The sequence below is a fragment of the Nicotiana tabacum genome, chromosome 17, assembly GCF_000715075.1.
Source record: "Nicotiana tabacum cultivar K326 chromosome 17, ASM71507v2, whole genome shotgun sequence".
NCBI classification, from domain to species: domain Eukaryota; kingdom Viridiplantae; phylum Streptophyta; class Magnoliopsida; order Solanales; family Solanaceae; genus Nicotiana; species Nicotiana tabacum.
In genome coordinates, this window is record NC_134096.1 from 129442567 (window position 1) to 129514655 (window position 72089).

Consider the following 72089-nt stretch of genomic DNA (forward strand, 5'->3'; position numbering starts at 1 on the left):
AAATCACATCAAACAATGCTAAAAACATGAATTACACTTCGATTCAAGCGTAATGAACTTCAAAGTTTCAAACTTCCACAACTGATGCCGAAACCTACCAAACCACGTCCGATTGACCTCAAATTTTTCACACAAGTCATATTCGACATTACGGACATACTCCAACTTTCGGAATCGTAATCCAACCCCGATATCAAAAAGTCCACTACCGGTCAAACTTCCCAAAAATTCAACTTTCGCCATTTCAAGCCTAATTTAGTTATAGACCTCCAATTCATAATCGAGTCACGCTCTTAAATCCAAAATCACCCAACGGAGCTAACGGAATTGACGAAACTCTATTTCGGAGTCGTCTCCACACATTTCTAACTACGGTCAAAATCCTAAGACTTAAGTTTCCGTTTTAGGGACTAAGTGTCCCAACACACTCCGAAAATACAAACAAAATCTCCTGGCAAGTCACATAAGCAGAAAAAGATACGGGGAAAATAGTAAATATGAAATCGAGGCTATTACTCTCAAAACGACTGGTCGGGTCGTTACATCCTCCCCTCTTAACACAATCGTTCGTCCTAGAACGAGCATAGAGACATTCCTGAAGTGGTGAAAAGATGAGGATAACGGCTGCACGTATCATGCTCATCCTCCCAAGTCAGCTCCTCGATTGGCTGACCCCTCCACTGAACCTTTACTGAAGCAATGAACTTTGACCTCAGCTTTAGAACCTGCTTGTCAAAAATAGCCACTGGCTCCTCAACATAAGATAAATCCTTGTCCAACTGGACTGAGCTGAAATCTAGCACATGGGACGGATCGCCGTGATACTTCCGGAGCATTGAGACATAGAATACTAGATGAACTCCTGCTAGACTGGGAGGCAAGGCAAGCTCATGAGCAACCTCCCCAATACGCCGCAACACCTCGAATAGGCCGATAAACCTTGGGCATAGCTTGCCCTTCTTTCCGAACCTCATAACACCCTTCATGGGCGACACCCAGAGCAGGACCCGCTCTCCCACAATGAATGCAACATCGCGAACCTTTCAATCCGCATAACTCTTCTATCTGGACCGGGCTATACGAAGTCGATCCTGAATCAATTTAACTTACATATAGGCATCTTGAACCAAGCCTGTACCCAATAGTCTAGCCTCACCCGAATCAAACTAACCCACTGGAGACCGGCACCGCCTCCCATATAAGGCCTCATACGGTGCCATCTGAATGCTTGACTGATAACTGTTATTGTAAGCAAATTCCGCAAGTGGTAAGAACTGGTCCCAAGCAACCCCAAAATCTATCACACAAGCACGAAGCATATCCTCTAGTATCTGAATAGTGCGCTCGGACTGTTCGTCCGTCTGAGGGTGAAATGTTGTGCTCAACTCAACCCGAGTACACAACTCCTGTTATAAATTCGAGCCAACTGCTCCGAAGAATAGGTAGTCATCACAGAAATGAAATGAGCTGACTTGGTCAGCCTATCCACAATCACCCAAATGGCATCAAACTTTCACCGAGTCCGTGGAAGCCTAACAACGAAATCCATAGTGATACGCTTCCATTTCCACTCCAGAATCTCTAACTTCTGAAGCAATCCGCATGGCCACTGATGCTCATACTTTACCTGTTGGCAATTCAGACACCGAACTACATATTTCACTATGTCCTTCCTCATTCTTCTCCATCAGTAATGCTGTCTCAAGTCCTGATACATCTTCGCGGCACCCGGATGAATGTAGTACCGCGAACTGTGATCCTCCTGGAGAATCAACTCATGCAACCCATCTACGTTGGGCACACATAGCCTGCCTTGCATCCTGAAATGTACCATCATCTTCAATAGTGACCTCGTTAGCATCACCGTGCTGAACCGTGTCCTTAAGGACAAGCAGATGTGGGTTATCATACTGACGCTCCCTGATACGATCATAAAGAGAAGACCGAGAGACCACACAACATAATACTCGACTCGGCTTAGAAATATCAAATCTAACAAACTGGTTGGCTAAGGCCTGAACATCCAGCGCCAATGGGCTCTCTGCTGCTGGTAGATATACTAAGCTCCCCAAACTCTCCGTCCGACGACTCAATGCATCGGCCACTACATTGGCCTTCCATGATGGTACAAAATGGTGATATCATAATCCTTAAGCAGCTCTAACCACCTCCGCTGATGCAAGTTAAGATCCTTTTGCTTGAACAAATACTGCAAACTCCGATGATCGATGTAAATCTCACAAGGGACACCATACAAAAAGTGCCGCCAAATCGTCAAGGCATGAACACTAGCTGCAAACTCAAGGTCATGGACAAGATAGTTCTTTTCATGCACCTTCAGCTGTCTGGACGTGTAGGCAATGACCCTACTGTCCTGCATCAACACAGCGCCGAGACCAATCCGCGACGCATCACAATATACAATATAAGACCCCGAACCTATAGGCAATACCAATACTGGGGCTGTAGTCAAAGCTTTCTTGAGCTTCTGAAAGCTCTCTTCACACTCCTCTGTCCACCTGAACGGAGCACCATTTTGGGTCAGCCTGGTCATAGATGCTGCAATAGATGAGAAACCCTCTACAAATCGACGGCAATACCCCGCCAAACCAAGAAAATTCCGGATTTCCATAGCTGAGTACGGTCTGGGCTAACTCTGCACTGCTTCAATCTTCTTCGGAACCACTTGGATCCCGTCACTCGATACTACATGACCCAAGAATGCCACTGAGTCTAGCCAAAACTCACACTTTGAGAATTTTGTATATAATCTCTTTTCTCTCGGGGTTTGAAGCACAGTCATCAGGTGCTGCTCATGATCCTCCCGAGTCCGGGAGTACACCAGAATGTCGTCAATAAACACAATGACGAAGGAGTCAAGATAGGTTTGGAACACATTGTGCATCAAGTGCATAAATGTTGTTGGGGCATTGGTCAGCCCAAATGACATCACAGGAAACTCGTAGTGACCATACCGAGTCCTGAAAGCAGTTTTAGGGATATCTGGCTCCCGAATCTTCAATTGATGATAGCCTGAACGTAAGTCAATCTTGGAAAACACTCTGGCACCCTCTAACTGATAAAATAAATCATCAATACGAGGCAATGTATACATGTTCTTCACTGTAACTTTGTTCAGCTGGCAATAATCAATGCACCTACGCATAGAGTCATCCTTCTTCTTCACAAACAAGACAAGATCACCCCAATGTGACACACTGGGCCAAATGAAGCCCTTATCAAGCAACTCCTGTAACTGCTCCTTCAACTCAGGAGGAGCCATACGATACGGAGGAATAGAGATGGGTTGAGTGCCGGGCAACAAATCAATGCCAAAATCAATATCTCTGTCGGGCGGCATGCTCGGAAAATCAACTGGAAACATATCTGGAACTAACTCAACTGTAGGGGTATCAATATTGACATCTTTCACATAAGCTAGATACACATCACACCCCTTCTCATCCATTCGTTATGCTTTAAGAAATGAAATAACTCTGCTGGGAGTATACTCTAAGGTACCTCTCCACTCTAATCGTGATAATCCTGGCATAGCCAGCGTCACGGTCTTAGCGTGACAATCAAGAATAGCATAATGGGGCGACAACCAGTCCATGCCCAAGATAACATCAAAGTCTACCATACTGAGCAATAATAAATCCGCTCCGGTCTCAAAACCACTAAGAGCAATCAAACACGACCGGTACACGCGGTACACAACAAGAGAATCTCCCACAGGAATAGACACATAAATATGGGAACTCAAAAAATCCTGAGATATGCCCAAATACGGGGCAAAATAATAGGACACATAGGAATAAGTAGAGCCTGGATCAAATAAGACCGATGCATCTCTATGACAGATCGGAACAATACCTGTAATGACAGAGTCGGAAGCAACTGCCTCTGTACAAGCAGGAAGAGCATAATATCTGGCCTGGCCTCCCCCTCTAGGGCGACCTCGACCTCCCCGACCTTTACCTCAAGCTGGATGAGCAGGTGGCGCGGTAGCTGGTGTTGCAATCATAACCTGGGGATATGCAGGAGCACGCGGTGGCTGAGAAGTCTGTGGAGGTGCACCCTTCCTAAGTTTGGGGCAATCCCTCACCATATGGCGAGTGTCGCCACACTCAAAACAAGCTATCGGAGAGCGTGGCTGATGTGACTGGCTTGGGCCAGGTCTGTTTGACTGACCGCTAAAAGCACCCCGTGAAGGAGGTGCACTAGACACTGGCGGTGCATAATAAGGCTCCTGGGGCCTAGAAGGGCCCGAAATACCACTAGTGGCTGGAAGAGATGAATGAACGGGGCGACTCCCATAGCCCCTACCATGGCGAACTACAGTTGGGGCACGAGTACCACTATAAGTGCCAGACTCCTGAGACCTCTTGGCCTTCCTCTCCTCTCTCTCCTGAGCAAGCGTACCCTTCAATCTCCTAGCAATACTCATAACCTGCTGGTAAACAATATCCATCTTCAACTCCCGGGCCATGCTAAACCTGATACTAGGGTGGAGTCCCTCAATAAACTGACGAACCCTCTCTCGAACTGTGGCAACCAAGGCCAGTGCATGTCGGGCCAAATCACTAAAGCGAACTGCATACTCTGATATAGTCAAAGCACTATGGTGCAACTGCTCAAACTCCGCGTGCTATGCGTCCTTGAGGCTCTGAGGGACATACTCTCTCAAGAACATGTCCGAGAAGTGAGTCCATGTAAGTGAAGCTGCCTCAGCCGGACTACCCAACTCATAAGCACGCCACCACTGATAGGCTGCTCCTCTAAGTTAGAATGTAGAAAAAGAAACCCTACTCGACTCCGCTACACCCATATTACAAAGAATACAGTGACAATCCTCCAAAAAACCCTGGGCATCCTGTGACGCCAATCTACTGAAGGTTGGAGGGTGGTACTTCTTGTACCTCTCAAGTCTAAGCTGCTCCGCCTAAGAAACTGTTGCGCTAACCTCAAGCTGAGCTAGAGCTACCGGTTGCATCGGTATTATCTCCAGAACCTGGTCGACCTGAACGCGTTGCTCTGGAGTACCGGCAACGGGAGTCTGTGCTCCTCCCCTGGCATGAGATGTGGCAGGAGCAAGTGGAATCAATCCAGCCTGAGCTAAGGTGCTGAACATGCTCAGAAACTGGGCTAGAGTCTCCTGGAGGGCTGGTGTAGCAACAGGTACCTCAGGTGCATGCCCTCCAGCTGGAGCTACTGGGGGCTCCTCTGTAGTAGCTCGTACGGGTGCTCTGACTGCACCGCATGGACATCCTCGGCCTCTACCCCGGCCTTGGCCTCTCGCGGCTCAAGTAGGGGCGCAGGTGCCTGGTTATCAGATCCGCTTGTACGTGTCCTCACCATATGTGAGAGAATAGAATACACAAGTTTATAATTTCGAAGTTAACAATTTCGCACGACAAGGAATCAAAGAAGTGTAGTTTTTCCTAAAAGTTCCATAGCCTCCCGAAGATAAATACACATGTCTCTGTTCCGATCCATGAGACTCTACTAAACATGCTTGTGACTCACGACATCTATGAACCTAGAGCTCTGATACCAACTTGTCACGACCTAAACTCCCTCCGTATAACGTTATGATGGCACCTTGTCTCTACGACTAGGTAAGCCTAACAAATTACGGAGAATACAAAAGGAAAATACAACTTGGCAACTAACAATAGTGGATAACCGAGTAACTAGTAACAATGCCGCTCGGCATGTACAATAACCAATACTCTATAAATACACAGTCTTCCCAAAATCCAGAACATCATAAGTCACAAGCTACAAAAGGAGACTAGTATCTATATACACCAGAGTCTAACAAAAGAACTACGGAAGGTAAATGACATAGGAGAGAATAGAGGTGGACTTCGAGGTCTGACGCGGTAGATGTACCTTAATGTCTCCTTACAACAGCAAGCACTCTCCGCTAATAGCGGGGCTCATAAGAAGTACCTGGATCTGCACACAAAAATATGTACAGAAGAGTAGCATGAGTACACCACAATGGTACCCAGTAAGTGCCAAGCCTAACTTCGGTTGTGTAGTGACAAGGTAAGGTCAGGCCCACTGGTAAATAATAAATAAGGCATGAGAATATATAGTATAATAAGAGACTGAAATTTAACAAAAGAAAACACAACAAGGCAACAGTACAACACACAGGGGTAAACAACACGGGATCTCCTGAGATACCGTCTCGTAGTCCCAAAATTAATATGCAGGGAGAACTCCCGATGTACCGCCTCGTAGTCTCAAAAGTAAATATACATGGAGAACTCTCGAGAAACCACCTCGTAGTCTCAAAAGTAAATGTGCAAGGAGAACTCCCGAGGAATCGCCTCGTAGTCTCAAAAGAAAATATGCAGGGAGAACTCCCGAGGAACCGCCTCGTAGCCTCGAACGTAAATGTGAGGGGAGAACTCCTGAGGAACCGCATCGTAGTTTCAAAAGTAAATACACAGCTCAAACCGATAAATACAATAGTTAGCAACAAGATTTCTACAGTTATACTGATAAAGAACAAGGAAAAGCAGGGAATCAACTAGGCATGCTTCACTGAGTTCAAATAAGCAGTTAAAGTACGTAGACATGCGATATTAGACTAAATAGGATAATTACATATATTGGAATAGCTCAAATAAGAATGAAAACAGACTAATACCCATTTAAACGGTATAACTCAAATTAAAGGAAAAATATGTCGCTACTCAGTAAAATAAATCGGGTTTTACAACAAATAGGCCGTGTACGTACTCGTCACCACACGTACACGACGCTCAAATCCTAAGGGGATTTCCCCCACACAAGGTAATGTAAGCCACCTACCTCGAACCAAGCTCAATCAATTGGTAACAATGCCTTTTCCACGAATATCCGACTCCGAATTCCCCAAATCTAGCCAAAACAATTACATATCATAAATACAACTATAATAGACTAATCTAATTAATGAAATCAATACTTTAACAAAAATTTCAAAATTCGTCCTAAAATATCGACCCGGGCCCACGTCTCGAAATCGGGTAAAAGTCATAAAATATGAACACACATTCACTCACGAGCTCATTCGTACCAAAATAATCAAAATCCGAATCAAAACTCAAAAATTTATTTGAAGAACTTATCCCATTTTTTCTCAAAATTTTCAACCAAATTCCGTAATTAAAGAATGGAATTAATGATAGATTAGTAGAATATAACCATAAATGGGTTAAGAATCGTTACCCAAAAGCTTCCTCTGAAAATCTCCCAAATTATCGCCCAAATTCGAGCTCTCAAAGTCCCAAAAATAAAAATGAGATCAAACTCTCGAAATTTCCTCTTTTCTGCCCAGCGATCTCGCACATGCGGACCACCAGTCGCACCTGCGACGCCGCACTTGCGGCAGGTGAGGAAATGGCTTAAGATGACTGGGACTGCTTCTATGATCAGGTGGTCGCACCTGCGTGTGCGCACCTGCGGACAATGGTCCGCTTCTATGGTCTCCCCTTCCAGCTCACTCTCCGCATCTACGAAACTTCAAGCGCATCTGCGGGCTCGCAGATGCGGAAATTCGCTCGCACGTGCGACCCCTGGCTATCTCCTCAATCTTGCTTATGTGCTTGGCCTCTCGCACGTGCGCGTCCGCACCTGAGACCACCCCACCACAGGTGCGATTACACTAGAAGCTTGAAAACTTCATCAATTACACAAGTCCAAAATTTTGATCCGTTAAGCATACGAAACTCACCCGAGGCCCCGAGGACCTCAACCAAATATACCAACAAGTCCTAAAATATCATACGAACTTAGTCGAGTCTTTAAATCATATCAAACAATGCTAAAACATGAATTACACCTCGATTCAAGCGTAATGAACTTCAAAGTTTTAAACTTCCACAACTGATGCCGAAACCTATCAAACCACGTCCGATTGACCTTAAATTTTGCACACAAGTCATATTCGACATTACGGACCTATTCCAACTTCCGGAATCGGAATCCAACCCCGATATCAAAAAGTCCACTACCGGTCAAACTTCCCAAAAATTCAACTTTCGCCATTTCAAGCCTAATTTAGCTACATACCTCCAATTCACAATCCAGACACGCTCTTAAGTCCAAAATCACCCAACAGAGCTAACGAAACTGACAAAACTCCATTTTGGATTCGTCTCCACACAGTTCCAACTACGGTCAAAATCCTAAGATTTAAGCTTCCGTTTTAGGGACTAAGTATCCCAAAACACCCCGAAACCACAAACAAAACCTCCCGGCACGTCACATAAGCAGAAAAAGATACGGAAAAAATAGTAAATATGAAAATTGGGGCTATTACTCTCAAAACGACCGGTCGGGTCGTTATAATAACGAATGTACATAAATATTTCATTAAACAAAAAGCTTGTTAATATGTCATAAACTTTTTTCATGTAAAATGTACTTTTCTATTGAAATGGTATAATAATAGAGTGCGCACGAGAAGTGAGAATAGTCTCCACTATTGATACTGAGTAATCAAGAGATTATAGTTTTTCAAATTTTATGAGAGATTCGCTATAAGATTTTTCATTAAATAATTTTTGGATCTTAGACACAAAAATAGAAGTGTTGTTAATGAGTAAAATTTTGAATATAAATTTTGATTCACTATAAGTTTGTGATTAATTTGAATAGGTGATTAAGGATTATATTTAGTGAAGGATAACTTGGTTAAATTAGTCACAAACTTTTAACTTCAGTTGGATATATGAGAAATTATTTACTTCTATAAAACTTCAATTAAATATAGGATTTCCTTAAATCAAGATGATAAAAAAATAACATCGATTTTACTGGGAGATCTAAAAAGTTAACAAAGAATATGTGGAGATAACATAAACCTATTTTATTTCAAGAATAGGAGGATCCGTGAAAGTTTATTTGTAAAAAATAAAAAATATTCTTAGCGTAACAAAAGGAAAAATTAATGTAAAAATAATATAAATCCAACAACCTTACATGAACAAAATGCAAAAATCAAATACCGATTTATGTAGAGCAAACTAATATTTTTTTTTGTTTTTATTTACATTAGAGTAAATTTGTCACATTCAACAATTTAAAATTTTCAACCATTAAGATTGGATAAGTTACCGACAACATATAACAAGGTGATTAAAACTTTAAATGATAACTATTAAATTGATAACATAACAATTTACTAATTAATGTTGGTCAAATAACATCCATCTTTTGCGAGGTCTTAACCAAATATTAAGGATAACAATAGTAGACGAAATTTAATATTAACGTATCATCGGTTGGTTAATAAAAAATATCATATGCACTCACGTTAAAAGTCGACAATATGCAACCCAACGCTTGGGCCCAGACGTAGAACGGCCATCTTTTACTAGCAACTATATAATAAGTGAAAGACCTTCTGTACGACGAAGGGTAAAATTGTCATTTTAATACATCAAAGACAACTAGCTTCCACTTTCTCAATTCACTTATTTTCGTTTCTTCTAGAATGTCCCTACGCTACCTCTAACTTCCATCAGAACTTCCCGCAGAAATCTGAGCACTAACTTGTCACGACCCAAAACTTTGTCTGTCGTGATAACGCCTAACGTGTTACTAGTCAAGCTGACACTTAAAAAAATATTTCCAACACTTTAAATTTTAAAAAAATAACAACAAAACAAGTTTAAATCATCAAACTCTAAAACAAAACTAGATAGAAGGTCAAAACCCAATACGAAAATTCTCATCATCGGGGTGTCAGTGAGTACATGAGTGTCTATACAACACAAGTCTGGAAATATTGTCTATGATAGTCTGAAACTAAATACATAAAGCGAAAAGATAGGGAACGATAGACAAGGTCTGCGAATGCCGGGCAGCTACCTTGGAATCCCCAAACGATCAAGCTGCACAGAGAATCAACACATTTCTTCCCGCGTTCGCGAAGCACAAATTAGTATGCCCGTCTAATTTGCCTTACGCGAACGCAGAGACATCCACGCGAACGTGAACCAAATGCTTCCTCAAACCTACGCGATCGCGACCCTCTTCACGCGATCGCGAAGAACAAATGCGTGACCCCAGCTTCTGCCTCCTATACCCTACGCGACCTTAGCCAAGCGTTCGCGAATCAGAGCATCCCACAACTACGCGATCGCAGCCTCCTTCTCGCGAACGCGTAGAACAAAGTCCTCCACTGTCTAGCTAAGCCTACGCGATCGTAGACCTTCCCACGCGATCGCATATAAGGAAACCAGATCAGTGCACCAGAAAATCTGCAGCTATAATACCAAGTCCAAAATTGTCCCGTTAACCATCTGAAACTCACCCGAAACCCCCGGGACCTCAACCAAACGTACCAACAAGTCCTAAAATACGATAGGAACTTAGTCGAGCCTTCAAATTACATCAAACAACATCAAAAACACGAATCGCACCCCAATTCAAGCCTAATGGAACTAAGGAAATCCAAATTCTACAAACGATGCCAAAACTTATCAAATCATGTCCGATTGACCTCAAATTTTACACACAAGTCACAAATGACACTACGAACCTAATACAACTCCCTGGACACCAATTCGAGCCCGGTAACTATAAAGTCCACTCTCGGTCAAACTTCTAATTTTTCAACTTTCGCCATTTCAAACCTAATTCAACTATAGACCTCCAAATCACAATCCGGACACGTTCTTAAGTCCAAAATCACCCAACGGAGCTAACAGAACCATCAAAACTCCATTCAGGAGTCAGTTACACATAAGTCAACATCCGGTCAATCATTTCAACTTAAACTTTCAACCCTGAGACTAAGTGTCTCAATTCATTCCGAAACCTCTCCGGACCCGAACTAACTACCCGACAAGTATTGTAGCAATAGTAAAACATAAAATGAGCAGTAAATAGGGAACGAGGTTACAACTCTCAAAACGACCGGCCGGGTCGATACATAACTCCACCTTCCATTTCTAATGCATTCTAATTTTGTATTCGTTTTCTTTCCTTCTGTCTTTTTCCAAATGGCCCATTATAGACTTTGCTTCCTTTTTTGTTTAATTTTCTTAGAAATCCCAAATTGGTTGCTCCATTTCATCCTTTATCCGGTTTTTGGCCTTAGCTTCTGGGTTAGTATCAAAGTTATCCATTTTGATTCCACTTTGTTAGTGACTTCGGTTTCTGATTTCTGGTGAGTTCTATTCCGTTTTTCCTTTTTGAATTTGATTGAGTATCTGTTAGTTTTCAAATTCTACTGCATAGTTTCTTACAAGAGTTTGTGTATGCAAATCAACGGTTGAGCTGTATGTTTAGAAATAGATACCTAGGTGCATGTTTCGCATAGTCCACAGAATTGTTGTAGTTTTGTTTTAAGTTGTTTCAAAACTTTTCTTATAGCATTATTGCAGAATTTTTACGCGACAAGTTATTGGTGTCAAGGGTTCTAGCAAAAATGCTTCTTGTAAATGAGGTAATTAGTCCATTCTTTACTTTGAAATAGCTTGAGAAGAGGTCTGATGAGTACCATGATTAGGTTATGTAGATCAATGGTAGTAGCTAACACCGTGCCAAAAGAAGATGTCGGTAAATTCTACTGTGGATATTGCTGTATAGTACTCTACAATTTTCATGAAAAGAAAGAAGATTAATATCTATGTTGATAAATTAAATGACGAGTTCCTTCTGAATGTCACATAGTTTTGGCTCTTTGATCAACATTTAATTGAATTTAAAATAAGTTATTATTATAAATACAAGTCAGGACAACTCATTGTATGAAATGGTGTTTTCAAAACCTAAAGCTACAAGTCTTCCGTACAACACAACAACATTACAGCAAAACGTCAAACTGGATTATTCATATAATGGAGAAGTCAGGAACATATCAAGAAGGGAGCTTGATGAAGCTCAATTTCAGGAACTCAGAGATTCAGATTATATACTTTTGTGGAATTTATAACTAGATGCGACACAATACATATATTGGAGTTTGTAGTTTGAAATTTTAATGTTCTCTCATTAGGAAATGGAGCAATATAAAATGCCATATGGATAAATGATAATACCAACATAGATAAAGCATTATAAATATGAAGAACAGAACTGCAGTCATAATTTTGAGTGACACGTTTTGTTTTGAGTTACACATTTTGTTCATTTATTTGGTTGTTCTAATTCTGACAGTGGATGATGCCAACATTCCTGCCGAGGTTGAAGTACATATTTGATGTTTATCATCGGCAAGTTTATGACAGTGAATGTCATTTTTCATGTAAGTATACGGATAGAACTTGTGAGTCTCCCTCAATTCTAATTATTGCTTTGTTGAGATTATAGAATTGCAGCACATCAGTGTATTATATCTACCAGTTAGTTAGCTGAGATTGATTGGATAGTTATAAGGGTAGTTTAGTAATTAGATGTTATTAGTGTTTTGTTTTTTAATATACATGTATATATGTACTGTAGTTAATATTTGGTTGTTCTTATTATGACAGTGGATGATGCCAATATTCCTGCCGAGGTTGAAGTTTATATTTTGATGTTTATCATCGGCAAGTTTATGATAGTGAATGTCATTTTTCATGTAAGTATACGGATAGAACCTGTCAGTCTCCCTCAATTCTCATTATTGCTTTGTTGAGATTATAGAATTGCAGCACATCATTGTATTATATTTATCAGTTAGTTAGCTGAGATTGGTTGGATAGTTACAAGGGTAGTTTAGTAATTAACTGTCATTAGTGTTTTATTTTTTAATATACATGTATTTATGTACTGTAGTTAATAAAGAAAAAGAACACACAGAAAATTCTCCAATTTCCTCTCTCTCGAACCTTCCCTTTCTCTCTCTGTAGAAGCTTGAGGACAACCAACAATGGAGGTTGGTCTGTCATGCTAGCTTTACTTTTGCTATGGTATCAGAGCTTAACTCTAATTTCTCAACATAAATCCTCCTAAATTTCATCAATTTCTCTTCTCGATTCTCAAAATCAGCAAGTACAAGCTCACGCCTTGACGGAAGGTTTTCTGAAAATTGTCATCTAATTTCTTCAAATTGAGCAATCAATTACTCCGATCCACTTTAATCGATGGCTGGAGACAAGGAAACTCAAAGTACAACTGGTAATTTGGATTCGACTAACGCACTGTACATGCACCCGTCGGAAAGTGTCGGAACGATGTTAATTCCTATTGTTTTTGACGGAACCGGATACAGATCCTGGAGAAGAGGAGTCCTTATGGCTTTGTCAGTAAAGAACAAAGTCGGATTCATCACAGGAAAGTGTAAAAAGCCTAACACTGATGAAGCGACCTACGATCAGTGGGCTCGTTGTGATGATATGGTTACATCGTGGATTTTGAATTCACTCTCAAAGGATCTAGCTGATAGTCTACAATATGTCAACGACGCTAAGGAGTTATGGCAAGAGTAAGAAGACAGATATGATCAAACCAATGAAGCGAAACTTTATCAACTGCAAAAGAAAATTAGTGACCTTAGTCAAGGGGCTTTGGACATCACAGGGTATTACACTAAAATGAAACGACTTTGGGAGGAATTGAACACCTTGAATGCACATGCACAGTGCAATTGCCAATGCACTTGTGGTGCAAAGGCAAATATGCATAAAGCTGAGCAGGATCAAAGACTAATTCAGTTCCTAATGGGCCGGAATGAAGTTTATACAGTTGTGAGAGGCAGTATATTGATGATGAATCCATTGCCCAGTATAGCTCAGGCTTTCTCTATCTTTATCCAGGAAGAAAAACAGAGAGAAGTCAGACCAAACAACAAATTAGTCATAGAGTCCACCTCATTGAGTGCAAATGGACCCGGCAATGCCAAGTTTAGGACCAATTACAATCAGAGATGAGGTAGTACTGGGCCAAACCCATACAATTCAAACAAATCAAACTATCCAACTGCTAAGTCTCGGATGTTCTGTGACTATTGTAAAAGGCCAGGACACACCAGGGACAACTGTTACAGAATTCATGGTTTCCCACAGGACTTCAAGTTCAAAAAATGGAGAAATGCAGCATCTGCTGCAAATGTTCGTGTAGATTGTGAGTAGATGGAAGAAGGAAATCAAAGTCAGGGACGTTAGAGCCTAACAAAGGAGCAGCACAACCAATTACTTAGCTTACTGGAGAAATTCCGAGGAAGAAACACAGGAGAAGGTCCTAACAACAACATGACTTGTGGAGCTGCAAACTTCGCAGATATTCTAGCTTGCTCTACCTATAAAGAGATTGCTGAAACAACCGTGTGTAGATGTTCTAAATCAATTGCTGACTTGTGGATATTAGATAGTGGAGCCTCAAATCATATGGCATATAGAAAATCCTTTTTAAAGAATATTAGAACCTTGCCCTATACTTTCCTAGTTACCTTACCTAACAGATATATAGTGAAAGTGACAGAAATTGGAGATGCATCTCTTGGTCCTATGCTAACCTTAGTTAGAGTATTATATGTGCCTACTTCCAAATACAACCTCATCTCTATTCACTCCTTAACTGATTACCTCAATTGCATAGTTAACTTAGTAAATACCTTTGCATGATACAAGCCCCTTCAATGAAGAGGCCTCTGGAGATTGGTAAGGCAAGGAGTGGATTATACTTCCTTTGCCCTGAGTGTCATGGGTATTCAGAATCTAATTCATTTTCTGTTCCTGACAATCTTTACTCTCATTCTTGTTTTCCTGCATTGACTGATGTTGTAAATACAGGGAAGAGTCACAATTCACCCATACAATCCTTGTCAAGTGTAAATAAGTCATCTCAGTCACATAACAATGTCAATGTAAATACTCTTCGCTCAAGCAATAAAACTGACTCTTCCTTTAATGTGGGTTCTCTTTTGTTGTCTTCATCATATCATGAAAATAACAATGAGCATCTATGGCATAACAGGCTGGGCCATGTACCCTTTGTAAAAATAAGAACTATCTCCACTATAGCTGTTGAATTTTTCCACAAACAGCCATTCATTTGCCATGTCTGTCCCATGGCAAGGCAGACAAGGTTACCTTTTGGCCAAAGAACTTCATCCACTTCCAGAATATTTGAACTCTTACACATAGATTTATGGGGCCCCTATCACACAACCACACATGACAATTACAAATACTTCCTTACCATGGTTGATGACTTTAGTAGATCAACCTGGACTCATCTCTTAAGTAGCAAAAGTAACACTCTTCAAGACATCAAAGCTTTTATTTCTATGATTGAAAATCAGTTTAGTACATCAGTCAAGACTGTCATGTCAGATAATGGGCTGGAATTTGTGGACAATGAAGCCATGTTATTTTTTCAAGAGAAAGGCATAATCCACCAGAAACTTGCCCATACACACCACAAATACCTGCTAGAAACAGGTAGAGCTTTACTTTATCAATCCAAATTGCCAATGAGATACTGGGGAGAGTGTATACTAACTGCTACATATTTGATAAATAGACTGCCTTCTTCAATTCTCAACAATAAATGCCCTTTTGAGCTCCTTCACAACAGAAAACCAACATATTCACATCTTAGAAGTTTTGGTTGCTTGTGTTATGCCACCACACTCAAAACTCACAAAGACAAATTTGAACCTAGAACCACTCCTCATGTGTTTGTAGGATATCCCTTTGGGACCAAAGGATATAAACTCCTTGATTTAGCCATAAAGAGGGTACATGTGTCTAGAGATGTTATGTTTCATGAAGATGTTTTCCCTTTTGCCATTTCACTTGAACATTCCTTTTCCCCTTATATGTTGCATATGATAAACCACAATTCTCCATGTCCCAATTCCACAGTAAATACACTTGATGATCATTGTAATCATGATAGAGATGCATCAACTTCTGTCACTGAAAGTCCTATATCTGATACACCTGACATTAACCCTTTTGTCAAACTCTACAAGCACACCAAATCATATTTCACATGTAAGCCTAAATCCAGAATCAAATGCTTCATCTGTAGAACACTCAGAACTCCACACTGCACCTTTCAACCAAGCACCACATAACATAGAGCCTAATATTGATCAACCAACCAATCAACATAGAAGATCAAGCAGGACACTTAGCACACCCTCACACCTCAAAGACTATGTCTATACACTGCCCAATTTACAACCAAACAGTCACTTAAACAACAACACAAACCTTGAACATCAATTAGCTCCTGCTTCACTTACTCCTAATTCACTTACTGCCCTTTTCTCCAACAACCATTCTGTGTCCTTCAACACATTGAGCCATGATAGCCAGCAATTAGTTAAGAACATTTCACATGAGTGTGAACCATACTCTTATGAGGAGGCAGCCTTGAATCCTACCTGGCAAGTAGCAATGACACAAGAATTTGAAGCTTTATATACTAACCATACTTGGGATCTAGTTAAGTTACCTGTAGGAAAGAAGGCCATAGGATGCAAGTGGGTGTACAAGATAAAGCACAAAGCAGATGGAAGTGTGGAAAGATACAAAGCAAGGCTTGTGGTAAAAGGATACACACAAGAAGTTGGGATTGACTATACAGAAACTTTCTCCCCAGTGGTAAAGATGACCATTGTTAGAGCCCTGATTAGCACTGCAGTAAAGAAAGGATGGGACCTTTATCAGCTGGATGTGAATAATGCATTCCTACATGGAGACCTACATGAAGAGGTATACATGGAAATCCCACAGGGTCTGAAGGTAGAAGACACACAACTTGTCTGCAGACTAAGGAAGTCTTTGTATGGCCTCAAACAGGCTAGTAGACAGTGGTATGACAAGCTGACAGAGTCCCTATATTCTAGAGGTTTCAGACATTCAACCAATGATTACTCTTTGTTCTACAAAAAGCAAGGTGAGTCATCAGTTTTTGTAGCTATATATGTTGATGATGTGATCCTTAAGGTACTGCAGACTTACTTACATAATCAATTCAAAATAAAAGACTTGGACAAGTTACACTACTTCTTGGGGCTAGAGATGCTTTACAAGGATGATGGAGTGTTGATCTCCCAAAGGAAATTCACCACTGACATACTGAAAGAGTATGATTGCCTGGGGTATTCTGCTGTTTCATCTCCACTAGAGTCTTCAATCAAATTGAGGGCTGAAGAGGGTACTCTGCTGTCTGATCCATCCTATTATAGAAAACTAGTTGGGAAACTCAACTTTCTCACAAATACAAGGCTGGATATTGCATACAGTGTACAATACCTAAGTCAATTTATGCAGGCACCAAGAGAGCCTCACCTGAAGGCTGCTATACATGTACTTAGGTATCTGAAGAATGATCCTACTTTAGGCATCTTTTTGTCCAATGATCCTTCTTACAAGGTCACAGCCTATTGTGACTCAAATTGGGCAGCATGCCCTGACTCAAGAAGATCAGTAAGTGGGTATCTAGTGCTCTTTGGAGGTAGCCCCATTAGCTGGAAATCAAAGAAGCAGACTACTGTCTCACTATCTTCTGCAGAAGCAGAGTACAGATCACTGAGAAAGGTGGTTGGAGAGCTGGTATGGGTGCAGAGATTGTTGGAGGAACTCACAGTTCCATGTACTAATCACATTCAAGTGTTTTGAAAGTACAAAGCACAGCTGTACACATTGCTAGGAACCCTGTGTTCCATGAAAGTACAAAGCACATAGAAGTCGATTGTCACTTTGTGCGAGACAAGCTACATGATGGTCTAATTACGCTTCATCACATTTCTACTCATGATCAGCTAGCATTTTAACAAAGGCTCTCACAGGAATTAAACATTCAGATCTTCTAGAAACCTCCAACTTGGGGTGGCTGGGGGTGTTGAGATTATAGAATTGCAGCACATTAGTGTATTATATTTATCAGTTAGTAAGCTGAGATTGGTTGGATAGTTACAAGGGTAGTTTAGTAATTAGCTATCATTAGTGTTTTATTTTTCAATATACATGTATATATATACTGTAGTTAATAAAGAAAAAGAACATACAGAAAATTCCCCAATTTCCTCTCTCTCGAACCTTCTCTTTCTCTCTCTGTAGAAGCTTAAGGACAGCCAACAATGTTGGTCCATCATGCTAGCTTCACTTTTGTTATGCTTTGTGATTTTCTCTTTTATAATGATTGCGCTTTTGCGGTTGAAGAATCCCAAACTGGAAAAGCTTCAACGACTTTCGGGGGATTATCTATGAAACTTTTCATATTTATGTTAGACAATCCAATATAACAAAGTTCACTTTTCTACCTACCCAAATATGTCTTCTTGTGGCTCTACAGTCAAATACACAAGGCTACACATATACAGGAAATTTGCCAATAATATGAGATATGGGCTGTCTTTGATCGCTAAAAACACAAAGTGCATCAAGATATTGCCCGACAGAGGCCGTAAAGGAAAAGAGTAAAGAACACAAAGTAATTTTACCATCATTCTTTATTGGTTACTTGCTAAATATGCCATTGGTAGTTGCTGAAAAGAGCGGATTGAAGTATAAATAAAAGAATCTTTTAGTGATAATCCATTAAGGTATAAAAACTGTTTAATTAAAGAATCAAGGATATTAAACATCGAGTTTTTTAAGGCTTGAATAGACGAGTACTTTTTTGGTAAAATTCAGTTCAATTATCTCTCAGGCCCGAGGAACTTTTGGTTCTATCTCACATTGAAAATGCTGTTAGTATATGCCATCCAGGTAATGTAGTAAGTTATTGCACTACTTCTTTATTTACAAAGTGAATAGAGGATTTTCACATAGGTTGCGGTAGGATCTTTTTTGTTTGAGGTAATAGGAATGGCGATCCATGCGAGATAAATTGTTGGTTTTGACTGTTAGAAGCCAATGTGCGACAGGATATGATACAACTGTGATTCTTTCTGAATTACTATGTTGAATGCTGAAATTGATTTTAAGTTTCTGAATTTGTGTTTGATTTCATCAACTGAGGTGAAATTATTTTAAGATTTTTCCCTCCTCTCTATGAACAATAGCTGTAATTTTAATATATTTTTCATAGTAAGGGTAGAGAAGTTATCACTGATTAATTCATTCTCTCTTTAGAATAGAGAAGTCATCACTGAGTAATTCATTCTCTTGGTCAATCTTCTTAGCTGGTATTGGACTCTGAATCCTTCTTGCTTTTCAAGTTAGAATATTTCTTTAGTTGCAATTTTAGTTGATTTCTTGAAGTGAATTTTTTGTTAAATTTAGGTTGTATTTTGTTTTACCATATTGGAAGGACCTAAGTAGAGGGAAAGGAAGAAATAATTATCAGATTGTTGTCTTTTCCTATGTGTTGATTATTATTTTACTTTTCTTAATTAATGCATATGTCGTTCACTTTTTCCTTTTAATTTTTTTTGGTCTTAAAATTTTAACTTAGATTTGTTTTCCTTGTGAGGATTCACTCTACTTATGGTTATGGATGTTTTGAGTACATTTATACCGATGCTAAGAAAGAAAAATATTTTATGGTTAATAAAACTGGAAAAAGTATAGTTGATCTGAATTAGTTTTGAGTTTTGCCCTTATCTAACTCATTGAGATTGTTCTCTGTTATTCCAAAGCATAGTAGATTACTGAAATCTCATCAACTTTGTCAAATGCAATCATCCAGAGTGATTCCCATAAAGGTAAGCAAAAGTAATGCTGCCTTGATTGATTTAACTCTCTACTTATTTGAATTTTAAATTTGGTAAGACTTGTAGATTATAACCTCAATTTCTGTTTCAGGTTCTTTAAGTGGTATCGCAATCTCACGTTTCAAGGAAGAAAGCTAAGAAATAGATAAAGTCATTCTATCTACAAGGTAGTAAATTATTAACTTTTTCTGTGTGATTTGGACGCTTATAATACGATATATACAACAAATTTATTATTAAAATGAAAAAAGAAGAACCGACATAACAAATTGAGTTCAATTCATTTGTTTGGCATGGTTGTCCTTTTGAACTAAATTGCATTATAAAAGTTTGATACATTTGAAGCTTTTGGTCGATGTAGATAGCTCCCACTTTTTATTGAGTATGACATTTTGAATTGTAAATAATTGAACCCATAAGGTTAAAAAGATTTGGATCTCATATGAGATCAGAAGTCTTACTTTATTTATAGTTGTGTCATGCTTTATTTCTTTATTTGCTCGCAAGGTTCAATGTCACAATAATGGTTAAGATAAGGAATGTTGATTTGTAGCAGAAAAATAATTTCATGCTTATTCCAAAGGTTTAAGGTCACTATAATATTAGAGAATGGAGAATGTTTACTTTTTCTTGGTGTTTACTAAATGATTGCAACCTTTAATGAAATGAAACAATTTTCATCTAGCTTTTGAGTGAAGGGAAGAGATGAAATATATGTTTTTATACTCATTCCGAAAAACTTACTAAAAGAATATATTATGATATATGTTTTATTGTTAACATGGTCTTTTGACTTAGAGGCAGCACAATGCAAGTTAAACTTAGAATATTTGTAATACCTTAAACCATAAGGAATGTGTGGGGCAAAAAGTTAACAATTATATAAGGGTTCTAGCTAAAAAAGAGTCTCACTGCATATTGAATAGTGTTGTATTCTGATTTAATAATCAAGATAAGAATACACTTCCATTCTTTGTCATCACTTTTTTTAGAAATCTCATAAACTCAATAGTTTGCATATTGTTATAAAAGTGGGTGGTGTTCTGACATTTTCTATGTCACTAGAAACTTCAAGCATCTACTCCGGGATTCATTGGATAATTCGTTGATTTTTATACAAATCCTCCCTTCTTATAAGGACTAATGAAAAAGTTTAGGTTTATTGAAGTTAGCTACAGGTGGAAGACAGCGAAACTGAGAGATATAGGACTTTCTGCGGTTAGAAATTTCCTCTCTGGCATTATCTTACTTTTGTCTTTTGTAATTTTGCTGCTTCAACCAATCAATGACGGCGTGTACCTCCCAAAATGGTGTCTTAAGGATTTGAGGACGTACTCTGGAGCTTTTGTGAAAAATAATGTTAATTTGAATTGGACAGCATATTTGAGGTTTCTGACATGGTAGCAGATGCACTGAAAATGCCTGAATCTGAAATCATGGACCATATATGAGTGGACTATACTGTTTATTTACATATCTACTTGCTTAGGGTATGCCTTTGTAATTATTTATATGATTTGTATTTCATATGTTTTTTACTCTAGAGACAGTACAATATAAAAGATTGTGGACTCAACTTTTCTTTTATATTTGGCTTGTACATTTATATTTTAATAGCCAAGACACCATGTAAGCTTTTGTAGCCAAAATATGATTGGTGGCTGAAGCATTTGCATGTTATGTATATCTATAACAAATATTAGTCGACTGGCCTTATATAAACTTGGACCAAAGTGAGATGGTTTCCAAATTAAGAGATATCTAAAGTTCTAAACTAACATCTTTGTCCTAAGTTGTAAACAAGTATGCAAGGTAATGTATGAAAGCTTTAGTGGTTTGAAATTTAGAGACAAAATGTAGGACATATGCCCGGGCATAGCACGGGCACACATCATCTAGTTTACTAAATAATTTCGTCATTATTTTATCTTTGTATTGTAATTTCATCAGTATTCAGAAAAAGTTATGGGTGCCAGGCTGCTAGCCGATAAAAATTTCGAAAGAAGAGGGAAAAGGAATTTAATTATGGGTGCGCACTCAATATTTATCTAAATATTTTTTTAATTGCCTAAGCAAATTTACTAAATCTAATTAAGGGTAATTGGTGTTTGGTGCTTGAGCATCCATAATTATCATGTTGACCTGCCACAAAATCTCATCGTCGTAATTTTGGGATAACTTATTTTCAAATCAAATGACCCCTAAAATGTTACCTTATGAATGGGTCAAAAAATTTAAGGGAGAGCAAAATTAAGGAAATCTTACATAAATGTCCCAAATAATAGCATGTTTGGCCAAACTTCTCCAAGCCAAAGGAATTTTTTTTAAAAAAAAATATTTTTTTTCAAAGTTGAAGTGCTTGGCCAAGCTTTTACACAAAAAAGTACTTTTGAGTAGAAGCATAAGAAGTTTTGGAGAAGCACAAAAAAGTAGTTTCTCTCAAAAAAATACTTTTTTGAAAAGCAATTTTGAGAAAAATACATTTAGAAGCAGTTTTTAAAAGCTTGGCCAAACACTTATTGCTGCTCATAAGTGCTTTTCAAATAAGTTTGCCAAACACAAACTGCTTCTCACCAAAAGTACTTTTGAAGAAAGCACTTTTGAGAAAAATCACTTCTCAAAATAAACTGATTTTTGCAACTTGGCCAAACAGGTTATAAGTTCCAACTTTCCAACCTCTAGACATTAATTATAAACTTATCAAAACTAGCCAAGCACATATAAAAACAGAAAACCAAAATAAATAAGATTCTTTCTCTCAAAGAAATACATGCAAGGATCTCATTCCATATTTTAAGCGTGACCAGCAACATTAGATGCAAGACGGAAAGAAAATTTCATGGATGAGGTAGTAAACAAGGTGATGAAATAAAATATATATATATATATACAAGATTCTAAAAATCTAAGCAAAAAGGGATCTTTTTCAATGAGCATGGTTGAACTTAATTGAAAAACGTATAGATGAGTCAATATACAAATTTTAAGGAAGATTGGAGGTGATTTGGACTGAATTGGTATCAAAATTCGTAGTTAAAATCGAGTTTATTTTTTTTTCTTGCAACACATGTATCACACAAGAGGTATACATGAAGATATATGTGATACACATTTGATACAAATATGATACATATGTGATACATCAAGGCTCTATGCTCAGTCCGTTCTTATTCACCGTGGTGATAGACGCGTTAACACACCATATTCAAGGGGAGGTGCCATGGTGCATGTTATTCGCCGATGACATAGTTCTGATTGATGAAACGCGAGCCGATGTTAATGAGAGGCTAGAGGTTTGGAGACAGGCTCTTGAGTCTAAGGGTTTCAAGCTGAGCAGAACAAAGACGGAATACCTGGAGTGTAAGTTCAGCGCTGAGTTAGGGGGAAGTGGGCGTGGATATGAGTCTTGACTCACAGGTCATCCCAAGTAAAGGCAGCTTCAAGTACCTTGGGTCGGTTATCCAGGGGGAATAGGAGATCGACGAGGATGTCACACACCGTATTGGGGTAGGATGGATGAAGTTGAGGTTAGCATCTGGAGTCATGTGTGACAAGAGAGTACCATCGATACTCAAAGGTAAGTTCTATAAAGCGGTTGTTAGACCGGCCATGATATACAAGGTTGAGTGTTAGCTTGTTAAGAATTCACATATCCATGAGATGAAAGTAGCAGAAATGAGGATATTGAGATGGATGTGCATGCACACTAGGATGGATAAGATTAGAAATGATGATATACGGGAGAAGGTGCGCGTGGCTCCCATTGATGACAAGATGCGGGAAGCGAGGCTCGGATGGTTCGGGCATGTACAGAGGAGGAGCCTAGATGCCTCAGAAGGAGGTGTGAGCGGCTGGTTGTGGAGGGCACGAGAAGAGGTAGAGGGCGGTCGAAAAAGTATTGGGGAGAGGTGATGAGGCAGGACATGACGAGACTTTAGATTTCCGAGGACATAGCACTTGATAGGAAGATGTGGAGGTCGAGTATTAGGGTTGTAGGTTAGGAGGTAGTTGGGTCCTGCCTTAGTTCGTACCGTTGTGAGACTAGTCTGGTAGGGTTTTTGTCTAAGCTAGCTAGTGGCAATGTCGTGTCTTGCTATTTTGCGTTTCATTGTCGGACCTATTTACTAGCTATCGCTTTTGCTTTGCATCTTTCTTCTAGATTTCATGTTGTTCTTATTTTTCCTATGATTTATGTGGTGATACTGATATTGTCTCCTTTTGTCTTTTTGTCCTCTTGAGCCGAGGGTCTTTCGGAAACAACCTCTCTACCTCTTCAAGGTAGGGGTAAGGTCTGCGTACATACTGCCCTCCCTAGACCCCACTAGTGAAATTTCACTGGGTTGTTATTATTGTTGTTGTATGTGATACACATATCATTTTTTTCATGTTTTATCTTCTACTTCGAATTTTCAATTCAAACCACCTCAAAACTTCGTCAAATTATTCCAAAAGTGAGATTCAAACTACTTAACATGTACTCAATCTATTCTAATAACACTCGCTCAAAAGAAAGAAAAAATTTAGCTTTGTTTTAACTACAAATAACTAATTGGCTAATATTGATAATATTTGGCTAAAATTAATAATTTTTAATAAATTAAATAATTTTTGTAATAAACTACATGAACATATATCTTACTTTCCCCAAAATTAAACAGCTCTAGATTAGATACTAAATAGTACTCCTACAGAGACAAATTCGGACATTTACTTCATTTAAAGCCTATCTCGCTTTGTCCTTTCCAGCCATATTTTTTAGCGTATTCTGTTAGAAAGAAGACAGATCAGAATTCTGGAGTCCACCGAACAGATAGATTCGCAAGAATAACAAAGGCTCGAAATTAGATTCATTTTCATTTTTCACAATCGTCGCGCAATACATATTTTGGAGCCAGACCGACATTACCTCAAAACTCCGGCGAAACCGCAGCTCCCGATTCGATGGCGAACCACATAGCCGAGGAAAAGCCCCTTAGGAAAATGGCGGATGCCTTCAAAGACCTAGCCAACACTTTAAATTCTCAAACCCTAGACGAAGCTGTTCAGCTGGAAGTTGCCACTTTCTCTCGCGCTTGCACTTTGGTCTCCCCTCTCTTCCGCTGCCTCGGTATCGCCTTCAAGTTTGCCGAGCTCGATTACGTTGCCAAGGTTATCCTCCCGTTCCCTGTGATTGTCGACAGTTTAATTCACTATTCAATTCGCTTTTTGATTGATCTTTTTTTTTCCGAAATTTTTTTGTTGTCATCATATTTAATGTGTAATTATTGAATGGAAGCTGGTAAATATTACTCCTTGTGAACCATAATATGTTTTATTTTCTACTTTTCAAAGGTTAAAGTGGTAAGTTTTTGATCGTACATTTTGTGTTGTTTTCCAGTATTCAAATTTAATTATGGAACTAAGCTATATTTGTGAGTTGAAATTGATTATCAAAAGCTGGAATGGACAGATATTATTAAATTTATTAATCTGATAACTTGTCTCATATGCCTTTTGTTGGGAAGCACGATTATTTTTTTGGGTATTCTCATAGTATACATTTCCGAATGTGGATATAGCTTAAAGCAAAAAGGCTTGCCCTTTGACATCCATTGATAGTTGGTTTTCCTTTGATAACATATGCTCGTGGTAGCAGCATATATTGCATATGAATATATGCATGTAGGTATATGCAGTTTTTCACAAAAATATTGCTGATCGAGTAATTGGGCAATTGTTAATGGTGACCACAGGTGGATGATCTGGCAGAGGCATCAAAGTCTATTACAACATTGAAAGCGATGATGGATCAAGATGTTCAAGCAGACTGTGTGAGGAGGGCAGGTAGTCATACAAGGAACTTGTTAAGAGTTAAACGTGGGCTGGATATGGTTAAAGTTTTATTCGAGCAGATTATAGCCTCAGAGTATGCTTATTATCTTTTTTCCTTTATGCTTATATTCACAAATTCTTGAAAATCAGTTTCTTGGCTGATAACACCTGAAAATATCCTTTATGAAAAGCTTTTCTTGGCTGAGATGCTTGGAACCAAAGGCATGGTATTTACAGTGTTCTACGTTCTTATTTTTCTGATGTTGTTGCAAACTTTGACTAAGTCCTTTTTGATCCAAAATCCAATTGATTATTCTATGTTTGAGTAATTTTCAATTTCTGTGCCATTCTTCTGGCAGGCCTTTGGTATATAAACTGCCTGCTTAGTTAATACCATGGGCCTATTTCTTCTGGGTTACAGACAGGTCAGATGTCAACATCTGTGAACATCAGATTTGCAGATGTTCAGAGATTCACCTGAACAACATTTCTCTTGTACTTAGAAAGGGGAACAGAACATAATGAGGTAGAATACCAATCAAAATAAAATATACTCCTATTATGACAACAGCAATTTCCAGCAACAGGGACATACATACATGAAATTCCATAAACTTGTGGATTGACTGTACAGATACCTACACCAGTTTTAGAAACCCAAGACCGTCTTTGAACTTTCCCTCTCTTCTCTGCCTCTAGACCACTACTGTAAAGGCATTGCTATAAGGTGTAGCCAGTTCTTCAGGAAGAAAGAAAGAAACCTCCCTTTAGCTTGGTGTTGAGGAATATTATGCAGTCGAGGTTGAGAAAGAGATTTGAGGAAGCATACAAGTTCTAGGTTTTACAACTTGGTTTTTCACCAGGTCTTTCTCTTCATTGCTGCTGAAGAAGAATAAGAGAAAGAAGACAGGAAGTTATGAGCTTCCGTCAAAATGATTGGAAAACAGATGTTATCCAAGCTCAGATGATTTGATGGTTAAGATGAAGAAGTCTGACAAGAAGAATCAAAATTAAGCATGAAATTTGCAATGGGGAAATAATTTATCAACTTATTTATTTATTATTGCTAACTTTCTTGATAGTATGTCTGGTCATTACACAATAATGGGCCCCCAATTTGCTTGGTTAAACTTGTTACGCGCTTGACTAACATCTGTATTTCATCTGCAAGAACATTACCAGTTGTGCTCATCTTTGAACCTTTTGGATGGACAGAGTATCATAACACTTGTTAACGGAACTTTGCATGCTCGACTAACTTCTGTATTTCAACCTGCAAGAACATTACCTAGTTGTGCTCGTCTTTAAACCTTTCAGATGGCCAGAGTTTCATAAAACCTTTTAATGGAACTCATTAATACCTACTTTTCCCGCCAGAGAAGCAATACTATCTCTTTTCCTTCTCTAAAGAGGGGATTGGGAGGAGTAGGCGTGAACTTCATGTTAGCAGTTTGAAACATGACTGTCCCCAAAAAAGCATATTTGCATATTTTAAAATCTATGAAGGACAGTGAAAGAGTACTTGATGCGTGTGTCAGCTTTACTTTGAGTGAGAAATGTCAGGTTTTTGCGTAACCTGATGGATGTTCACATGAATCTACCCATATGGTCGGGAATCGTTAACATAGGTTGATGTTCATAAGTAATTTTAGGTACTAAATTTCAAAATTTAGTTCACTTGTTGACTTTAAGGTGCATGGAAGTCAGTGACAAGTCACAACATGTTATGGAGTTTTATTCTAATCTGCAAATCAGTTGCTGTTTAACACGGTGGATATTCACATGAACCTGCCCTTCTGGTGGCCGATTTGGCAAGGATAGATAAATCTCAAATTCTTGGTTTGTTTGTTCATACTTCTTAGGTGCAGAGAAGTAGCTAAATATTGTGAAGTGTTATTGCAAAACTTTGAGATTTGCAGTATTTGAATTTTATCAGTTGATGTTCACAATTGGTAACTGTCTTTTGGCAGGGGGAATTCCTTGAAGGATCCAGCATCAAAAGCATATCAACAAGTGTTTGCTCCATATCATGGATGGGCCATCAGGAAAGCTGTGTCTGCAGGAATGTATGCCCTTCCCACCCGGCAACAGCTGATGAACAAGCTTAATGAAGATGGTGAGTGGCGATTCAACTTAGTTTCTGTACCTCTGACCCAACCAACAACTCACGTACCCTGAAACAGAATTCACGTCTAGTGCACTTTCTGGCATAGTAACTTTTGTTCAGAAGTGAACTTGGTTTGCGTTTTTTGCCAGAGCCACAGCTAATGAAAGGGGTTCAATTGAATCCCCTTTGTCGGAGAACCGTACAGCATAAATAGGGTAAAAGATGATTTTTTTCATATATACATATATACTTTTGAATCCCCTTGTAGTGGCAAAGATAGTTCAAAATTTTCTTTAGGTCTCAAGTTCTAATTTTTTGAATGCCCTAGTTAAAATTCCTGCATCTACCATTATTTAGCTTTGTCCAATTCGTTCAGTAATTTGCTTAGATTCTTAATGGCACAACCTGTTTGGGCTAAAAATGAATTATGAATTGAAATACCAGAACATCGTAATCCTGATTGTTGGATAGCCACTCCCTCCTATACTACAACACCAAAGTTCAAATATCAGGATTTTTGTTTGTGTCTGCCTCTCCTATCACCCTTGCGAAGGACTTCCATGACAGAAGTCTGAAATTTCATATCCTGCTTGTTTTATTTCTTATTTGGTTTTAGCTTCCTAATTGTTGACTAAGGGGGTCAAAACTGAGTTTGCACCTTTTTTGGTTCAGGGAACAAATTGTTCCTATTATACTGATTGTACTTTCCCCATTTATGGGATTAAACTGGGTTTTTTGTTATTGTTGTTGTTGTTGTATACTGATTGTACTTGTATGCTGACAAGCTCTTCTCGACAGTTGTTCATTTCATTCGATCTCGACCTACATTATTGTTACCTTTTACTGTTCAGAATGGGTCCGTAGACACACCTCATATCAGTGCTCATGGCCACCTTTATCTTTCTGTCTCGCATCCTATCTAATGCCTTATAGTCCATGTATACTGGTAAATAGGTCACCGACCTGTTCCGGTGGTTGTTTCTTTTCATTTTTGTCTGATGAGTTTGCTGTTTTTCTCTGTTATTTTCAGAAGCCTCTGCAAGAACTCAGATGCAAAATTATGTCGCCTCATCTGGCACTGTCATTTTGTACATTGACAAACTCTTCATCTCAAGAGATTTGGGTATCGACTGGTGACCCTGAACTGGATGACAAAGCACCATTTGTTTATCGTGATTCGCCTCAAATCACGATTTACGTTAATTTATAATCATGCAAAACATTTGTCCAAATATTTGATTGTAACTTGTAACTAACTTCATTTTTTCGGGGCTAGTGCACACATAGCTATTCTCAGGGATGCTATTTAGAGATTAACTAGTATTTATTTTGTCCTGAAATTTTAAACTAAAAATCTTAACGACAATTCAGTCCTGAAAAAATAAAATACAAGATGCATTGACTAATTTCTGAATAGCAGCCTCTTAGAGTGGCTACCTCGTGTCATTTCTACCATCATCTTTAATAGCATGGAAAATGAAAAAAATGCCCTAGAGCACAGATCATCTACCAGCACTTGGGGCGGGGTTTTAGCTCATCATTTTGGAAAGAAAACGAAAATATATCAGTTTGATTTCACCGTCTTCCAGTGTCTTTGGCTCTGCCCACGTAGAGAAAAACTTTTATTTACCAATGGTCTTAGCCTGGTAACCAAGGAGGTCTCAGGTTTATCTCCATTTGAGCATGGAACTATGTTCAGCTTATATGCTGCTGCTGGTGACCGCTTAACTCGGGGTAGCAAAATATTAGCATGTTTCGCATGACATAATTCATTTGTGATCGAAAATGTCTCCAATGTTTGGCTGGGGCATGAATAAATAATAATTGTAGCAAATCAGAGTGTGTTTTGATGAAAATTTTGAATTCTAAATATTATAATAATGTTTAACTGTTAGTTGAAGCAACTAATATTAATGAATGTCACATAGTTATAAGAATAGTACTTCCGCAGCATAAGTGAGGAAAGCCATTTTCCATCAGATGTTGAAAATATTACTATTTACATATTGGAATTAATTTTATTAATAAAAAATTACGTGCTTGAATAGATGTGGTATAATTGGAGTTCTTGAAAAAAGCTAAAAATCACTATTGTCATTTACCACCACTTTCTTTTAATTGTAAAGTCATAGTTATTTCGATCACCTTTATCTTTTTTTTTTTTCCTAAAATCAAAAGTATAAAATATCAAAAAATATTACAATTAACCAAACTGAGTCTGCACGTTGATCTGCATTGGCTTGGGAACAGAATTATCAGAAAAGCAATTAGAGAACAATTTGTAACGCTACTCATTGTTCATTAAGCTATTAGCAATAGATTACTGGATTCCACAATAAGCCTTCACAAACCAGTAGCGAGGAGTTTTTTTGTGTGTATATACTCCATTGACAAGCAAGGTAAGAATAAGCACCGTAAATTTCACTTTCGAATTATTTCGCACAAAAAACAACACAACACCAGAAACTCCGCTCTTGGGATTAAAAAATTGAAAACCCCTGGTGTCTCCAGAAACGCCCAAATTTCAAGCAGAATCAGCAAATCAAAATTGACATTGACACATGAAAAAAAGCTAGTATAATAACAATTAACCATGGATGATGGAGAAGGAGGATTAAGCTTTGACTTCGAAGGCGCGCTAGACACATTGCCTACACACCCAACTGCATCAGTACCAGTAATACAATCCTCAGACCATTACAACACCATCACCACTGCGGGACCCGACCCGAGTGCTTCTACTGCCTCAGTCCCTACAGTCGGACTAGGGCAAGGGCAATTAGGCGATGGTTCATTTGTTGGGAATCGTAGAAGCTTCAGGCAGACTGTTTGCCGGCATTGGCTGCGGTCGCTGTGTATGAAAGGTGATGCCTGTGGTTTCCTCCACCAATATGATAAGTCTCGAATGCCTATTTGCAGGTTTTTTCGACTCTACGGAGAGTGTCGTGAGCCGGATTGTGTTTATAAGCACACCAATGAGGATATTAAAGAGTGTAACATGTGAGCTTCTCCCACTGATCTGTCCTTTTCTTTTTCTTCTTTGCCATGTATTTATTACTGCAATGTTTTAACTCATGCTATTTTCTGCGGGGTGGGGGGAGAGAGAGGGAGGTAAGCTATATATTTGCATACTTACATCACTAGCATGCTAGTAGGGGAATTGTTTTTGGATTGGAATCAAACTCATACTTAGATACTTACGATGAGATTTGAATTTGAGAATTGTCTGTTAAGTTTTGTCCTAAGACATTCGTGTCAATCTGGGTCAATAGTCGAATTTCACAGCTTATCTGCCTGTATTGTAAATGATGTTATATAACCTGGCTAGAATGATGGCTCTAAGGTCACTGCAACACTGCATTCACAGTTTGGGGTGCATTGTTGGAAATCTTGATCAGTACCGTGTTGCATGTTTTGGACGTTTCCTTGCTGTTTTATCTTTTTGCTCTTTATTGTTTTTTTCTTTGTGATCCTCATCTGATAATAGTTCTGCTGATTTGTTTTCGTTCAGCATTGCTCAATCTATGACTGAATGATCATTAATTAGGGTGTAGGTAGTTTGATCTTTATAATAATGATCGTTGAGTTGCTTTCTCTAAAGAAAAGTAACTGAAAAGATGAAAAAATGACCGTACTTGTTCTTTTTTCAGTTTTAGCACATTATCACCTGCCTTTTAATGTAATTTCTATAATGACAGGTATAAATTGGGATTTTGCCCGAATGGTCCTGATTGCCGGTATAGACATGCAAAGCTGCCTGGACCTCCACCTCCAGTGGAAGAAGTTCTTCAGAAAATTCAGAATTTGACATCCTACAACTATGGTTACTCAAACCGGTTTTTACAGAACCGCAATGCTAATTATTCAACTCAGGCAGACAAATCTCCTACTCAGCAAGTACAGAATGTAATGAATCAAGCAGTGAAATCTACAGCTGTAGAGCCACCCATTGGACCGCAGCACCAGGCACATCAACAGCAAGTTCAACAGCCTCAACATCACAGTGCCCCAACTCAAACACAAACTCTTCCTAATGGCCAGCAAAATCAGGCGGATAGAACTGCAATACCCCTGCCTCAAGGAACATCTAGGTGTGTTCGAAGTTTCAAGGTCTTTACTTAGGTCGTGTAGTTAGTTCATGTACTTAAATAAGTGACAATAATTTGGAGTCTTCCATGTCAGCTTTAATTAGTTTATTCAGAGCCTTGTTAGAATCATATATGGTTCCACGTATTTTCTTTATCAATTCACTTTGTCCTATTCTTCATTCCGCTGCATGCTCAGTTTGCATGCCTGAGGAACTGATACAAACTATTGTGAACTCATTCTATGAGATTTCTGCTATAAATAATATATATTGTTGGCTGGTAATTACATGCCTGAAGCACCCTACTATGTTGGGAAGTTTTAGAAACCACCCAGAAGAATGATCCAATGTCCATATCTCTGTTTTTTACTGTATACTTATCTGATGTCCTTGCATGGGATTAGGTACTTTATAGTTAAAAGCTGCAACCCTGAGAATCTTGAATTGTCAGTACAACAAGGAGTTTGGGCAACTCAACGAAGCAATGAAGCTAAACTAAATGAAGCTTTCGATTCTGTGGAAAATGTCATTCTAGTTTTTTCGATCAACCGGACTAGACATTTTCAGGTAGTCTATTTTTCACCTATCCCATGAAGAGTTTTTAGGTTTTACTTGTTATTTAACAATGCATTGTTTGATTGTAACTTGTGATGGAAGGAATGTGTCTTAGAATTTAGTACTAATTCATAGAATTTAACATGTGTACTGTTTGTTAGGGTCTTGCAAAAATGACATCTAGAATTGGTGGTGCTTCTAAAGGAGGAAACTGGAAGCATGAACATGGAACTGCACATTTTGGACGGAATTTTTCAGTAAAATGGTTAAAGGTACTTTTAATTTCCTTACCTGCCCCACCTATATTAGTATTTCTTTCTCTTTTCCTATTCTTGCTTTTCCAATCAGGTCCTTGCATGGTTGTCAGCGAAATATTTCGTGTAATTTATTAGATTCTGTTCCAGGTAGAGCTGCGGTGACAAGAAAAGATATCTGGTCCCTCTTTCTGATTTATGCAAATGCTAATTGGAAGCTATTTAATGAATGAATGTTGTGTATTTCATGAGGATTAGTGACTCCACTTATATCCCTCAAGGTTTCTGGTTTATCACATAAGCTGTTCACATGACAATTGACCTCAACAAAGGTTGTTTGACCACGATTTGGGCTCAATCTCCCTCTTTTTTAAATTCATAGGACTTGCAGACTGCAGAGAGTTGATTATTGTGGTTTAAAATTGTTGTCAGACTAGACAAGTGACTGTTGAACTAGTTAGCTGAGCTAAAAATCAGTGCAACCAATTATTCAACTCGTGATTTTCTGTTTGATGATTTGCTGGTTTGGCTGATTAAAGATAAAATGTCATTCAGAACCTCTCCCCTATTTAAGTTAAGTTTGAAATATTTCATGTATTTAAATTATGCATCACCAGTTATTCAATCAACTGGCTCCTTCAGCTTTGCAAGCCATCAGCTAGATGAATTTCGATTTTACTTTCTGTCAGTACTGCAGGATGATCTGATAAGTACAGGGGTATCTTGATCAATGATTTGTTTAACTCACTGTGTAGTTGGAGGTCATGCCTCTTACCTTGTTGCAATATAAACTGATAAACTCTATGCATATGATATAAGTACCATATGAGAGAAATCCTTTTTCTTTTTGTTGCACCTTCTGTTTCACTTGAGGACTTTTAATCATTTTCCCAACTCTAACACTTACCTGTTATCAATCAGTGGCAGAGGCTTTTAAGTTCTCTTCTTTTTCTTCCTCCTTTTCTAAGCGGAATTGCTTGCATACATGAGGCTTAAAGTTCACAAATTAATTCTCTTCTTTTTCTTACCCTTTTTTTACATTACAGAATTGCTTGCATACATGAACTAACTCTGAGGCTTAAAGTGCAGCTCTGTGAACTGTCCTTCCAGAAAACTCGCCATTTGAGGAATCCATATAATGAAAACTTACCTGTGAAGGTATATTTAAGCCTTTACTCATTGATTATTTGACATATTTCAACAATTTTAGTTTCCTCTGTGGCTGCTCTGAGCATGCTGATGTCCATAGATTGATTTCTAATGGACATTGACAGATCAGGGCAGGAATTTGAATGTAGTTATGTGTTATGCTTACTGCTTTAATTTGCAAAATTCTTCATTTATAGATGCCGTTCTAGACTTCACTTTAAAGACTTGATGGACCTGACAGAACCATTTACTAGTCGAGTTTTCCCCCCAGTCAGATTTCGCACATGTTGCTCTTGTCAAGTGACATCCTTAATTTTTTGTTCCAGCAAGACTATCCAGCTCCACCAGAACTTCTTTGACTACCAAACGGTCTTTTTGTTAACGACAAAGACCTTAGTACTTTGAGGTTTGGGTTTCCAGGGTTACAATTTTTTTTTTGCTCTTTTCACCAAAGTTGATGCTCCACAATTTGAAGCCTTGTACTGTTGATCAGGGAAAAGGCGAATAGTGGAGAAATAGCCAGCCTTACCATTGTGCTTTGAGTAGAATTATTTGAAGATCCAATTTGTGTGTAGTCAATTGAATTTTGTGGGGTAGCATGAAGTTGAAAGAAATCATAAAATAACATGGTTATATAGATAATCGAAAATTAGCATCCAAAGGTGTGGGCCTAGTGGTCAATTAAGTTGGTTGAAAACTATGAGGTGTCAGGTTCAAATCCCAGTGGAGACAAAAAGCACTGGGTGATTTCTTCCCATCTATCCAAGTCTTGGTGGATAGAGTTACCGGGTACATGTTGTTGGTGAGAGGTAGCAGGTATCTGGTGGAATTAGTCGAGGTGCGTGCAAGCTGGCATGGACTCTGCGGTTATAAAAAAATTAAACATAGATAATCAAAAATTAATATCTTTGGATAAAATCTTCAAATTGCCATAGAAGCATATTCTGCATGATCATGGAGGCAATATGCTGTTCAAATACATTCTAGTGCCTATCTATGGAGTCTCCTTTTCCCTTTCACGTCTTTAAAGCAAAAGTTCTGTTGAAAATTAAGGCACTTGCTTCGTTTTGCTCCATGAAATTCTTGGCACTAATGTTCCATTACAATTGAGAAGACCTCACAAATCCATAATTCCAGTTGGTGCATAATGTGCAAGAACAGAAATCAGACCCTTTCTCACTTATGCTTGCTTTGTTCTTTTACAAGAGGACTCTTGCTGAAATGATTAGGATTGTGATGATCTTTTGTGCTTTTATAATATCTCAGCTAGTTATTAACGGTTGAAGGGGCTTTGGTTGCAAAAAAGATGGTAAATTCTCTGAAGAGGATTTTTATATGCTGTTCAATCTGCATTTGAATGAAGAGGACGCCAGAATGTTTGGAGGTCATTTTCTCGTAATATATGTTGATTTTTGTGTTGAGAGATCCATCTCATATCTATTGTGGTAAAGGAATAGGCCTTCATGACAACCGTAGTGAACATTTTGGTGGTTTCACAAGGGCATATCGATTGAAGTAGATTCTTCTACATTACCTTGACCAGTCCTTAACAAGATTGGACGGGGGCTTTCTTATCTATGCAGTTCTTTCTTAGGTTGAGGACATCTAGTCGTCTTTTATACTCTCCCTCATCAATGGTACTTTTCTTTTCTTATTGAAAAAGAAGAAAGGAAAAATATGTCTTAAGTAAGATACTTTACCTTTTAGCCGCAACCTATTTTAATGCCATGGGTATAGCAACACAAACTTTCAAATTATATTGTAGAAAATAATGACAAATTACTCGTCATGTTATGAAAAGCAAGTTTTTATTCCCTTCTGAAGAACAGAAATCAATCAAATAGCCTCTTCGAATATTAGTTGCATTTCTGTTTGGTTGACTGTGCTAGTATTGCGTCGGATAATTCTCTGCTTATATGTGAACATTCTTTTACTGTTGGAATGAAATCATTGATGATTGTTGCTTATGATTCCAGAGACATGGACTTTTACTTGTTAAATTCAAAATCTCCTATGTTTTGTTTGTTAATGCTAAAATTTGTTGCATACTATCATAACTTTCAGCCACCTTTTACTGCCGTTGTTGCAGATAAGCAGAGATTGTCAAGAACTAGAGATCTCTGTTGGAGAGAAGTTAGCTTCTTTACTCTATCTAGAACCAGACAGTGAACTTATGGTATTTCTTTTTCTTCTTTCAAACATTAATTTAGCTTTCATTCACTTGATGGTAATTTATCCATTTTCTGGAGCTTTCAGGGGTTGTTTCCATGTTTTGTCTAGGTATGGTACATCCAAGTTCAAATGACTAGTTCAGATATGATTTTGAAAATACTAGTTGGGATTGAGTAACTTACGTCAATCTTGTATCCTATATTCAGTCTTCAAGATTTTATAAGGTCCAATGTATCTTAGACTCAATTTCCCTTTCTTTACAAATCACATAACGTTTTCATGTTATATACATACATTGGCTTCAATCATAGGCTTTTCTGGCTTGTAATGTCTGGTGCAATTGTTGAAAAAAAAGATCCTTACACAGAGAGGTACTTGTTTACTTTTTTTCCTTTTTATGATAGGTTTCTGTACTTGTAACCCGCATATAGTCTAGTACTTATTTAGCTTGATTTGATAGTGACTAGGTTCTGCCACTTTGCTGCTTATGTACAATCAAATATGTTGTGATGAAATTCCAAAATTTGGCTGCTTATGGTCCATCTGCCTTTAATATGCTCTTGGTTAGTATATGGAGCATCTATTAGTCGGAGTGCTGATAGAGGAATGCGCATGGTGGATACACACACATATGTGTGTGTGTATATGTTATATGTGTATATGTACATTCACAGCACATGGTAGCTATTGAAACTTCAAAAATGACTACCTAATGTAGTTGGACTTTCTGTACAGAATTCTGATGAGCAATAAATTATTGCATTTCAGGCAATCTCACTTGCAGCAGAATCCAAGCGAGAGGAGGAAAGAGCAAAGGGAGTAAACCCTGACAATGGGAATGAGAACCCAGATATTGTACCTTTTGAAGACAATGAAGAAGAGGAAGAGGAAGAAAGTGAGGAGGAGGATGAGAGCTTTGGTCAAGCTTTTGGACCAGCTGCTTTTGACAGAGGAAGTGGTAGGGGAATTGTATGGCCTCCTATAGTTCCTTTTGGACGTGGAGCCAGGCCTTATCCTGGGATGCGGGGCTTCCCTCCACGCATGATGAGTGATGGGTTTTCTTATGGATCAATGACACCTGATGGTTTTCCTATGTCGGATCTTTTTGGAATGGGCGGCCGACCTTTTGGACCATTTGGCCCTCGATTCCCAGGTGATATGATGTTTCACAACCGTCCTCCAGCTGCCGGTGGATTTGGGATGATGATGGGTCCAGGAACGGCCCCTTTCATGGGTGGAATGGGTCCTGGAGCAACTGGCCCACCCAGAGGTGGTCGGCCAATGGGAATGCATCCATCATTTATTCCACCCCCATCACAACCTTCTCAAAATCCTAGGGTCAAAAGGGATCCGAAAGATCCACTTAATGAAAGGATTGATAGATTCAGTTCAGGTTCAGATCAACGTAGGGGTCAAGAGATGGCAGGCTCAGTTGGTGGACCAGATGAAGGAGTAAGTTATCCACAAACTGGAAACAGCTTTAGAAATGATGAAAGCGAAAGCGAGGATGAAGCACCTAGAAGGTCCAGACATGGGGATGGAAAGAAATAGAAGCTTAGCATGGATGGAGATGCTACAACTGGCACAGAAAAGTAAATTCTTTTAGAAACTCTGAAGAAGCCATCTTGCCTCTGCAATTGTCTGTCAGATCCCAAAACGTGGAAACACATTATAACTAGTTTTGGAAAGTGAAAACCTAGCAATTAGTGTCTTTTGTATACTACACTACATATGATATTCCATTCCGGAGCTCACTAGTTCTTTGCTTGCTTGTTCAAAGAGCACGCTTGCCTGCAGTATATTTACCCAACTGATGAAAAAGCCAGCTTTAAGTATACGTCAGTAGTGTACTAGTTATTCCATCATTATTTTGCAAACATATTTGCTTCTCTAATTGTAAAACTGATTTACAGTTACAGGTTAGACTAGATACAGCAGAGCTGGGCTTTATTTTTTTGGCAAGGTCCTGCCTGTCTGTTAATGAAGCATGAAATGTTGATGAGAGGTCCTGCAACATGATTAGAAGTTGATACATTAATCACTTTCTAACTATGATCTATTTTGGTTTCTGATCAATGCAAAATCAGAGTAGCAAGTTTGTTGTTTTAACTACTTCAGTCCCTTTGGAAGTTGTATTCCCTAACGTCAAGATTGAGGCCCCAAGATCATGTCTCTAGTTTCTTCCTGGTAGTATTTAGTGGGCGTTTGGACATAAGAATTGTAAAATTTCGAAAAAAGTGATTTTTTTTTAAAAAGTGAAAATGGTATTAGAGTTATGTTTGGACATGAATATAATTTTGGGTTGTTTTTGGATTTTTGTGACTGATCTGAGTGAAAATTTTAAAAACAGCGTTTTGAAGTTTTTCAAATTTTCGAAAAATTCCAAAATTCATCTTAAGTGAAATTTGAAAATTTTGGCCAAACACTGATTTTGATAAAAATGAAATTTTTTCAAAAAAAGCGAAAAATTTCATGGCCAAACGGGCTCTTAGATTGTATATATATAATGAAGTATTTTAGTCTTCCCTTGTAGTATTTGGATCGTATATATATGTGTTTCTATTAAGTATCTTAGCCTTCCCTTATAACTTGCCGTAACACTGCAATCTAATGTTGCTGTTTGTGCTTCCTTACTAAACCATTCGCAAGAGAATTCTGTCTAGAACAGTTACCTTACCAGCCATTAGATAAAATTGCAGAAACAGGAAATTTGAGGCTTTGACAGTGTAATTACTGTTCTTAAGAAAATTATGCCCCCACTTTGCTATTGCTGGACTGGATATATGACAGAATTACTTTAAGATTTATCAAGCCAAATGAAATTCAAGTTCTGTAAAAACGTAAAGGTAAAGTTGATCGACTTTAGTTAATAAAATAGTCTAATGACTTTTGTGTTAGTTAAGTAAATTGAATAGTAACTTTTTTGTTATAAAAGATAATTTGGTAACTTTAGAATAATAAAATAAAAATTGAGTGGCGTGTGAAATTACAGTTCGTTTGGATTCGTTTGGATGGTTGTTACTTATTGTATTGCATCGTAATACATCATTACGTTACGACGAAAAATGTCACTTTATGAAACGATCGATTTGGTGTAGTCGCTTCGTTACCTTATTTTTTCAACTTATCTTGGTCTTCCATATTATTAAATAATCATATTTTATCTTTTACCCTATATAATAGTTTTAACTTGTACTTTACTTTAAAAAAATAATAATATTGCAAGTAGGGGTGTTCATGGTTCGGTTTGGGTCGATTTTTCCCTAAAAAGAAACCAAATCAAGTAAGTCGATTTTTCAAATATTGGAACCAAACCAAACCAAACCAATTAAGTCGCTTTTTTATCAATTCGGTTTTTGTCGGTTTTTTATTTTTTTCGGTTATTTATCGGGTTTTTTCTTAAATAAGAGACACACTACCAAACGCATATTCTGGCGACTACATTTTCAACGTAACACTATCAAATCAATTGCTCTTTGAGAAACCTATCATTTACCAAGATATGTTGATGATAATTGAATCAAATAGTGATGAATAATTTAAGTACTCAATTAAAAATTGATACGCGTTTTGGGCCTTGGAAGAGTATTAGTTAGTGGGCTCTCTTTTATGTATAGTTACAGTTAGCCCAGAGATATAGTTATTATATTTACATATTAAGCACGTTATTTCTTTTTATTTCTAGTCAGTATGAGAAGTTTTTTAATGCCAGCTCAGCCACCTTCACGTGGATTGAGCTGTGAGAATGATTTCCCTGTTATATACTCTGTAGCACAACTCTAGGAGTATCTATTGGAGAGTTAATATAATTTCTGCTTTCGTTAACTTCTTTTCTTCTCTGCACTTTCATTTTGTCTATCAGTGGTATTAGAGCACTTTCTTGCTCAGTGGGTATTCTGCCATGGGAGGCGAGATGTCGGAGGTTCTGAATCAGCTTGACCGCATAGCTTTGCGACAAGACCAGCTTGAATCAGTACATGAGAGTTCATTCCGTGAGTTGAAGGAAACTATTGGTAACAATCAGAGCATGGGTAAAGACAAGCAACGAGCATCGCCGACGGAAGGGTCGAAGGAGCTCTATTCTCCGACCACCGGACCTGGGGGGTTTGTGAGGTACTCACAACACTTCTTCCCTACAACAATCCTCTAATATTAGTAATTCAATTCAACCTCCAGAACCTCTAGTTCAACCAACCTCAAAGCCAAATCTAGATCCCATTACTCTGCCACCTTTAACCTCCCAATTTCCCATTTCCCAGACTTCATCTAATGCCACCTTAATTCACTCCCCCAATTGCCCAATCGTTCAATTCATAGACCAATTCCTATCCAGATCCCTAGTTCTCAGCCAATCTACAATCCAATCTCAGCTCCCATACATAGTCCTTATTTTACCCTTAAGCTACCACCATATACCTCACCCTTGTTGAACCCCTATTCTTCATACCCACAAAATCCGACCTATCAGTATAACCCAGTTCAATATAGCCTATATTCATTGTATCAACCTAACCCATCTCATCATTATTACCATCCAACTCCATATAACACTCTTCCACCTCTACCAAATAACCAGACCCTTACCAGACTGTCACGCATAGAGTTTCCGAGGGTTGATGGGAAGGGATTCCAAGGATGGTGGTATAAGGTGGAGCAATTTCTTTTAAAAGTCATTGTGGCGTCTATACATTTTGATTATCTTGCGCTTCAGTGGCATCAAGCATATATGAGGAGTAGATCACATCTTCCATTTCCTACTTAGGATGAGTATCTCTTTGCTTTGGCTGATCGATTTGGGGCAGAGTATGATGATCCAATGACAGAACTGGTGAAACTGAAGCAAATAGGGGGTGTCAAGGAATTTCAAGAGGTGTTTGATAGAGCTATGACTAGGTTGAACTTGGATCCTAATCATGATATAAGTATATTTTTGAATGGGTTAAAGCCAGAATTAGGGGATGCAGTCAGAATTCATAACCCCTTCTCTTTACCCCAGGCTTACCAGTTGGCGAGGTTGCGGGAATCCATATTTCTCAAGCAATCAAGAGCTATGAAGCATTCAGTTGTTTACACCAGTTCTACTGCTAGAGCCAATCCCACTTATGTTCAAGCTAAAACCATCACTAACCCATAAATACACCTACCTAAGCCAGTAGATACCAAGGTAAGGAGGAGAAGATTGTCCCATGCAGAGCTGAGTGAGAAAAGAGCTAAGGGTTTATGTTATGTTTGTGATGAGAAATTCGAATCAGGACATATGTGTAAAGCCAAGGCGCACTTGTTCTTGTTGGAACTAGAAGATGAGAGTACAGAAGGGATTATTATAGAGGATGACTTGGAATCAGATGAATCAGCTGAGGCATATGAAATATCCCTTCAAGCACTTAATGGCTCTAAGAAGTACAAAACCTTGAGGGTTACTGGTTATTGCCATAAAAGACAACTTAACATCCTAATTGATAGTGGGTCTACACATAATTTCCTTGATTATGACTTGGTGGAGAGTATGGGGTCTGCAAGGGACTTGAATGGCTATTGCAAGGCAATGTGTTTAAAGCAGACTTCCTCTTATTACCATTAGGAAGTTGTGACATGGTATTGGGCATCCAGTGGCTTAATGACTTGGGAGATATTATGTTTAACTTCAAAAAATTAACTATGAAGTTTGAGTATCAAGGGAGATTGGTGTCATTACAAGGAATAGCACCACAGTTGAAGATGGTTGACTCAGAGTCCTTACAAAACATCAAAGAGGGAGATGTTCAGTTGTTTATGATTAAAGCAGTTCCAATGGAGAATGATAGTTCAAAGGTGAAAGGGGAAACTTCTCATACCCAAGAAACTGCAGAGATCCAAGCAGTTTTGTTGGAGCATGCAGAACTCGTTGGAGAGCCCCAGGAACTTCCTCCTTCCAGGGCATTGTTTGACCATAGGATACCATTGCAGGAGTGATCTAATGCTGTGAATAGTAGACCTTACAGGTACTCTCCCATGCATAAAGATGTTATAGAGAAAATGGTAGCTAAACTACTTGATCAAGGGTTAATTCAACAGAGTTGTAGCCCTTTTGCTTCCCAATGGTTTTGGTAGGGAAAAATGATGGTAGTTGGAGGATGTGTGTGGATTATAGGGCATTAAACCAAATCACAATTAAGGATAAGTTTTCAATACCTATTATTGAGGAGCTGCTATGTGAATTAGGTGGTTCTCAAATTTATTCTAAGATTGATTTAAGGTCAGGATACCATCAAATTAGGATGGCCCCTGATGATATTCACAAAACAACTTTTAGAGCACATTCTGGTAATTTTGAGTATCTAGTCATGCCCTTTGGGCTGACTAATGCCCCTTCTAGCTTTCAGAGTTTGATGAACCACATTTTCAGGGAGCAACTGATAAAGTTCATTTTGGTTTTCTTTGACGATATATTAGTTTACAGTAGAAGTGTGGAGGAACATGTGCAGCACCTCAGGGTAACTTTTACAATACTTAGGCAAACATCAATTATATGCTAGGAATTCTAAGTGTGTATTTGCTGCGACAAGTGTGAAATATCTGGGTCACTATATCTCGGCTGAAGGGTTTTTTAAAGATCCCAAGAAGGTGAAGGATGTGACAGAGAGGCCACTACCTAGCAATATCAAATAATTATGGGGATTCCTGGGATTGGCTGGGTACTATAGACGATTTATGAGGGGTTATGGGGTGATAAGCAAAGCATTGACTGGCCTCTTAAATAAAGATAGTTTCAAATGGACTGAAAAGTCTACTCAAGCATTTGAAAGATTGAAGAAAGCTCTTACCACATCATCTGTGCTGGCTATGTCTGATTTTTCCATCACTTTTGTGGTGGAAACTGATGCTTGTGATGTGGGGATTGGTGCTGTCTTGATGTAAAATGGGAGGCCAATTGCCTACTTAAGCAAATGGTTATTAGTTAGGCATCAGTCATTATCAGTATACGATAAAGAGCTACTGGCTTTGGTACTAGCAATAACCAAGTGGAGTCAATATCTGATATGCAGACACTTCCTTGTTAGAACAGACCAAAAGGCTTTGAATTTTTTGTTGGAACAAAAATTACACACGGGGTCTTAGTTGAAATGGGTGACAAAGTTGATGCAGTTTGACTTTGAGATTGAATACAAAAAAGGGAAGGAAAACAAGGCTGCTGATGCCTTATCTAGACTACCTGTTGTTGAATTATATGCTATGACCCTTTCCACAGTAAGGACTGAATTATTGCATGATATTACGAAGAGTTGGGAAAATGATCCTGACACTCAGGCACTAATCAAACAGTTGCAGCAGCCTGGATCAGGGGTTAAAGGGTACACTTACATACAAAAACAGCTCAGAAGACATATTAAACTGGTAGTTGGACCAAATGTGGCTATGAGAAAAGAAATACTCCAATTGTGGTATGATTCAGCTCATGGAGGACACTCGGGGATAGATAGTAAAAGGATGTCTGCCCTCTTCTACTGGAAGGGTATGAGAGAAGATGCAGCGGCTCATATGAAGGCATGTGATGTATGTCAAAGGAACAAGTATGAGACCATTGCTTACCCAGGTCTGCTTCAGCCATTGCAGGTTCCTTCAATTGCGTGGGAAAGTATTAGCATGGATTTCATCGAAGGGTTGCCTAAGTCTAGGGGCAAATCAGTGATATGGGTAGTGGTAGACAGACTTACAAAATATGCACACTTCATTGCCATCTCTCATCCATATACATCTAATGATATAGCTAAGTTGTTTATGGAAACTATCTTCAAATTACATGGGATGCCAGAGGAAATTATAAGTGACAGGGATCCAATTTTTACTAGCAAAGTTTGGAGAGAGGTGTTTGCAATACAAGGAGTAACCTTTAACACCTCTACAGCTTACCATCCACAATCCGATGGCCAAACAAAGGTGGTCAACAAGTGTTTGGAGAATTATTTAAGGTGTTACAACTCCGACTCGCCAACAGATTGGGTACAATACTTGATTTTTGCAGAATGGTGGTACAACACTAACTTTCATTCTTCCATTCACACCACTCCTTATGAGGCATTATATGGGCAACCTCCTCCCTTGCATCTCCCTTACATAGATGGAGACTCTGAAGTGGAAGAAGTGGATAGGAGCTTGGTCACTCGAGAATTCAAGTTCCAGTTGCTCAAGTATCATCTAACTAGAGCTCAACAGAGGATGACAAATCATGCCAATAAACATAGAACATATAGACAATTCAAGGTAGGGGATTGGGTCTATTTGAAGATTCAACCATACCGACAGGTTACCATGTCTCAACATCATTTCAACAAACTGTTTGCCAAGTATTATGGTCTGTATATGGTGTAGCAGAAGATGGGGTCAGTTGCCTACAAGTTAACTCTTCTAGCTGAGCTTATGCTGCATCCAACATTCCATGTGTCATTGCTCAAACCTTGTCATGAAATTCCAGCCCACATTTCTCATCCTCCAGTGCTTAACCTTGCCAGTCCTTATTGACCTCACCCTGTTAAAGTGTTGGAAAAGAGATTGATACAGAAGGTAAATAAGGTTGTGGCTCAATGGTTGATTCATTGGGATCAAATGTCAGAAGACCAGGCAACTTGGGAAGATGCTAACACGATCAAGATCAGGTTCCCAGACTTCCTTCCTTGAGGACAAGGAAGTTGTCAACAAGGGAGTATTGATACGCGTTTTGGGCCTTGGAAGAGTATTAGTTAGTGGGCTCTCTTTTATGTATAGTTATAGTTAGCCCAGAGATATAGTTATTATATTTACATATTAAACCCGTTATTTCTTTTTATTTCTAGTCAGTATGAGAAGTTTGTTATGCCAGCTCAACCACCTTCACGTGGACTGAGTTGTGAGAATGATTTCCCTGTTATATACTCTGTAGCACAGTTCTATGTCACGACCCAATTTCCCCTCTGTGTGACGTCGTGACGGCACCTAGTCTCTACAATTAGGTAAGCCTAATATTTTACGGAATAATGAAATAAAAATATAAATTTAACCAACTATTCAAAAATACATAATAAATCCCAAAACCCGGAACATCGTGAATCACAAACTACAGAAGGAAAAAAACTAGTGTCTCTATACATCAGAGTCTAACAAGGAAAAATACAGAAGATAATGGACATGAGAAAGAGTAAAAGGGGACTCCGAGGTCTGCGAACGCGGCAGATATACCTTGAAGTCTCCAAAGTTGTCCTGACTCACTGATAGTGCGGCTCATAAGGTGCACCTAGATCTGCACACGAAAAATATGTGCAGAGAGTAGCATGAGTACACCACAATCGGTACCCCAGTAAGCGCCAAGCCTAACCTCGGTCGAGTAGTGACGGGGTCAGGTCAGGGCCCTACTGGTAAATATATAATAAAATAATATAGAGTGTAATATCGCAATAAAATAAAGGCTAAAATTTAACAACAGTGAAATCATAGAAGGTAACAGCTCAGTACACAGAAACACAACATGGGATTTTCCGAGATACCGTCTCGTAATCCCAAACGTAAATGTGCAGGGGGATCCCCCGGAATACCGTTCCGTAGTCCCAAAGTAAATGTGCAGAGGAATCTCCCGGAATACCGTTCCATAGTCCCAAAGTAAATATACAGTACAGAGGGATCTCCCGGAATACCGTTCCGTAGTCCCAAAGTAAATATGCAGTACATGGGAATCTCCCGGAATACCGTTCCGTAGTCCCAAAGTAAATATGCAGCGCGAATGATAGAAATACAACTACATCACGAAATTCTTACAATTTAGACTAAGTACCAGTTAGGGAAGAAGCAGGAAATTCACTAAGCATGCTCCACATAATTCATATAAACAATTAAGACACGTAGACATGCTGTATTAGACTAAACATGATAGCTACACATATTGGAATAACTTAATTAAGAATGAAAATAGTTTAGTACTCATTAAAATAGTATAACTCAAAATAACAGAAAAACATGTTGCTGCTCGGTAAGAAAATTGGGTTTTACCACAACTAACCCGTGTACGTACTCGTTACCTCACGTACACGATGCTCACATACCACAATAGTTCTAAATCTTAAGGGGATTTTATCCCACACAAAGTTAGGCAAACCACTTACCTCGAACCAAGCTCAATCAATCGTACATAATGCCTTTCCCATAAATATCCGGCTCCGAATGGCCCAAATCTAGCCAAAAGTAATTACATATCATAAATACAACAATAATAGACTCATCTAATTAACGAAATCAACATTTTAACGAAAATTCCGAAATTAACTCAAAAATTGCCCGTGGGGTCCACATCTCGGAATCGGGTAAAATTCAAAAAATACGAAAGCCCGTTCACTCACGAGCCTAACCATATCAAATTTACTAAAATCCGACACCAAATGGTCCTCCAAATTCACAAATCAAACTTCCAAATCCCTAGCTTTAATTCCCAATTTTCACCTTAAATACACACTAACTAGGTGGACAAAATACACGGGGAAGCAAGATTATTGATAAAAAATAAGCACAAGGGACTTACCTTAAGAAATCTCTCGAATATTCTCTCAAAAATCGCCCTAAACCGAGTTGCAAAGTCCAAAAATGACAAAAATCGCGAAGCCCTTCGGTTTTAACCACTACCCAGGTATTTCTGCACCTGCGGGTGCGCTTGTGCGGCAAAATGTGCGCATCTGCGCAAATCACTTATCCCCTCTGCCTTCGCACCTGCAATGAAAGGGCCGCACCTGCGCGCCTGCGGAAATCCCTTCCGCTTCTGCGGACCTTGCGCGCCTGCGATGACCCTAACGCATCTGCGGGCATCGCAGATGCGGAATTCACCTCGCACCTGCAACCCCTGGCACTCCTCCATTTTTTCGCTTCTGCGCTTGTCTCTCCACACGTGCGATCACGCACCTGCGGTCTCTCCACCGCAGGTGCGAAAATGACAGATGCCTGAAGACTTTAGCAGCAACTTAAATCCAACTTTTGATCCGTTAAGTCCTCGAAACTCTTCTGAAGCCCCCGGGACCTCAACCAAACATACCAACCAATTCTAAAACACCATACGAACTTAGTCGAGCCCACAAATCACATCAACTAACGCTAAAATCACGAATCACCGTCCAATTCAAACTTAAAGAACTTGAAACTTCAAATTCCTACAACCGATGCCGAAACCTATCAAACCACGTCCGAATGACCTTAAATTTTGCACACAAGTCATATTCAACATTACGGACCTACTCCAACTTCCAGAATCGGAATCCGACCCCGATATCAAAATTTTCACTATTGGTCCAAATCTCCAAAAATTCGACTTTCGCCATTTCAAGCCTAAATGAGCTACGGGCCCCCAAAACACATTCCAGAAACGCCCCTAAGCCCAAAATCACCCAACGGAGCTAACGAAATTGACGGAGTTCCATTTCGGAATCGTCTTCACACAGTTCCGACTACGGTCCAAATTCTAAGACTTAAGCTCTCATTTAGGGACTAAGTGTCCCAAAACACTCCGAAACTCAAAACCAATCATCCCGGCAAGTCACAATAGTAGAAATAGATATGGAGAAAGCAGTTAATAGGAGATCGGGACTATTACTCTCAAAATGACCGGTCGGGTCATTACATTTTATCTATTCAAAATTTTCTCAAATGGTTTCCAAAAATCAAATAGTGATGAATAATTAAAGTACTCGATTAAAAAACGATTATTTTTAACATAAAATAAATTCTTGTACTTATCAAAAGAAAACTACCAATCAAACTAGAATGTAAAGACAAATAATTAGATTATTATAATAGCAAAGAACTAGACTAAAAATATAAATGAATAATATGTACCATAAAATTTTAAAATTTTTATATAAAAATATATATAATCTTTTCGAATTAAAACCAAAAGCAAACCAAACTTAAAAAGTATCGGTTTTTTTGGTCGGTTTGGTTCGATTTTTCGGGTTTTTATGAACACCTCTAATTGCAAGTTTATTTTTTATATTATTGATGCATAATATCATAAAATGATGGTAAATAATACAATCTATCTAAATATTATATATATCAAAATAATACAGTACAATACAATATATTATGAAATGACAAGCAACAACCATGCAAACAAGCCGTTAATCTAAAAAGTGTACGTCGGTCATTCCACAAAAAAAGAAAAATACGGTGAAGAGTGTTTTGGCCTTTGGATAAGAGGCGACATTGGCGTAAGAGAGGCTTTTGAGAGTTCTCTTCTAAACGAAAACAACTCTTGAAATGCTATTTGGCTCGCACAGCTTCTTTGCGCCAACTCTCTTTTACTGTAACCCCATAGGAGCTCCTCCCACTGCCTTGTTCAATTTCTCCTCCAAAAGAATCATCTCAATCAATAACGGGTTTCGTTCTATTACTCCAGTTAGTCTCTTCATACCTGCAGGTTCTTTTCTATTTTCTTCTTCTTGTGCTTTTGCTTTTACCTGTGTTATTCTTTTCTTTCTGTTTTCTAATTTTGTGCAGTTGTTCTTTTTTCCCCGACTTTCTTAGCTAGTTTGAAGAGAGATGAAAATAAGGAGGCAGATGATTTTGCTGAACTGAAGGAGAAAGTGAAAAATGTGGGTATTATTTGCTGCAACTCTATTATCCCTGGAGAATACACTCGATTAATCTGTCCCAAGGTATACGTGTGACATTTTATTTGGTGTTTTTCTTGGTTATTGCCTTCCTTTTTTTTTTTTTCCTTTCCCTTTTTATGAGTATCAAGTGGTACGAATCCATTAACCATATTTAGCAACACAAACTAGTTGAAATCTGTACCTTCTAGCCCACACGCACAGTAGTAAAGAAAATACAAAGAGCCCCATTCATTTTCTGTTACCTGTCATTGTCTCAGTGAAAAATGAAGGAAATGATATGTAGGTGAAACTCTGGGAAGTTTTTTATTGATTGATGGCAAGTTGGGAAGGAGCATAGTGGTCAACTTTTTTGAATGAATAGACATGATTTTACTTCAGAAATTTGCTTCCTTATATTTTGTGTTTCTCAGTATTCAAGGAGAAGTCTACCCAGTATCTACTGAGATTCTAACCTTATTCTGATTGATACATGTTCGTCTTTCATCAAACCTTTAAATTAATGATTTAGATAAAAAAAATCCGATTCTATACCTTTGTATTTATTTGTTTCTTCTGAAATAGTGCAAAGGTGGTCGGTCGATGGAGAGGAGTTTATCATTTCATATATCCGGGAAAAGGTATGATAGTTCCTACGATCAGTGATACCCTTTTTACAAGCAACTAAAGTTACGTCAAACTTGATTTTGTGGTCATCAAGGAATTTCGCATTATGGAGGTGTTTCAATTTTGAATGTGGATGGGCAGGCCAGGTAATTTAATTTAATGAATTTGATCACATTAATTTCTGAGAGCTAGAAGTCAAATCACCTCATTGGATGTTAATTCTGGACACAGGTCTTCGCACACAACAGCACGACATCAGATGGGGTCGATCAACTTGGCAGAATGGGTTCTCCTCGGATACTTACGGAGGAAAGCTTGAACTTAGAACCATTAGGTGATATGGTAAGGAAACTTTCTTTTGCTAGCAGCTCATCACTTCTTCTTATAAATGAAGTCTATAATAAGATGTCTTAACCATGCATACTCTAAATCTGGTGGTGGGGTTTTATAGTCTAAATCTTTAGCAACGGGCAGAAGATTTTCGACAATGCATTCTCTAAGCATGATGTAAAGCAAGATGCCCTTTTCATTTTATTTTTATAGAGTAAGTAAGTTTTATTAACAAGAGAAACACCTTCTAATAGAGACTATGCTTCTAAATAAGCTATAAGAAATCAATTGTATTCCTTGTTTTTGCATTTTTCATATGACACCACAAAGCTAAGTATTACAAACATCTATGTTTAACAAAACAGAAAGCGGTTTTCCCCTCAAAATGTAGTTTCTTATCTGCCATAGTATCCAGGTTGTGCACATTGGCATAGTGCTTCATATAGGTTTTGAGTTGTCTCAGAGTTCTTGATTCTCTCAAAAAGTTGAATGGGAATTTATAGTTCTTATGTTACTATTTGGTAAATTCATCGTTATTGGCATAATTACATATAGGCTTAAAACAGTCAAATCAAACCTGTAATAGTTTTAACAAAAGGAAACTGATGCTTGCTAAAAATGATACAAGACACTTTCTTTTGTTTATTGCCTATGACTTTTGGGTGTATTTCAGCTGGCTGCATATTTTGCTAAGAGGATGATATCAAAGGATACTCTGAAAAGAAATCATGTCATGCAAATGGCCGGTGATCAGGTCAGGCAATGTTATTGCATTAGGATTTGGTAGAGCTTTTGATTGTTAATATGGTGCGTCCAAATGCGCTGGGCACTCATGATAACAGCGGACAATGCTATTGCATTATTATCTGGTAGAGCTTTTGATTATTAGTAAAATTAATTCTGTGTGTCCAATGGGCATTCGTAATATCAATGCATATTTCAGATTTTGTTGGTTGCTTAACATGTATACAAGGACAAAGCTCAGTGATGGTTTAAGAATGAAGCTTCTGAAAAACTGCACTGGAATCATTAGTTTTACAACTTTGAGAATCTTCAATTTCTCTTTTAGCACACACCCTTTTCCATCTAAGAGTTCAAGGTAAACATGTCTTTGTAGGAGAAGATTCACATGAGTATAGCAAGGCAATAGATTGATCAAGCTTTGACTTAACATATAGAAAAGCAAGAGGAAATACTAAACTTCGGGTCTGTTAATAATGACTAAATCACAAATTAACAAAAAAACTATGATAAAGTTCATTAACTTGGAAAGCAAGTAAGACTCAAGAAACATGTAGTTCAATAAATGGCTTCCAAGCCAGCATACTTATCAAGATGAAGTTTGACTGAGTTTTGTGACAGTATCCTAGCAGTGTAATGTCTTCTTCAATGGTTTCTTGATGGTAGATAGGTTATGATTTAAGGGATTCATCACTTGTTTTGAAACTGGAAAGTAATACTTTATGGCGGCATTATGGGCGGAGATATGAATTATGTGCCAATATTTTTGTGATTGCAGATCATCATTGCCTTCACTTATAGGCAGAATGGTATTCTCATTGGCTGCAAGTATCGGACTCTTGAGAAAAGGTTTTGGCAGGTACATTCGTTCATTAAGTTATAGTCCTGATTGTCTGCATGGAATAATGAGGAAGTATGCGAAAACACAATGTGCCAATACCACTAAAATATATGTAATGCATGCTTCCCTTTCTTAAGCTAAAATTAATCTTGCAAAGGTTTTTCGATGAGCAAACTCTTTAGCTTTAAATCCTTTTTAGTAAACAAGAAACATATTTGAGGCCTTGACAAAAATTAACAGTCTAAGATCTTGCAACACAAAGGGGATTGTTTGTCATGCTAATATATGACACTTTGCATTGCAGTAATATTCATTTCAATTTCATAATTGTTCCCTTCTTTTTGATTTGGAACTCTTTTGAATAATTTTAGCTTATCTTCTGTTCAAATGTTTCTGAACGTTACATTTTATGATGTCAGACTGAGAGTATTTTCAAGCTTCAGTTAGATCTGCTTCTTTAACCACCATTGATTTCTCTGAATGATAATTGGATATATTCTCTAAGATAAGCTGTTAGTTTTCATTGTTTTCCTTGTGCTTTATTAATCAACTTCTACTTTCAATTGCCAGGAGAAGGGTACAGATAAGGTACTTTATGGACTGGATGATGTAAGAGAAGCAGACGAGATCATCATTGCAAGTTTCAAAACGCTTCTTCTTCTTCTTCTTTCTCAGATATGTATTTCTGGCTACTGATTAGATATTATATTGTATTGCTGACTAAAGGTAGAAGGTGAAATAGATAAGCTTTCATTGGAAGAAGCTGGAATTCCTAACTGTGTCAGTGTTCCTAATGGTGCACCACAGGCCATCACATCCAAAGAACTACTACCACCAGAAGAGGTTTGTGTTCTTACAAAAATGTTTTGGCATAATGTACCAGAATCAATGACATTCGTGAAGATATTCGTTGTGTTTCTTACATCATCATTTGCAAAGAATTTTGACAAATATGTCTGCTTAATGAAAGCACCCGCTCATATTGTACATACCATGTCATATATCCTATTTGAATCTTAATAAATTAGGGGAATGTTCATACATTTGGAATACATTATATATTTCTAAACTTTGAATTCTTTTTAGAAGTTCGTCATGAGTTGTCTCTCGTTCTGTCTTTGTACTTCTTACCCTTTGGGGATTTCTTGGTTATCAAAAAAAAATGTAGTATCTATGAATGACATAATTACTCAAGAGCAAATTGTTAAAGTATCTAATCATCTACCTTACTGCATTGATAGACCACAGAACGCTCATCATCTTGCTTTGTGAGAAATTATTTTTCCAACAGGAACAGGATTCAGTTAGATATTAGTGCTGTACTCTTTGTTAGGAAATAAAGGGCTATGTTAATTATCTTAGAAGCTTTGATTTCGTTATGTTTCTACTTTTCCCCTATTTGATTATTCTTTACTAAGAGGTTGGTCAAAGGAAGAGATGAATACAGTTGCATTTAAGGCTATTGGCTAGAGTTCTGTTTCTATTACTCATGAATTGCACAGTTTATGACGTGTTTATCACACTTAAGTCCACCTAGATTTTCTGTGGTTTACCACTTATTCTTAAAAAAATATATGAGATTTAGGATTATATTTTCCAGCTTAATTTTTCTTCTTGCACCTGAAGACAGGACACCAGATTTTCATACCTGTGGAACTGCAAAGAGTTATTGGATAAGGTTGGGATTCTTGATGCTTGCATTATACTGAGAGCACTCAGCAAAAAATATGACTCTAATGTCCTTGCTCATTTTTCTCTCATTTTTTACCTTAAATTCTACTCAGGCATCCCGAATTGTGCTGGCAACTGATGGTGATTTACCAGGCCAAGCATTAGCTGAAGAACTTGCCCGCCGTCTAGGGAGAGAAAGGTTTTGTTCCCTCTTTCTCTATGTGTTAATATTGCGGTCCTTTTCTCTATGTTCCAAAATGTTGTCTAATTTCTTAAATGGAAAATTTCTCCTTGCACTCTGTCTTAGTTGGCTGAAATGCACAGATGCTTCTACTTGAAACTCTCATTTGTTCAATCCTCCATCCAGCCCAAAGCCTTTATACTTCATCGATGGGTCAGCAACAACATTAATTGACTTTGCTTGATTTTGCAGGTGCTGGCAAGTATGTTGGCCTAAAAAGGATGAATTTAGCAGTTATAAAGATGCAAATGAGGTGAAGCTCTTTTTTTTTTTCTTTTGTCATCATATTTCTTTCTTTCTCTGTTTTGATGATGCATCTCTTCCATGTAAGTTATTTAATTATTATTTCCTTATAGAGTTGCTGCAGGAAATTTAAACAAGGGTCAAGAAGAACAATGCCCTCATTAAGACAGCTACACGAAAGATTTGAACACTAAGTGTATAATTATGGTCTGCATGTTGTCAAAACGTAGATTTCTAGAGATTATGGGTTGTCACTCATTTAATGTTGTCAATTTGGCCTACATGTTTTTCCATAAGTAAATTAATTTGTTGGAATATCATCCTGGGGACTGAACCAGTATACATCAATAATATGCTGATGCATGGCGTACATTAGCTGCTTAACCAACTACCGTTCAGGTCAAACATCGGTCAACTTATCCCCTTACATTACCATATCCATGCATGTGACCAAGGAGAGGTTTCTCATAGAGCTAAAGCTCAGAAATGAAGGGGAAAATAGCATGCTTTAATCAAGAAGTTATCTGGTTAGCCTTTTGAGTGTTTGAACATCAGAGTGAACTTTGACAGGTAAAAGGAATTGAAAGGATATTGGAGGCACTGATCATGACTACGAACATGCTCGGAGATCTTACTTATCCAGTAGATATTTCTAAATACACAAAATAATTAGGAAAGAAAAAGAGCAGGAAATGCAGTTGACATCCCACTAAAATTACGGTGTCCTTTATTGTTCACTTTGTGGATGGTCCGCAGTTGTCCTAGTCCAGTATATTTAGGGATTTCATGTGCACATTGGATATTCAAGCAATGCTTTACTTATTCGATCTGGTTCACATCAGGTAATTATGGTACTGGAATTAGAATATTGGAGAAGTTTACTGAAGTTTAATGGTTAAGAATCATATTTTTTACTGTTATTTTTTTGGGTGTTTTCTTCTTTGTCCCAGAGAAATTAGGCAATGTTTTTTAGGTTAGACATAGTTAAGGAACATGCTGTCAAATTTCTGTTATGGTTTTGGTAATCCAGTGTTGTTTTTCCCCTTTTGCCAAATTCAAGACCTCTGCTATCCATTTGCTAATGCATTACTGCTTCTGTTGGGCAAACTACATTTAAAGCTTCCAATAAATTGTTGTAGGTACTTGTAAATCTGGGAGCAGAAGCTTTGAAAAAAGCGATTGAATGTGCTGTGCCATATGAAATGCAGAATTTAAACTAATCCCCCAAGCTCTCTAGTCTTAAGGTATGTGTTCCAAATTTGAGACTATGCTAACAGTTGTAGTCTTTCCATTCTTTACAGTAGTATATTTAATACTAACAATCTGAAGCCTGATAGTGTAAGTGAGCCCATCAATACATCTCCTGACTCTCTCTCTCTCTCTCTCTCTCTCTCTCTCTCTCTCTCTCTCTCTCTCTCTCTCTCTCTCTCTCTCTCTCTCTCTCTCTCTCCACAAGACTTTATGTGTTACTGTATCTGTAAGTAACATAACTGAGGATGAGAACTTGAAGCAATTTTGTCAATACCTACATTTCCCTTTTCAAAAGTTTTGTATTCTCCTTTATTAACTCTTGGATTTGGATTTCTGAAAAGAAGTGTTCAAATAGGTGAAAGGTTGGTAGATGAAAGGTTTTTATTTTCTACTTGGAATGAAGGTTTTTGGGACATTTTCACCATACAAGGTAACTTGTTATACGATGCTTTCCAACGATAGAGGAATGGAATCGACTTGGGTACAGGTCTAAAACTGTTGGGAAGATTGATTTTCTTATAATGTATATTTTTATATTTTCATTTATTTATACTAGTATTTATTAAAAATGATGTTATTATATCTCCGTAACTCCTAAAGAAGTAACAGCCAAACATGTAACCCAAGCACTTTATTTTGAAATAGAGGAGCCATATCTACACAACTAAGTTGTATTATGGTGGTGTTTACAGTGATCTACCCAATATTAAAATTTACATCTAATAGAGTTCAAAAATTGAAAATGCGACGTCTAATATTGCTTACCAAATGGATTTTTTTTTTCATGCTTATCAAATGGATTGATTGCAAAAATTCCCAATTCCCAAAATACTTATCTGAAATTCTATTTTGGAATAAACGTTACTCAGAATAAATAAATTTTGGAAGTTTGGTCAAAAGGATAAATTCCCACTTTTGAAAAAATTTATAACGTTAACTTCGATATACTGAAGTACCATAAGTTGCCTAGTAACCTCAATCATGCTAAATGAACCTTTATCATTTTAAAATAAAGCTTTACCGAAAATCAGAGATAAATATAATGTTCTGATAAAGTTGAACTTTTGTCAGTATTAAAACAGGTTCATATTTTGAGGCCAATAAAAAATATTTAAATAGGGGCAAAAAAACAGAAGTGAAATAAATAAATTCACGTTCTTTGACTAAGGGTATTTGTTTAAAGGAGGTGCCGACGAACACCACGTGAATATCTATCAGTTGTTCATCAACGTCAATGACAACAAAAGAGAGAGAATTAATATCCCGTTCATGAGAAATCTAAATCTGCATATAGCCTAGGGTATACAAACCGGTTCGGAAAATCGCACAAAATCAAAAAGTCAAACCAAATCGATTAAAAAACTCAACTAAGTTTGGTTTGATTTGATTTGGTATTGAGTAAAAAAACTCGAACCAAACCGACATATAAATATATAATTTTTGTATATACTTTTAAGATTTTATATAGAATTTTTTTTAAAAAATGTCTAGAAATATTGGGGATTTTCTTGCGGGATATAATATTTAATAGTATATGAAGTACTCTATATTTATTAACCTTAAATAATGGGTTGTATGATCATTTTCTCATCAAGTGTTACTGAAATGCGTCAATCTGTTTGTTCTTCCATATTCATATCATATGTTAAGATCTATTAAATTCTTATATTTTTTTCGAACGTGAAGTGATTATTATTATTTAGGTATCATATTGATTTTTATGTTTAATTACTAAGTTTGGTTAACCTTGAACGTGCACATCAACAAAATATTATTGTACTAAAAAAATAACTATTACGTGTTACTAAGAAAATTCTCCCATAAGAATCGTTTACCTATAAAAAATTTAACAAAGTAAGATTAAAATAACATTTAAGTAACAAAAAACCCGAAAAACCCGACAAAACCAAACCAATCCAAACTGATATAGTTAGTTTGGTTTGGTTTTCATAAAAACCGAACCAACCCGATCCATGTACACCCCTAATATAGCCCGAGAAAGTTTCTATCAGTTAATATCCCGTTCGAGTAACCATTAAGGCGATAGACAGAATTTGAAGTTTATGATTCTCAATTTGTCATCGAACTCATAGTTCGTCTTAGTTACTGAATTTATAATTAAATATTTATACATAATTAATAATTTTTTTACATTGAATCAGGATCTATCGAGAATAGTTTCTCTACCTTCGCAAGGTAAGGATAAGACCTGCATATACTCTATCCTTCCTAAACCCTGCTTTGTGGGATTACACTGATTTTTTTTTTTGGTTGCATTATATTTAATAAAATACCGGATTTAAGCAAAATCTGTTAGATTCCTTTGAATACGTACTTAATATTCTAGCTCTGCCCATGACGTCGAGTGAACATGGAGTTAAGTCAATTAGTCAACATGACTGGTTCCTTGAAATAAATAGGCCTCTCTTGTACATATGTTAAGACTTTATTTATTCATACAACACTAAACATATTCAGCTCATGTTGTTCCTTGTCAAGTTTATATTAATTCTTTTTATTCTAATTTCGTTACAACTTTCTCTTTAAATTTCAAGCCTCTACGACTTTCTTTTACACCTTTGATCTCATCAAATATCCTTAATTGTTTCTAAACGTGATTCCAACGGGCATGCCAATGAATATTAGTGGTGTAAAAGTTTTAAGTCGGCCATTGTCAGTTGAATTTGCCAACTAATGATTCCCAAATGAATGTAAGACGATAACACCTTGAAAAAAATGTAGTAAATTGTATAATAAGAAAATAGACCTTAAAACTAATTAAATGAACCTTGGAAGGTAATAATATAAAGGACCTACATCTAATATTCACATCAATGTCGGACTTCAGCACTCTGATTCGGCCCCCACGAGACGAGATTGTTGAAATTCTCTTGATGTAAATTGGGGTAATATCACTATTACGTGCCAGAAACTATTTATATTTAGTAACCGAATATATATATATATATATATATATATATATATATTATTTTTTTATTTTTTGCTATTAATTTGAGAGCGGCTATGCACTGTCATTTTTCCATTAAAGTTTATAATTTACTGAAGTGACTTTTATAATTTTATAAGAGTGATTTATAACGTGTTTGGCCAAACTTTTAAAATCAGTTTATTTTGAAAAATGCTTTTCTCAAAAGTGCATTTCAAAAAAATACTTTTGGTGAAAAGTAGTTTGCGTTTGACTATTTAATTTGAAAATCACTTTTGAGCAACAATTAGTGTTTGACTAAGTTTTTAAAGAATGTTTCTAATGGCCTGTTTGGCCAAGCTGCAAAAATTAACTTATTTTGAGAAGTGTTTTTTCTCAAAAGTACTTTTGGTAGAAGCAGTTTGTGTTTAACTAATTAAATTGAAAAATACTTTTGAGTAGCAATTAGTGTTTGACCAAACTTTTAAAAACTACTTCTAACTGTATTTTTCTCAAAAATATTTTTTTTAAAAATGCTTTTGGAGAGAAGCTACCTTTTTTCTATTTCTACAAAACTGCTTCTGCTTCTACTCAGAAGCACTTTTTTTCTTCTAAAAGCTTGGCCAAATACTTCGACTTTGAAAAAAAGTATTTTTTTGAATAAAAAAGTATTTTTGGCTTTGAATACTTATAGATTCTTCATATTTTAGTTATAGTATGCTAACGTAAAGATGCAGTTCCTCTTTAATATTGACTTAAATGTCTATCTAAACTAATTGATGTATTTGTCTCGAACGATTAGAATATCTCTTTATGTTTTAGTCATTCATAATTGTTTACATGCCTTATCACTTGTAAAGCAATTTTTATCATGTAAATTAATTCGATTATTCATGATAGTTTTCATTATGTCGAATTGATCAAAAATTAAATTTATGGTACACAAAATTATGTTACATTCCTTAAATGAATGAAACAACTTGCGATATATATTATATGAGGGTAAGACGATGGGTTCAAATTCCAGTGCTCCATGAGGATAAGGCACCGGGTTTAAGTCATGGTGCAACATGATGCTAAGACATTGGGTTTGAATCCCAATATATGATATTAATGGAATAATGATGGCTAAGGAAAATATAATATTCTATTAATGAAAAATCATGAATCCCGCCCCACTGGATCAGTTCCATTCCCTGAAACGAATGTGATAGCGATAGATCAAAAATCTGAAAGAAGACAAAATAATTATTGTGGCCCTATGAATATATATGGGCGTGGCAAGGGATGAAATAATAATCTCCATAGTGATGGTTGTTATAAACAAGAGAACAATAAGGGTTCTCAGAATAATCCTTCAAAAGGTAAAGATAATATTTGCCACCGATGTGGTATAAAAAATCATTGGGCACGAATTTATCGTCGCATGAACATTTGTCAAACTTTATCAAGCCTCTATAAAAGGGAAAACAAAATAAATTTGAGACTCACTTGGCCTTTCAGAATAATTTTGAGGCGGACCGTATGAATAATCATGATAAAGTTGAAGCAAATCTTACCTATAAAGAGGATATTTTTAAGGCCTTGCAGATATTACTCATTTAGAAGCTGGAGACTTCTTTGAGCATCATAACTGAAGACTTATTACTGGAAAAAATTATAAGAATAATTGTTCTTTTTATTTTATGAAGTTCATACTTTGAATAAAACTTTTTATATTATTAGTATTTACCTCCCTAAATATAGTTTCTTTTGTTGTTAAAATTTTCAATATTACTTATAATGTATTTTTTTTCTTTATGAAAAATATGAAAACGTCTCAGTCTTCATTTGGCCGTATGAATAATAAAGAAGAAATATGCCTTCTTGATAGTGCTACGACGCACACCATATTAAAAGATAAGAGATATTTCCCTTATTTAATTATGAAAGAAACCAGTATCATAACAATATCTGGTAGTACAAAATTAATTGAGGGTTCTGGAAGAGCAACTATATTACTACCAGGGGGAACTATATTGGCTGTTAATGATGCATTATATTGTATTAGGTCTCAAAGAAACTTGTTGAGTTTCAAAGATATTCGCCAAAATGTCTATCATATTGAGACCACCAATGAAGGAAAGGTTGGATACCTCTATATTACTACAATAAAAGCGGAAAAGAAGTATGTGCTTGAAAAGCTTCCCGCATTTTCCTCGGGATTATACTACACTAGTATTAGTGTAGTTGAATCACATGCCATAGTAAACAAGGAGTTTATTAATGATTTTATTATTTGGCATGAACGGTTGGGCCATCCCGGTTATAATATGATGCACAAAATAATTGAGAATTCATATTGTCATTCATTGAAGAACCAGAAGATTCTTCAAACTAAAGAATTCTCTTATGCTGCACGTTCTCAAGGAAAACTGATTATTAGACCATCAATAATTAAAGTTGGAGTTGAATCTCCTGCATTTTTGGAACGTATACAAGGTGATATATATGGGCCCATACACCTTTCATGTGGACCATTCAGATATTATATGATTTTGATAGATGCATCTACAAGATGGTCACATGTGTGCTTGTTATCAACCCGTAATTTGACCTTTGTGAGGTTACAAGCTCAATTAATAAGATTAAGAGCACAATTTCTAGATTATGCAATTAAGACACCCCGTCTTGATAATGCTGGTGAATTTACGTCCCATGCCTTTAATGATTATTGCATATCAACTGGGATAACAATTGAGCATCCAGTTGCTCATGTTCATACTCAAAATGGTCTAGCGGAATCATTGATCAAACGCCTCCAATTAATTGCTAGATCAATGCTTATGAGAACAAAATTTCCCATTTCAGCATGGGGCCATGCTATTTTGCATGCAGCAGCTCTTGTGCGGATCAAACCCATAAGTTATCATAAAGACTCCCAAATACAATTGGTTTGTGGTCAGGAGCCAAATATTTCTCATCTTAGAATATTTGGATGTGCAGTATATGTTCCAATTACTCCACCACAATGCATAAAGATGGGACCCCAATGAACATTGGGGATATATGTTGGGTATGAATCTCCTTCTATTATAAAATATTTGGAACCTATGACTGGAGATTTATTTACGGCAAAATTTGCTGATTGCCATTTTGATGAATCAGTATACCTAATATTAGGGGGAGAAAATAAGCAATTGCAAAAAGAGATAGATTGGAATGCATTATCACTATCTCATTTAGATCCTCGAATAAATCAATGTAAACACGAGATTCAAAAGATAATTTATTTGTAAAATATTACAAATCAACTGCCAGATGCATTCACTAACCTACCAAGAATGACTATGTCACATATTCGCTGCTAATGCTCCTGTTCAAATTGATGTCCTGGTTGGACAATCTATAAATACAAATGATTCTAAGCCACGCTTGAAACGTGGTAGACCAATTGGTTCCAAAGATAAAAATCCTCGAAAGCGAAAAGGAGCAAATGATCTAGGAGATCATAATATGGAGGCAATTGTTCAAAAAGAGTCCCGTGACATAACAAATGATAAGACCTCAGAGGAGGTCCAGATACCTGAAAATAATAAGAATGAAGAGATCTCAATAAGTTATGTCTCTATGGGAAAAAAATCGAACCAAAATAATATTATTGTCGACAACATTTTTGCTTATAATGTTGTTGTTGAGATAAAGCAACAAAATGAGGATCTTGAACCAAGATCTGTCGATGAATGTAGATAGAGAAATGATTGGCCAAAATGGAAAGACGCTATCCAGGCAGAATTAGCGTCACTTGAAAAACGTGAAGCATTCAGACGTATAGTCCGAACACCTGAAGGAATAAAGTAGTGGGATACAAATGGGTTTTTGTGCTAAAACAAAATGATAAAAATGAAGTCGTTAGATATAAAGAACGAGCTGTGGCACAAGGATTTTCGCAAAGACCTAGCATTGATTATATGAAGACATATTCTCTTGTGGTGGATGAAATCACTTTCAGGTATTTTATAAATTTGACAGTCCATGAAAAACTTGATATGCGTCTGATGGATGTTGTCACAGCCTACTTGTATGGCACATTAGACAACGAAATTTATATGAAAATCCCTGAAGGGCTTAAATGTCACGACCCAATTTCCCCTCCATATGACGTCGGGACGGCACCTAGTCTCTATGACTAGGTAAGCCTAACATTTGCGAAAAAATAAAATGAAAACATAAATTTAAAAATTAACTGTAGCAATAACACCATAACTGAATACCATGTGGCATGTACAATAACCAACTCCCCAATATACTACACAATATTTTTAAAACCCGGAACATCGTGAATCATAAACTACAGAAGAAAAATCTAGTGTCTCTATACATCAGAGTCTATCAAAAGAAAATACAGAAGATAATGGACATGGGGAAGTGTAGAAGGGGACTTCGAGGTCTGCGGACGCGACAAATATACCGTGAAGTCTCCAAAGCTGTCTTGGCTCACTGACAGTGTGGCTGATAAGGAGCACCTGGATCTGCACACGAAAAACATGTGCAGGGAGTAGCATGAGTAGACCACAATTGGTACCCAGTAAGTGCCAAGCCTAACCTCGATCGAGTAGTGACGAGGTCAGGTCAGGACCCTACTGGTATATATAATAATAAAGCAAGGCAGGAATGAAATATCGCAGTAGAATAAAGACTGAAATTTAATAAGAAAGAATTCATAGAAGGTAACAGCTCAATACACAGAGATAACAACAGGGGATCTCCCGAGATACCGTCTCGTAGTCCCAAACGTAAATATACAAGGGGATCTTCCGGAATACCGTTCCGTAGTCCCAAAGTAAATATGCAATACAGGGGGATCTCCCGAAATACCGTTCCGTAGTCCCAAAGTAAATATACAGATCAAACGACAAATACAACAGTTAACACTAAGATTTCCACGACTATACTGATAAAGAATAAGGAAAAAGTAGGAAATAAACTAGGCATGCTTCACAGAGTTCAAGTAAGCAGTTAAAGTACGTAGACATGTGATATTAGACTAAACAAGATAGCTACACATATTGGAATAACTCAATTAAGAGTGAAAATAAATTAATAATCATTAAAATGGTATAACTTAAAATAAAAAGGAGAACAAGTTGCTGCTCAATAAAAAAAAAAATCGGGTTTTACAACAACTAGCCCATGTATGTACTCGTCACCTCACGTACACGGCGCTCACATATCACAATAGTTCCAAATCCTAAGGGGATTTCCCCCACACACAGTTAGGCAAGCCACTTACCTCGAGTCAAGCTCAATCAATCCGTAGGAATGCCCTTTCCTCGATTATCCGACTCTGAATGGCCCAAATCTAGCCAAACACAATTGCATATCATGAATACAACCATCATAGACTCATCTAATTAATGAAATCAATATTTAACAAAAATTTCGAAATTTGTCCTAAAAAGTCTACCCGGGACCACGTCTCGGAATCGGGTAAAAGTCACAAAATACAAACACCCATTCACTCACGAGTTCACTCGTACTAAAATTAACCAAATCCGATGTCTAAATCCCAATCAAAACTCAGAAATTCGGTTAGGGAAATTTTCCCCCATTTTCCCAACTTTTCAATCAAAATCTGAAATTAAATGGAGGAAACAACTATAGATTAATGAAATACAACAAAAAATGAGTTAGAAATCATTACCCTAAAGGTCTCTCTGAAAATCCCTAAAGAAATCGCCAATTCTCGAGCTCCCAAATCCAAAGATGAAGAAATGAATCAAACCCTCAATTTTCCTCTTTTCTGCCTAGAAATCTCACTTCTATTAGCCTTCAACCGCACCTGCGGAAATTCCATCGCAGGTGCGAAAATCACTTAAGGGGGCTGAGTTCGCATCTACGAACAAAGGCCGCTTCTGCGAGCCTGCATCTGTGCTCCTCTTCCGCTTCTGCGGATCTATGGCTGCACATGCGGTCCCAGCTGGACAGGGTCAAAACCGCTTCTGCGGCTCCATGGACGCTTCTGAGGCGCCGCACCTGCGACCCAAAGTGTGCAGGTGCGATTACACCAGGTGCAACAGCTCCAGCAATTGCATAAGTCCCAAACACAATCCGTTAAGCACCTGAAACTCACCCGAGGCCCCCGGGATCTCGAACAAACATACCAACCAATCCTAAAATACCATACGAACTTAGTCGAGCCCTCAAACCATATCAAACAACCCTAAAATCACAAATCACCCTCCGATTCAAACTTAAAGAACTTGAAACTTTTAAATTCGACGATTGATAGAGAAACCAACCAAACCACGTCCGATTGACCCCGAATTTTGCATACAAGTCATATTCAATATTACGGACCTACTCCAACTTTCAGAATCAGAATCCGACCCCGATATCAAAATTTTCACTACCGGCCTAAATCTCCAAAAATTCGACTTTCGCCATTTCAAGCCTTAATGGGCTACGGACTTCCAAAACACAATTCAGACACGCTTCTAAGTCCAAAATCATCCAACGGAGCTAACGAAACTGACAAAACTCCATTCCGAAATCGTCTTCACACAGTTCCGATTACGGTAAAAAATCCTAAGACTTAAGCTCCCGTTTTAGGGACTAAGTGTCCTAAAATACTCCGTAACCAGAAACAATACCTCCCGGCAAGTCACATAAGCAGAAAAAGGTACGGGGGAAACAATAAATAGGGGATCATGGCTATTACTCTCAAAACGACCAGCGAGGTCGTTACATTAAAGTTCCTGAAACTAATAAAAGTTTTCAGAAAACTTGTTCAATAAAGCTTTAAAAATTCTTATATGGATTGAAACAATCAGGGCGAATGAGGTATAATCGCCTGAGTGAGTATTTGCTGAAAGAAGGGTATAAAAATATTCCAATTTGTCCTTGTGTATTTATAAGAAGGCCTGGACCTGAATTTGTTATAATTGTTGTGTATGTTGATGATCTAAATATTATTGGAACTCTTGAGGAGCTTCCAAAAGCAGTAGACTATTTGAAGAAAGAGTTTGAAATGAAAGATCTTGGAAAGACAAAATTTTATCTTGGTCTACAAATTGAGCATATAAAAGATGGAATTTTTGTCCATCAATCAACTTATACCGAAAAGATCCTAAAGCGTTTTTATATGGATAAAGCACATCCATTGAGTACCCCGATGGTTGTGAGATCACTTGATATAAATAAAGATCCATTTCGACCTTATGAAAATAATGGAGAACTTTTTGGTGATGAAACTCCATATCTTAGTGCAATTGGGGCATTAATATATCTTGCAAATTATATTCGACCAGATATAACTTTTGCAGTAAGTTTATTAGCAAGATTTAGTTCTTTTCCAACAACAAGACACTATAATGATGTTAAGCATATTTTTAGATACCTCCGAGGGACTATTGATATGGGATTATTTTATTCTTATGAATCCGATTCACAAATGACTGGTTATGCAGATGCAGGTTATTTGTCTGATCCATATAAAGCCCGATCTCAAACAGGCTATCTATTTACTTGTGGAGGTACAACTATTTCATGGCGTTCAATAAAATAAACTTTAGCTGCTATATCTTCCAATCATGTAGAGATAATAGCTATTCATGAGGCTAGTCGAGAGTGTGTATGGTTGAGATCAGTGACTCAACACATTCAACAACTGTGTGATTTTTCTTTAAAAATGAAAATTCCAACGATATTGTATGAAGATAATGCTGCTTGCATAGCTCAACTAAAAGGAGGATATATCAAAGGAGACAGAACAAAACAAATTTCACCAAAGCTTTTTTTCACGTATGATCTTCAACAAAATGGTGAGATAGATGTTCAACAAATCCGTTCAAGTGATAGTCTGGCAGATTTGTTCACAAAGGCATTGCCAACATCAACATTTGAGAAGCTGAGACATAAGATTGGAATGCACCGTCTCCGAGATATCAAATAAAGTTTTCATCAGGGGGAGTATAGTACGTGTTGTACTCTTTTTTCCTTAACCAAGGTCTTGTCCCCATTGGGTTTTTCTAGTAAGATTTTTAATGAGGCAGCACTCAATGCGTATTACAATATATGTGTACTCTTTTTTCTTCACTAGACTTTTTCCCACTGGATTTTTCCTAGTAGGGTTTTAACGAGGCACATTATCTTTTAAATGGACATCCAAAGGGGAGTGTTATGAGATGAATGCACGTAATTGAGATGAATGCATTTGTCTGTCCATTTAACGTACTTTGTATTCATGTACTCAATTAAGAAGTACATTAACTTATAACCTTTGAATTTATTTGCACCTTTATAAATAGGGAACTTTTGACCCTATGAAAAACACCCCCAAGAAGAAATAACAAAACCATTCTCCCTCTTATATATTTGTCTCAATTACTATATTGTTCTAGTTTACTCGTATTTCTTTATTGAGAGATGTTTGAGTTAGTAAGCTTTGTTTATATGATCTAATTTTTTTTTTTTTGGGTTTCTTTCAATTTTTTCCTTGTGAAACTGGAGTTATAATGGAATATTCTTTATTACTACTACTACTAGTTACTCGTACTACTTAATTAAGAGCCAATTTGTGTCAGAAAAATTGACATTTTCTTACTAAAATGTGGGAGTTGGACCGAGTCAAATGATTAAAGCCTAGCGAATAAAATGTTGGTTGTGGGGCCAAAAACATGATTAAGGACAAATCACGTTTGCTGGAATACAGCCTACTGCCTAGAAAAAAAAGAATCCTCCAACGGCTCTAACATGCCTGCGGTGCGGTGTCACCCTACAAATTAAATTAGACCGTTTTGGGCCCCACAAACACTTTGAGATTTTCAAAAAAATATATAACCGTTGCAAAACCCCTCTTCACTTCTCATCCCAAATACCTCCCAAACGACAGAGCGATTGTGAGAATTGACAGAGAGCAGCTCGTTGAAGTCCCTAAGGTGAATTTTAACTCCTTTCTTTCTTTTCCCTTAATAATCACAAGTTTGCTACTCCTTTTTTCTCTCTCTTCAATTTTATGGTTTCGAGTTTTCTTTTTCTCACTATTTGTTGTTGAATTTGCTGATTTTGTTAAACGGATATGTTTACATAAGGGAGTTATGGCGGAGCTAGAGACTAAGTTACTAGTTCGGCCTAATCTAATAATTTTGGGTCCAAATTTTATATTTATCTTAAATAATTCATTTAATATGTATAAATTATTAGTTTAGAACAAACCATACACTTCAAATTCTGGTTTCGCCTGACTAGTAAATTGTGACATTTTCCAAGTTTCAATTTTCTACTTCTGAAATGAATTCACAGGAGCTGCTTCTTTGGTTTTTAGAACAATTTGTAGTAAGAAAATTTGTGACATTTTCTTTATCTTTTACAGTGGTTTAGTAGGGGGGTTTCAATTACATCTTGTTAGAGATTCTTATGCTAGTAGGAGATGAGAACTTCTATATTTTTCATTTTCATTTTTATTTTATAAAATGTTTGCTTGAGATGGTTTTAAATGGGGAACATAGTCACGATTTATATAGCCAATCCCAACTTGTTTGGGACTGAGAGATGACTGTTGTATTATGAGTACTTTTTTGGCTATTTTTAGGGCATTTGATAGGGGTCCCAAATTTTCTCTCACATTCTTAAATTTTCAGCTGTTTAGGAGGTGATTGCCAAGATCCAATACAAAATTTTGTGTTATTTATCAATCAAACATGACTGTAGAGGTGCAATCTGAGGCAACTCAAGTAGCTGAGGTAGTTGTTCCAAAAGAAGAATTAGAGGCTAAGAAGATTGTTGAGGAGGTTGAGAATGAGAAAGTAAAAGAAGAAGAGGAGGAGGAGACCAAGCCAAAGGCAATGGAGAAGAGCTCTTCTTATAGAGAAGAGAGCAACTTTCTCTCTGATCTCAAAGAGAATGAGAAGAAGGCCTTGAATGATCTCAAATCAAAGCTCGAGGAGGCCATTCTTGGTAACACTCTCTTCAAAAAAGAAGAGAGTGCCACCAAAAAGTCTCCAGAGAAATCACCATCAGGTGAGGAGGAAGAAAAGAAAGATGATGAGAACAAGGTTGAGGAGAAAGTAGAAGAGGAAGAGACAAAGAATGAGGAAAATTGCGATACAAATGGCGAGAATAAAGAGGAGAAAGAGAGTGAGGAGGAGGGGGCTGATTTAGATGTTGATGGAGTGGATAAAGTGATCTCCATTTGGGGGGTACCACTATTGCCTAGCAAAGGGGATGAGAGAACCAATGTGGTTCTTTTGAAATTCTTGAGAGCAAGGGATTACAAAGTGAATGAATCTTTTGAAATGCTCAAGAAAACACTCCAGTGGAGGAAGGATTTTAAGATCGAATCCATCTTGGAGGAAGATCTAGGGTCAGATCTTGCTCCAACTGCTTACATGAGTGGAACTGATAACCAAGGACACCCCATTTGTTACAACATTTTTGGAGTTTTGGATGATCAAGAGCTGTATAACAAGACATTCGGGACGGAGGAGAAGCGTAAGCAGTTCTTGAGGTGGAGGGTGCAATTAATGGAGAAGGGTATTCAGAAGCTTGATTTCAAGGCTGGAGGTATCAGTTCACTGCTTCAGATTAATGATCTGAAGAACTCCCCTGGACCATCAAAGAAAGAGGTCAGGGTTGCTACAAAACAAGCTGTTGATCTTCTTCAGGATAACTATCCTGAATTTGTTGCAAAAAATGTGAGTCTTCAGTTTCATCTTCCTTGTTTTTACTTTCAGTTAGTGAGTTCTTAGAATAAAGTGCAAGCATATATAGTTGAGAACTATGTTGCTCGGACGCTCCGAAAATATCTGTACAGGATCGTGTGACAACATTTTGCAGAAATATAGGTTGTGAAATGTATCTTACTTTGGCTAAGATAGAGACTGGTAATGAGAATATTTTATAAATCTTAATAGTGTTGATCTGACAATTTCACCTGTTTGTTTTTTCAGATATTCATCAATGTTCCATTTTGGTATTATGCTTTCCAGTCATTGCTTTCTCCTTTCCTAACTCAAAGAACCAAAAGCAAATTTGTTTTTGCTCGTCCTGCCAAGGTCACTGAGACCTTGTTTAAGTAAGCTTCTTTTTTCCTGTTTCTTAAACTTCTAACGAGTTCAGTTTATGGTTTATGTAGCACTTCTAGTCTCTGAAATGCGAAATTTTTATTTTTAGTCCATTGGATGCTAATGCTGAACTGTTTGGGTTGAGCAGGTACATTCCAATCCAAGAAATCCCAATTCAATATGGTGGACTCAAGAGGGAGAATGACTTTGAGTTTTCAGCCTCTGACTGTGAAGCTTCAGAAATTCTCCTTAAAGCTGGATCAACTGAAACCATTGAAATACCTGCAGCAGAGGTAACTTTGGGAATGAAATCTTGGTTATGTTGAGACTTTATCTTTCCCTTTTATTATATGGTGATGCTGAATTTCTTTTGGCACTTAAATTTCTATTAAAATTATGTCAGGTGGGAAGTACATTTATCTGGGATGTTACAATTGTGGGCGGGGAAGTGAGCTATAAGGAGGAATTTGTGCCAGAGGATGACAACTCTTACACAATTATCATTCAGAAGGAGAAGAAGTTGAGCTCGCCGATTCGCAACACATTCAAGAACAATGAAGCAGGAAAGATTGTGCTGACAATCAAGAACACTTCTAGCAAGAAGAAGAAGGCGTTTTACCGACACAAGATCAAGAAATCAGCAATTTGAGATCACAAATTTCTGTTTTATGTGAAGAGAATCAAGATGGATTTTTATTTCAGCTTTTTTGGTACCAGCAGTTAACTTTTTTGTGGTTCATATACTTTATTATTCTTTTGGCCCTATATTCATATTGTATATGTTGAATTATTCATTTTTCTCCCTATAAGGAACTTGATCTCTGGATTTTTTTTAACCCATCTTTTTTGTTGGTGTTGAGTTGGGATGGTCCACACTCCACCGATGCTTCCTAATTACTTTCACCTCTTTTATCAATTGGTGCAATTTCCAGAAAAGATGCATATCCTAAAACATAATGTCTATGAACTAACTATTGAATCAACAAAATTATAATAATCATCCGTCCATTTTACATGATATTATTATTATTTGAAGAGTCATATTTTTCTGTTTGTGGGTGACAAGAAATAAAATACAAAAAGTTGTTCCATACCCTGACCACATAGATCTTCAAGTATACAAATCGACCAAAAGCGCTAAGGACTTGGTGAAAATTAAAATCACTAGAGTATCGGCAATCACATTATTTTTTTTTATGTACTCTTCCCATTTATATTAAGAAAATGCTTTTTTGTTCAACTTACCTTGGCTCTTCGAATACCTTTTCATGATCTGTCCTAATGAAAAACTGTTGATTAGACCAAATATAATGTTGCCAATATGCTTTGCAGGAAAAGAAATTAAACAAAAATTTCTTTACCAATAAGTTCGAAAAGTGATGCGGTTGTGCATAAACGTAAAATATTGACTAAAGCTTGCAAATGATAACAATTAAAAAAAAAAAAAACAGATCATATATGGAGCAGTAAGTATTTGTGAGAATAGACTATATAACTTACGCACGTATGTTGGACCACAATTACAAGTCTTGAATATTCTGCACTCTCATTTTTCACCCGTAGAGATATGTATAATATGTGGAAAAAAGGATTTATGATCATGTGTGGAACATAATTTTCCATCAGATAGTATCTAAGAAAATTATTAGCTTTATCTCATAATCTTTGTCAATATTTATCATTTAAATGTCAAAGTGGATATGATCAAAGTTATTTTTGGGACAATATTCATATAATAAATTTGACAGAAAAAGAAAGAAAAAAGAAACCCATCAATTTTCATAAAAATGCGCTTTTTTAAATTAAGGTTTAATTTGACTTTTGAAAAGTCAAGTCGGACAAAAGTTTAAATTAAGGAACTGAGTATTTGTTTAGTCATTATGTTCGTATATTCCATTAAATGCAGAGGAAATGTTAATTTTTTCACATAAGTTTCTTTATTAATTAAGAGCGATGTAATATATTGACAAATTACTCTAATCGCGAACCTATCGATCTTCACCAACTGAATAAGGAATATATTTCTGAAAAGAAAGAGCAAAAAGTACTCCAGAATGCATTCTCATTATGGCTGGTAAGTGACTCCAATATTATGCAAGAGTAGGTGTCTTAATCAAATCTAGAAGATATTTCTCGGATTAGTTTATTTAAATACTATTACATGTTACGACCAAAAAACGTGAGGAAGCGTGAACATCTTTTATACTCATGAATAATAAAAATGACCAGTCTTTAAAATGGATATACTTTTCTTGCACGGAAAAATTACAACTACATTTACACTTTGGAAGAACGTATGTTCCAAGGTAAAACGACTATTTCTGCCCATCAATTTTCATGTTTAGCTCACAAGTTTGTAAACTAAATGACGATTGTTAAAACAAAGAATGAATCTAGAAATAACAAGTACTTAGTGAAAGAACACACCAGCCCAGCTACTATATACTCTTTAATCTTTAATTAGCACTTAGGGGTGTTAGTTTCTGCTGAAAAAAATGATAGGTTTACATGGTTAACAGCAATAGAGAAAAATATATGCATGCACGTAGACTTCAACTTTAATTTTACAACTAAAGAAATTCGTTGACAATTCTACCACAAATTAGGAAATGTTACACGAAAGAGGTAGGTGAAAGCATTAAAATTTCATACCACGCGTGGTCCTAGGGTTTGAAACTGAGCTTCTTTTAGCCCAAGCCAAAACTATAAATAGAACTTCTTTTGTTTCCAATTTCACCATCAAACTTTGCAACAAGAAATCATGACAACTTTCAACAAGTTCAAAATCTTTCTCTTTCTTTCAGTTTGCCTTTCATCAACATGGTTTACCTCAGCAAGTATCCATCATGACTTTCTTGAATGCCTTTCTCACAAAACTATGAACTCAAATTCAATGTCACAAATCATCTACACACCTAAAAACTCATCATATTCCACCATTTTGAACTCTTTTGAAAGTAACCTAAGGATAACCTCCGACTTCAAACCATCAATTATTTTCACTCCTTTAGACGAATCTCAAATCCAGGCAGCTATACATTGCTCCAAGAAACATGGCTTACAAATTAGAATTCGAAGCGGTGGACATGACTATGAGGGCCTTTCTTACATTTCTGAAACCCCTTTTGTCATCATTGATCTTAGAAACCTAAGATCAATCTCCATTGATACCGAAAACAAGACTGCTTGGATTCAAGCTGGCGCGACCTTAGGGGAAGTTTACTATAGAATCGCCGAGAAAAGTAAAACACTAGCTTTTGTTGCCGGGGTTTGCCCTACTGTTGGTGTTGGAGGACACTTTAGTGGTGGAGGCTATGGAATGATGTCTCGAAAATTCGGTACTGCTGCTGATAACATTATTGATGCTAAGCTAATTGATGCCAACGGAAGAATATTGGATAAAAAATCAATGGGGAAAGATCTCTTTTGGGCTATTAGAGGAGGTGGAGGGACTAGCTTTGGCCTCATTATTTCATGGAAGGTGAGATTACTTGATATTCCAGAAAAGGTGACGGTCTTCAACGTGACACGGACGTTAGAACAAAATGCAACTCAACTTGTCTACAAATGGCAACATATCGCGGACAAAGTTGATGACAATCTCCTCCTCAGGCTCTTCCTGAGGAGCAGTGAATCTCCATTTCGGCGCGGGCAAAGGACTGTCCACGCCTCTTTCACTACTATGTTCGTTGGAGGAGTCGATGAAATCCTCCACGAAATGCAAAAGAGCTTCCCCGAACTAGGGTTGGTGAAAGAAGATTGCATTGAGATGAGTTGGATCGAATCTATACTCTTCTTTGCTGGTTTCCCTAGGGGCACATCACTTGATGTGTTACTAAATAGGAACATCACAG

The 72089-nt window shown here is 37.3% G+C and overlaps 5 protein-coding genes and 1 long non-coding RNA gene across 18 annotated transcripts in view; all 6 read left to right on the plus strand.

The window, feature by feature from the left end:
• The first annotated feature begins 24313 nt into the window (after positions 1-24313).
• LOC107763219 (accelerated cell death 11-like) lies at positions 24314-28841 on the plus strand. Of its 2 annotated transcripts, none has more exons than XM_075235065.1 (4): positions 24314-24757; positions 25342-25514; positions 27391-27536; positions 28561-28841. In XM_075235065.1, exons 1-4 carry the CDS (start codon positions 24551-24553, stop codon positions 28662-28664), a joined length of 630 nt encoding a protein of 209 aa, XP_075091166.1. In that variant the 5' UTR covers positions 24314-24550; the 3' UTR covers positions 28665-28841. The 2 variants fall into 2 exon arrangements, with proteins under 2 accessions (XP_075091166.1, XP_016437173.1); XM_016581687.2 differs by having other exon boundaries at positions 24316-24757; positions 28558-28841.
• Positions 28842-29864: 1023 nt separating this feature from the next.
• LOC107763220 (30-kDa cleavage and polyadenylation specificity factor 30) lies at positions 29865-37801 on the plus strand. The gene is made up of 7 exons (XM_016581688.2): positions 29865-30527; positions 31226-31618; positions 32019-32181; positions 32331-32441; positions 33513-33581; positions 35662-35748; positions 36513-37801. The coding sequence occupies exons 1-7, from the start codon at positions 30121-30123 to the stop codon at positions 37293-37295; spliced, it is 2013 nt and encodes a 670-aa protein (XP_016437174.1). The 5' UTR covers positions 29865-30120; the 3' UTR covers positions 37296-37801.
• LOC142171640 (uncharacterized) lies at positions 35990-36399 on the plus strand. Its single transcript, XR_012701475.1, has 2 exons — positions 35990-36115; positions 36205-36399. It is a non-coding gene; the product is annotated as an uncharacterized LOC142171640 (long non-coding RNA).
• A 10070-nt stretch (positions 37802-47871) lies between the features above and the next one.
• LOC107763222 (primase homolog protein) lies at positions 47872-54893 on the plus strand. Of its 12 annotated transcripts, none has more exons than XM_016581690.2 (14): positions 47873-48150; positions 48258-48388; positions 48908-48963; positions 49044-49095; positions 49181-49291; positions 49953-50033; positions 50799-50879; positions 51432-51497; positions 51588-51704; positions 52492-52539; positions 52646-52731; positions 52966-53026; positions 54156-54260; positions 54612-54893. In XM_016581690.2, exons 1-13 carry the CDS (start codon positions 47991-47993, stop codon positions 54234-54236), a joined length of 1131 nt encoding a protein of 376 aa, XP_016437176.1. In that variant the 5' UTR covers positions 47873-47990; the 3' UTR covers positions 54237-54260; positions 54612-54893. The 12 variants fall into 12 exon arrangements, 10 of the variants coding, with proteins under 10 accessions (XP_016437176.1, XP_016437177.1, XP_075091171.1 ...); XM_016581691.2 differs by having other exon boundaries at positions 54623-54893; XR_012701476.1 differs by having other exon boundaries at positions 47874-48150; positions 51432-51501; positions 51592-51704; positions 52488-52539.
• Positions 54894-65983: 11090 nt separating this feature from the next.
• Positions 65984-69071, plus strand: LOC107763223 (patellin-4-like). The gene is made up of 5 exons (XM_016581696.2): positions 65984-66111; positions 66814-67866; positions 68122-68246; positions 68384-68528; positions 68639-69071. The coding sequence occupies exons 2-5, from the start codon at positions 66874-66876 to the stop codon at positions 68882-68884; spliced, it is 1509 nt and encodes a 502-aa protein (XP_016437182.2). The 5' UTR covers positions 65984-66111; positions 66814-66873; the 3' UTR covers positions 68885-69071.
• Positions 69072-70961: 1890 nt separating this feature from the next.
• LOC107763225 (tetrahydroberberine oxidase) overlaps positions 70962-72089 on the plus strand; it is a 1813-nt gene continuing 685 nt past the window's right edge. The window contains exon 1 of the mRNA XM_016581697.2: positions 70962-72089. This exon is cut by the window's right edge and continues 685 nt beyond it. Within this exon, the coding sequence (XP_016437183.1) occupies positions 70997-72089 (1093 nt within the window). The 5' untranslated portion in view covers positions 70962-70996.

Excerpts from the sequence above, each read along its gene's own strand:
- LOC107763223 (XM_016581696.2), top strand. The coding sequence starts at position 66,874 with ATGACTGTAGAGGTGCAATCTGAGGCAACTCAAGTAGCTGAGGTAGTT. Across the intron at positions 67,867-68,121 it reads CTGAATTTGTTGCAAAAAAT|ATATTCATCAATGTTCCATT; the intron begins GTGAGTCTTCAG and ends TTGTTTTTTCAG. Across the intron at positions 68,529-68,638 it reads TTGAAATACCTGCAGCAGAG|GTGGGAAGTACATTTATCTG; the intron begins GTAACTTTGGGA and ends AAATTATGTCAG.
- LOC107763220 (XM_016581688.2), top strand. The coding sequence starts at position 30,121 with ATGGATGATGGAGAAGGAGGATTAAGCTTTGACTTCGAAGGCGCGCTA. Across the intron at positions 31,619-32,018 it reads CTGCCTCAAGGAACATCTAG|GTACTTTATAGTTAAAAGCT; the intron begins GTGTGTTCGAAG and ends GCATGGGATTAG. Across the intron at positions 32,442-33,512 it reads TTTCAGTAAAATGGTTAAAG|CTCTGTGAACTGTCCTTCCA; the intron begins GTACTTTTAATT and ends CTTAAAGTGCAG.
- LOC107763222 (XM_075235070.1), top strand. The coding sequence starts at position 47,991 with ATGCTATTTGGCTCGCACAGCTTCTTTGCGCCAACTCTCTTTTACTGT. Across the intron at positions 48,151-48,257 it reads TAGTCTCTTCATACCTGCAG|CTAGTTTGAAGAGAGATGAA; the intron begins GTTCTTTTCTAT and ends CGACTTTCTTAG. Across the intron at positions 53,027-54,155 it reads GTTATAAAGATGCAAATGAG|GTACTTGTAAATCTGGGAGC; the intron begins GTGAAGCTCTTT and ends AAATTGTTGTAG.
- LOC107763219 (XM_016581687.2), top strand. The coding sequence starts at position 24,551 with ATGGCGAACCACATAGCCGAGGAAAAGCCCCTTAGGAAAATGGCGGAT. Across the intron at positions 24,758-25,341 it reads AGCTCGATTACGTTGCCAAG|GTGGATGATCTGGCAGAGGC; the intron begins GTTATCCTCCCG and ends TGGTGACCACAG. Across the intron at positions 25,515-27,390 it reads GAGCAGATTATAGCCTCAGA|GGGGAATTCCTTGAAGGATC; the intron begins GTATGCTTATTA and ends GTCTTTTGGCAG.